Source organism: Phragmites australis, chromosome 12 (assembly GCF_958298935.1).
Source record: "Phragmites australis chromosome 12, lpPhrAust1.1, whole genome shotgun sequence".
NCBI lineage: Eukaryota > Viridiplantae > Streptophyta > Magnoliopsida > Poales > Poaceae > Phragmites > Phragmites australis.
In genome coordinates, this window is record NC_084932.1 from 16,586,172 (window position 1) to 16,658,260 (window position 72,089).

Sequence of the window (72,089 nt, forward strand, 5' to 3'; positions counted from 1 at the left end):
TAACCTCTAGAACATATTATTTTTTCTCTTGTTTGAGAACAATTCTCATATTATGATACCAAAAAATAAAGTTTGTTACAGAAAGCTTTTCTTTTTCAAGAATTGAAAGCAAGGTAAAACTAGAATTGGTATTAGCAGTAGGTACCATGATCTATAACAGAAAAGAAACAAGCAAAGTTTAGCATTATGTTTATGTCAATCTTCCATTAAACAATTTAATAAAAGACACTCCTGCTATATGCTTTTAGATCGCTTCTCTCTAACTACATACAACGGGTCAAGATCAATATTCGACTAAGTTCTAGTAAGCTTTGGCATCACTGCTAGAAACCTAGTGACATAGGTAAGCAACACTTTACTAATCATATCATATATGACTCTTGTTTGTTGGGTGGCATCCAATGCCCCCGGCACCCAACTCCATGCCCCATGTTCCGAAACCATTTTGATAGCTTTGTTGAGTAAAACCAATACTATGCATGTGAATATCTGACATCCACCTTATCTAGTTAAGATAAATGATGGCTCCCTGCTTTGGTAGACCTACCAAACAATGATCAGAACCTATGTAGGTGTAGCTATTGGAAGGGCATCAATTAATCTTAATTTTTCTGAGGGAGGCTATTCCATCATGTAAGCATATCCATCTCATAGAAAAACATAAATAAAAAAACATGATAGGAACTTAGGTAAACATCATAGGCAATTATATTAATTGTGATATAGTATGGCCCATTTTACATGGTGATCTCTACCGCCACATTTCCTATCCTCCAAGTGATCATGCTTCATGTCTCTATGATCATATACTAAGCTACTATACCTAATAGCTAGTGATGAATTACATGAGAATATAAAGCATCACATGTCAGCACGCAAGCCATTATACAATAACATGATAGCCTTTAGTTGCAATTAACCATGACATGGAGAACATGAAATTTACACATGCATTACATACATATAAAGGCCATACTATTCACATCATTCCCTACAAAAACTAGTTAAGCATAGAATCAAATTCTAACTGCATGATATGAACACCCTATCCTTAAAATCCCTATGCCTTGATAACTCAGGGTATAGATCGCATCTATAAAAATGATATAAAAATCCCATCAAATTGATCATATCAAGCTAATTTCGAGCCATTCAGAATACCTCTATTTTCACTAGATCAATCATATTGATCATCACGCGAGGTCTCCTTGAAAGTAAAACAATGCATAACCTCAATCTACTGGCTTCCAACTTATGTCGGCGCACACTGTTAGCCCCGATTGTGATTCCATCCGGTAGAGACAAGTCACGACACATCCTAGTCGGAGCACGAGCTAATCTTGTGATAGTGCAACATTGTCTATTCATATCTCATACAACCCCTAAAACCAATTAATCTCATCAACCCATGCATTAACTGATGCATCAGTATGAACCGATCACAAAATAATTATACATCCAATCTACTACTACTGTGTATCAACTATATGTGACCAAATCTATATCAAAAACTACGCACAATGGCTCTGGTATCACTGTTGGGGAAAGGGTAGGTTATGATAGCGCAAAACAAAATTTTCTACCATGTTCAACTAGAAAACCATGCTAGTGGGGGGGGATTGTCGACGATTTATGAATCACCAATCTAGCAAATACGTGAAGGATGTAGGGGATACTTCCTATAGTCGAAGCACATGATGAACGCATAGATTTATACATGTTCAGGTCTCCCAAGGATAATATCCCTATGTCATGTGGAATTGTATTGATCTTCGAGACAATAGTACAAGGAGCTTGGCTACCCTTAATAGTTCTAAACCTAGTTGGGGGATCCTTGCTTGTAGTCTCGGTGAGATATCGATGTAGATCACAATTACAAAAGGCTCAAAGGCTCGAGGATCTTGTAGGCTTGGGGATTGTTTATTGGACTTCAATGGACTTATCCTCTGCAGGGTCCTCTGGCTTCGTATATATATAGGGGTCATCATGTGGCTCTTGGACTCCTTTCTGAGTAGGATTCTGATATCCTTAGAGTTAAACTTCCATATCTGTGAGATACCTTGGTACTTGGACTCCTTTCCATACGTCTAGGTACTCCTTCTCTAGGCATGGATGTATGCTCTAAGAATACATGAAACGCTATGAAATCTTGAAACATATAGGATACTAATATACATTAATATGTGAATGAGGCTTTGACAAATCAAAAACTTAGTTCAGCAATGGAAGACATTTCTATGGAGTGCACCTTTGAGTAGTAACACAGGTCCCCAGATAGGGTGTCACATCTAGCCAAAATCTGGGAGTTCTTGGGTCGTCTAGTCAAGATTTTGAATACCTCCGAGTACTCATGTTAGTCCCCGAGTAGGTATTCTATCCGAGTAGGAATTCCTAGTTGTCTAAGAAATATCCTCCCAACCTTTTGAAAGGATAAGAAGAAAAAGACTCATCGTTAACCGGGTTTGAAATTTGAACCATTGTATTGGAGATTTTGCGTAGTGGTGAAAAGAATATTTCCTTGGCAAAGGATCATTATGATGTTTGGAAACTATGCGCATCCGGTGGAGTAGTGTGCCACTCACCCTAGGATACTGTTCCAACTGCTCTTGCATGTGTTGAAAGAGATTCCAAGCTTTAAATGCGACAAAACATTGGTACAGGAGATCATGGCTTTGAGTTGTAGTCAGAACCATTAATGTTGTAGTCACGAGCTCACTGAGTAAACATGATTTGTCCTCTAGCAGAACCCTTGGTTTACTGTGAATCATTATGTGGCCAAACCCTTCGTACGACGCCTAAAGACAAAGAGTCATGGCTACCTCACGACCTGAAGTCCTTTTTAAACCAAGGATGGCGAGCACTTGACACTCTAGGTCATCCACTTTAGTCTCCAAACCTAGTCATGGAACCCTCATCATCGTCCAACTCCTGGGAGGTTAGGGTTAGGGTTCCATCATCACCATCAGGAGCTTTGCTCTCGTCACCAAAGTATCTCCCTCTAGCACCAGCTCCTTTTCTAGCCGAGTCAAACTCTTACGTTGAAGTCTACATCATTTCCTCCTCCAACGATGAGATAGAGGACGTAGCAGCAGTCGGTCTAGTCGCCACTGAGGTCGAGCAACGCAATGAAGCTCCAGTCGCCAAGCCCTCGTCTATGTGCCAAGAGGAAGTGCAGTGGGATCTCTTGGAAGAGGAGATACGGGAGGAGGGGGCCCCAGATGAGGAGTAGGAGGTGGCAAAGGACTCCACTTCGTCCTCATACCCAAGCGACAATGATGACGACAACAATGACGATAGCAGAGCAGCCAACTACTACATCAACTGCTCCAGGGGGAGGAACCTTAGGCGGAGGCTCTTATATTAGGATCTTCTCTTTCTTCGTCTCCCTCCACGGCATTAGGCTAGGACTTAGGACCTCTTTTTGACCTCCTTTTGGATGTATAGCTTTCCTAGCATATCAGTTATCTGTAAAAAACAACGAACACATAATCCCGTTATTGAATTCTCTACTTTCGACTGAAATGTCTATGTATGAATACAGACTCCATAAGTATAGGATGCAAAAAGCATGTGATAACCTATCTGTTTAGCTGCAACCTTGTTTTCTTCTGATTAGTTCACGGAATTTGTAGTCACCTGTTGAGATGCATGCCTTGGATAACCTTAGGTCTGACTTGAGTGAAAAGCATCATAGCCATTGGGCACCCGAGGACTTGATAAGGAACTTCATAATCCCCACATTTGTGACTTTAAAACATCGTCCCTTCTCATTAGAATCTTCTTTGAGGCATGCACTACATGCTATTTTTTAGTTTTTAGTAGCGAGTACCTGTTAACCGTTTACCCCCCCCCCCCCCCCGACTGGTCATCTCCCGGATAGACAATTTTAATAAGAGAAAGAAAACAACTTAGAAATCATACTACCCTTTTAGTTGTAGAAAAAATATTCTCAATAACCTTGAGTGCACACATAGGTATAGATATCCGAATAGCAGCTTACCTCATTGCTAGGCATTGAGTTGCAAGGTCAAATAGATAAGGTGAAAAAAGTTTCATCAACTTCTTGGGTAATATTAAAATACTATTACCAATTGTATCATAAGTACTTACACAGAGAACCTAAGAAGCTGGTCAATATTCCTTGAGTTTTTAAGTACTTGACGATCTTCCATTGCTAACCTATATGACCTAGGACAATTGGATTCAACAACCATAAAATGACCCTCCCACTTCACGGATAGCTTGTTGCTATTTTCTTGGTTCTAAACGAGTCATAGAACTAGATCCCTAAGGGTTGCAAGGTTCTCTTTCGGACATTCTGGTCATAGTAGCACTGAAGAGCCTGCTAGTACTTTTCCAATTGTATCAGCACTAGAGTCCTTTTTTCTTTCAAGAATGTTGAGGTTGTCCTGTCTTCTTGAGATTTATCGTTGTCGGCGTGAAACTTGATGCAGAGAGATTTGATCTTTAGTTCACAAGGTAGCATGGCTTCAACTCCGTAAACTAGGGCAAAAGGTGTTTTTCTTATCGCCCTTTTGGATGTTGTCTAGAGTGCCAATAGTACGTTAGGCAATTTAGACACCCAGGCTTTAGAGACAGATAGGTGGTTGAAGATGCGGGTCTTGATTCCTTGTAGCACTAGATCATTGGCTCGATTGACTAGTCCATTGCTTTGTGGACCGGCTACTAATGCAAAGCAGACGATAGTGCCTAGTCCCTCGCAGTAATCAATGAAGGTTGCGCTTGAGAACTGAGTTCTATTGTTGGTGATGATCCTACTCGAGATGCCAAACCTTGTCATGATGAACCTCTTGGTTGCTGCTGAGGTGATGTTACCAACTGGCTCAACTTCAATCCACTTGGTGAAGGAATCAATTGTGACGAAGAGAAACTTGATGCCCCCGGACACTATCAGGAATGGCCCTAGAATATCCAACCCCAAGACATGAATGGCCATGACAAGGGGGTCATCTATAAGGCTTGTGCATGCTGGTGGACGCGTCTGTTGTGGAATTGACAGTTGGCACATGTTTTTACCTTCTCACTCGCATCATGGAGAGTCGTAAGCTAATAGAAACCTTGTCTAAATCCCTTTCTAACCAAGGTTCGGAAGGAAGCATGAGCTCTCTGCACAACCTTCCATAGATTTCTTCGCTTAGTTCTCTACCCTACTTCTGAGAGATGCACTTCATGAATACTCCATGGGTGCCTCTTCTATAAAGGACATTGTCCACCAGAGTATACATCCTGGATCGACAAGATATTTGCTCAGATAGTACATCATCTTTAGGCACAAATCGATCCTAAAGAAACTTGCAGATTGGATTCATCCACATATCTTTGTACTCGAGCAGAGCTATGAGTTCCACCATGATTCCTTTTGGGGCATCGATTCCTGGTGAGCCCTCGAGTTGGTTATAGGTCTCGTAAACCATCGCTCCTTCGACCGTGTCATCAAATGATTTCATGGATGGATTCCAGAGTCTTTTTGTAAAAAGTTCTTGATTGTCCTAGAGAGTGTGAGGAGGCTAGTTAGGCAAGACTATCGGTGAGGCAATTACCCTTTCTTGGGATGTACCTAACCTCGAGTCCAATGAATTTCATTTCTAGCTTCCTTATCTCCGCGAGGTAATATGTCATGGTCTTGTCTAAGGTTTGATACTCCTTGATAACTTGCTTCACCACCAATTGTGAATCCCCTTTCATGAGAAGGTAGTGGATACCAAGCATATAAGCTACTCGAAGACCGGTGAGTAGACCCTCATACTTAGCTATATTGTTTGTGGCAGGAAAGTCAAGCTACAAAGCATATTGCTGCCTTTCTCATATGGGAGAGATGAGTATAATCCCATCCCCAGAGCCTTGGACCATAAGCGACCCATCGAAGAAGAGAGTGCATATGTCGGACATGTCATTGCTATTGTCCTGGGGTTGATCTAGTTCTTTCCATTCAGTAACGACGTTAGCAAGTACTTGTGACTTGATCACTGTTTGAGTTACAAAGTGAACATCAAATTCCCCGAGCTCTACAGCCCACTTAACGATTTGTCCAATGGTGTCTCTGTTGTGGAGAATTTCTCTTTGAGTGGAAATATTGATGGTATGGTGATCTTCCTAGATGCAATCATAGAGAAGATTATATCACACATCTATGTTCATGTACTACCAAATAATGTGTTATTCCAAGAATGACTATCATTTATATTGATTGGCAAGTATGTGACTTGTTCACGAAACTCTTTGTTTATATCATGATTTTATTCTTAGTCGATCTCTGGTCACATATCATTGTGATGATACATAAGGCCAGCACATGTACCGATTGATGATCACATTTCATGGATCATAGGTATAGAGATACCAAGTTTATAATGTGGATATTTATGTTAGAGAACATGATGTTGGATAGACCCACCTTGAGATACTACTAGGATTGTTATTTATGATGTGCCATCAGTTGTTATCTCAAATGGTGTACCTGATGATCCTTAGACCTGAAACCGTCATTGGTTCCCAGAATGTGTAGTAGCATACTTTGAGGCTACCAAACCCCATTCCGTAACTTGGTAGTCATAAAGGTAGTTCTTGGGTTTGTCTTGAAACATGTCGTGGGGTGTAAGCAATCAAGATAGAATTTTCCCTTCCTTGATAACGGGAGAGATATCTTTGTGCCCCTCGAGATAGTTCGATTGAGAAAGTGCATGGCCATGCCAATATGATTAAAGAGTTAATCATGATGAATCCACTACTTGATCGAGCGAATCATCAAGCTATCACAAGGGTGGCACGTATCTCGCCTTGAGCTTGACTGGTATCATGAGGCGAAGGGATCGGTGCATGTGTATATCAAGGTTCAGCCGATATGATCTTTTGTGTATACTCGGGAGTCAACATGTCCTGCTAGGGACCGCTATTCATTTCGGTTTGGAAAGGGTTTCCGAGTCATAGCCGTTTGTACATGAACCTAACTGGTTACACACTTAATGGGTTGGAACAAAACATACGAATTGGATTCGTATATGGGTTAGAGTCCTAAAGGGCTTCCAATGTGGGAGCCCATTGGCGAGCTCTATATAAGGAGAGGTGTGGGTAGGGCATGCTAAGGTTGAGGCACTTCGAAACTCTAGCAGTAGCCTTCTACACGATCTCTCAAAACGCTATCTGGGCATGCGGTGCTAGTGCATCAGCATTCGGTGTTTCTTCCTAGTACGTATGGATACCGTAAAGGCGCTACTGCTATTCCGGCATTGATCTTCTCGGTGAGTTGAATGTGATGTGTTCGGGACTAGTTAAGGATGTGACATACCTAATCGAGAGCTGTCGTGGAATTGGTCAAGGAGCACGACCACTTGCTCGGAGTTGGTCGAAGAGCACGACCACCTGCTCAGAGTTGGTTGAGGAGCATGACCACCTGCTCGGAGCTGATCAAGGAACTGATCGAGAAGCTGCTTGAGAACTTTGACACGCACGACATTGGATCGGTCTACTCCAACTCTTCTTCCGCTATACTGCATGTTTAGTGGTAACAATCTATGATCTCCTACTATAATGATTTACTTGGTGAATATGGTAGAAATATGTTGTTTTAGGCTAGCATAGCCTACCCATTCCCCAACATTATGAGCCTTAAAAAAAGTATTGTAACTTGAAAGAGACCATCAGTATTGTATATAGCAACTTATGTACTTGAGGGTAGTGCTCTTTGGGACCATAGAGTACTTCGTTGATGTAGCATACTTGTTGCTGGCTCTTCTCTCACTTGTCAAGCACTTCTCATTCCACCACCAATACCCCACTTAGAGCATGTGGCTGGCCGTTATGTATAGCAAGAGCACTTCATTTGGGTCGGCAGCAACTAGAACAGGGGGAAGAAAGATACCTCTTTGAGATTTTGGAATGCCTACTCAGCCTCTTCAGACCATTCAAACTTGTTGTGTTGGCGTAGTAACTTGAAGAAAGGAAGCCATCATTCTCCGAGTTAGGATATGAATTGACTAAGAGCTGCCATGCAACTGGTAAGTTTTTGAACTTCACGTACTGAGCTGAGGTGCTGCATTTCCTCGATGGCCTTGATCCCTTCAGGATTGATCTCAATTCCCCAATATGACACCAAGTACCTGAGTAGCTCTCATGCATTGACTCCAAATGCACACTTCTCTGGGTTAAGCATAACTCAGAGGTGAAGCCAAAGACTAGGTGGGAGAGGTGGTCCGCGACCCCCTCTGCCCTTAGTTACTGCTATGAATTGCGGTCTCTGCAATAGACAGTCGAGGGTTCCACTATGTTTCTCGTGCCACGAAGTGTGGGCTTTTATTAAATGTTAGTATAACACTCATAAAATGACATATAAAATGTGTCTTTAAAGGAGATGGTAAGGTAACGATTTTACCTTTTACCATACGTGTTTGAGTCCCGCGGGTCATACCTTTCCCTGTAGGGAGGGGGGTTTTAATACCCCTTTGATCTGTGTGCTGTGCTCCTTGGAGGCCAGCAGGTTTCGTGTCCCTTCGGTAGGGTATTCTTCCCGTTAGGTCCTTTCACAACCTTTCTGCCCGACGGAGTTTTCGAAAAGCATCCCCATTGTGGGGGTTTTTGGAAGTCTCTCCGTTTTGGCAGAGGTTTGGTAAAACCCCCTATTGTGCGGAGGTTTGGTAAGGCTCTCTATTTTTGCCGGAGGTTTGGTAAAGCTCTGTGTTATGCGGAGGTTTGGTAAAGCTCTCCGCTTTTATTATGCATAACTACAGGGGCTTTTATTTAAATACAGGAAAGTCACGGGGCTTATTTGCAAAAGTTCCATTATTCCCAAATTAAAAAAAATAGAAATTATGATTGGATAAGGTGTGCTGACGTGGCACTACCACGTGAGCTAAATCAATGAGGTGGCTGGCTTATGCAAGCGATGACGTGGCCTGACTTGTTGACTAGGATTAAGTGGCCACGTGGCATCATGCGATTGGACGCCGAAAGGGTATGCAAAGCTTTTAATCGTGGCCATCCAAAACAGATCTAACGGTTGATGGCGAGGGGGGGGGCTTATTTGACCGGCTCCAGAGAGGAAAGCGGCGGTGGATACCTCGTCGCCGGGCACGGGGGTTAATGGCGAGCGGCGGCGGAGGGAGAAGGGGACAAGGGAATCCGTTTTAGCACTTACCTCGTGCGGCGGGGCACCAAAAGGTAGTCGGTGGCGGGGTAGACGGCGGTGGCCTCGGGTGAGCTACGGGGAGGGAGCTCCAGTGGCCAAAATGCGATGGCGACGGCACCGGCGCATGCGGCTGGCGACGGCGAAGCTAATGGGAGGCTCGGCTACGTCAAGCGGCGACGATACGACCGACGGCGGAGCTCGGGTCAGTCGGCAATGGTGGCGGGTGGCGGTGGCTTGCGGTGGCCAAGAATAGATGGGAAAGAGGGGGAGGGCTCGGTTGTTTATATAGGCGGGGCACACGATTGGATAGAACCGAGGTGGTTAGGATTCAGACTTGGGGAGGGAGGCGCACGGCGCACGGTGCTCGAACTCGAGTCTAGGTCGGCAGCGTCCGGGGTGGCTATGGGAGGAAGAAGGAGACCGGGGGGTGCTAGCGTGCGGGCGGAGGCGGAAACCAGCCAGGCGCCAACAGCGGAAGGCAGCAGCACTGCTGGGCCGTGGCCTTCGGCCGGCCCAGGCAGGAAAGCGGGGTGGAGATAGGAGGAGTGGGCTGGAGCTCGGCCTGGGAAGTAGGGAGGGGCAGCTCGAGCTCAGCCCAAGAGGGAGAATGATGAGAACATCACTCCTTCGGTTACACGCACCACAAATATTCCTCCTCCCGCTACTGTAATTCAAGGTCCTTTGACAAGAGCTCGTGCACGAGAACTTAATTATCAGGTGAACTTGTTCCTCGCTGTCCATACAAATGTTTCTAAGGATTGGATGCTACTAACTTATTGTGATGATTTTATTATCCTTAGGAACCTGAGAGAAGATCCATATAAGCACAAGTGTAACCGGAGGGCTACCACGCATAAATCCAGTTCTGTCCCCAATATCAATTCGGAATCGGAATTACAGACAGCACCAAATTCAAACGACCATAACTCTTGATTCCGGAAGGTGGTCGAGGCCCATGAGTACTTGTTGGAAAGGTCGCGGAGTCTACTTTCATACGGATCTGACCTCATCTCCAAATACCTTCTGTGCTGTCTGGAATCGGCAAAACAAGTCGCTTCGCTCTTCCACTCCGAATCAGTTTGGGCCTTGGGCCTTGTAATTGAGTTGTATTCGAGCTCCATCAGTTGTGACCGAATCCTTTCTCCTCCTATCTTATAAATAGATAGCCGCCCCCTCTTCTAGGGTTTGAGTTTTGCTTAGATTACAACTAGACAATTTGTCAGTTTTTCACCGTTCATCGGTTTGTGAAACCCCAACTCATGTGTTTCATCTTTATTAGCAATTCAGATTGCATCTTCATTGTTCTTGTGAGTTGCTTCGATTGCTTGCAGGAACAATAACCCTCGTGGTAAGGTCGATCGCGTGCGAGCGTGGTTGATAACGACAATCGTGCGGGTGTAACGAATTGCAAGGTGACAATCTGCGGGTTGAAAGCCTCCAAGCGTCAACATCCTCACGACGAAATCAATCGAACCTATCGGAAGGTCGGGCCGCTATCCTCATCACGTGGTACCAGAGCCTCAATTGCCCGATAGGTAACTTTGTATCCCCTTTTGTTAGATTAAATTTGCCATCGTCCTAGAATCCAGAAAATTAGCCCCCCAAAAAAAAATTATTCATCGTCTTCTGCTGTCCTACAACCCCTTTGTGCCGTGCAATTTTCAGTTTGCTTTGCTTTTCTGAATTTTAGTCCCTCACTGTGTCGTTGTGTTCGTCGTGTCTAGGTCTTGTTCTTGGTCTCTAGTTTCGAGTGTTGCTACCATTAACTTCTGCCTCTGATAAGTGCTTCATGTTCGTGCGAATTATTGTTCATACGGAGACAGAGGAAAGCCGAATCATAGCAGGCTAGTTTGTCTTATCTAGTCAATAGCACTGAACGGAAAGGAAATTTTGCCTTTTTTTTATTGCTGATTTCGAGCAGCAAGTGCCAAGACCGTTTTGCTACGCTGGCTCGGTTCTGCTAAGCTGTAGCTTTCAAGCATTATAAATTCCAAAGCCGAAAGCTTATTTGTTCTATAGCGCGGCTGCTAGTTATTGCCAACGGTGAGTTTGCTTAGTGCAGAAAATCTATTTGCGTATTGGAGAGTGTTTATTTATCTAGTGCAACAGTTTTCGGTGCAGAAGCTTTGTAGTTCGATCTCAGGTTGTAATTTATCTCTTGCGGCACTTTCTGTCATATAAAAAAAAGAAAAGGAAAAGAGCAAAAGGCAAAGAGGTGCAAAAAAAGTAAGAAAAACAAAGCCGCACCAAAAGAAAGGAAGATAAAAAAAATAGAAACAGAAGTGCTTGCATCCTTTGAGTTCTTGAGCTGAGTTGGATTTCTGCTTGCTTGAACTAGGTTAGAGACGAGTTTAGGCCGGCGACATAGACTAGCTTGGGACTACTTTTCAGTCTTGCAATTTCTGAATTGAACTATTGCTAATCCTTGCTACCATATATTGTGCCTATCCAAGCTCCACATACTTTTGGCCCTCAGATTTGGATCCTCGCATTCGCCTCCGTCTCGGTCATACATCCCACCTTCTCCGGTCATACCACCTGCTGCAATTTGGTAAGAATTTCATAAGAGCTTGGTAAGACGCTTGAGAGTGTGTGATTCCACCTTCACCTCCACAACCCAGTAGTCGATAGGGATAATATATATATATATATATATATATATATATATATATATATATATATATATATATATATTTGTCTCTTGTTTGCTACTAACCATGGCAGGTAAAACGTTCGAGGAGGAGATGCGGGAATTCATGAGGAGTTATGGACGTAAGATCGATGAACTGGTTGAGAGTGCGAACAATCAAACTGAGAAGACGGACGAGATGCAACAATTACTTCGGAGCCATCAGACCCAACTTCAACATGTGGATGAAGCATTAGGTTCTGCTAACCGTATAATTGTTAATTTCACTGATAGGTTGAACAGGATGGAGACACGCATTCCAGAGCAGCCCCCAATGCAACATGGTATTCATGGCGATAATGGCCATCTTCAAGGTGCAACCCATGAACATGAAGAGTCCGTCGCTGATGATGAAATTTTGAGGCAGGAGCGTGACGCCTTTGATGCACGACAAAGGAACTGATTGAACTTCAACCATCAAGGTATGAGAGGTAATAATTTTCAGCAACATAATACACGTGGTAATGATGATCCATTTGCTAAAGTTAAGTTTACCATACCATCTTTTTCGGGTACTTATGATGCTGAAATATATCTAGATTGGGAGATGACGGTGGAACAAAAATTTAATGCTCACCTAGTTCCTAAAGTGTATAGAGTTAGGCAAGCCACTAGTGAGTTTAAAGACTTTGCTATCATTTGGTGGAATAGGATATGCAATGATGGGTTATCGCCTACTACATGAGATGCTTTAAAGGTGGCTATGCGCAATAGATTTGTTCCACCATCTTTTAGATGTGATTTGCGTAAGAAGTTACAGCGCTTAAACCAAGGCAATAGGTCAGTAGAATAATATTATCAGGAGCTACAAATTGATATGTTACATTGTGATATTGTTGAGGATGAAGAGGCTGCTTTGGCACGCTTTTATGGAGGGTTGAGATGTGAAATTCAGGACATAGTAGATTACAAAGAATATGATAATATTCCTAGATTGTTTCAACTTGCATGTTTGGCAGAAAAAGAATTGCAGGGACGACAACAGAGGCCAAAGAGCAATTTTAGAAGAACGTCTACACCAAGATCAACGCCGGGGCAAGTTAAAACCATTCCACCTTCTGCTACACGATCTGCTGCCCCCTCCTCAAGTAGGGCGCGTTCAGCAGGACCTACTACGCCGTCACATGCAACTGAGGTAAGTAAATCTACTAGTTTGCAGGCCCCCGCTAAGAGTTCTTCGGTTTCTTCCACGGGCCGTACAACTGGGATTGTTTGCCACCGATGCAAGAGAATGGGCCATGTCATGGACTGCCCAAGTCAGCGCGCGTACATTGCAACAGAAGATGGTGGTTATGTAAGTGCTAGTGATATTGAGGATGAATATGTACTGGCTGCTAACATTGCAGGTAAAGGAGACGAGACAGAAAATGATGCTGATGATGGAGAGGAACAAGTAGCTGCTGTTGATACAGGGAGATACGTGAGCCCATTTGTACAACGAGTTCTAAGTGCACAAATGGGGAAAGCAGAGCAAAATCAGCGGCACAACTTGTTTCAATCCAGATTTCTTGTGAAGGAGAGAGCTTGCAGAGTCATCATTGATGGAGGTAGCTGCAACAACCTTGCCAGTTCTGAGATGGTCGAGAAGCTTGGCTTGACCACACAGCCACACCCACTCCCCTACTACATCCAATGGTTCAATTCGTGTGGTAAGTTGAAGGTAAACAAAGTTGTGAGAGTACAATTTTCAGCTGGTAATTATAAAGACAGTGCAGACTTTGATGTAGTGCCTATGCAAGCATGCTCTTTGTTGCTAGCTAGGCCTTAGATATATGATAATGATGTTTTGCACCATGGTAGAGCTAATACATACTCATTCTCACATAAGGGTAAGAAGATTAAGTTGTTGCCTATGACACCTGCTGAAATTTTGAAAGATGAAGTAGAACGTGCTGAAAATGAAAGAAAATGCAATGATAACAAATATGAAAATCAGGTTGTAGCTAAAAATGTTTTTCCACTTCAACATGAGAACAAAAATACACATGCTAGGAAAGACACCATTAAGTTGAAGGGTGCTGCCATGTTAGCTACTAAATCTGAAATTTCTGATTTATTAGCACATAATTCATTTTGCTATGCTTTGATTTGCAAAGAGGCCTTGTTTACACTTGAGGATATGCCTCCCTCTTTGCCTCCTGCTGTTGCTAACCTTTTGCAGGAGTATGCTGATGTGTTTCCAAGTGAAATACCCTCGGGACTGCCACCTTTGAGAGGAATTGAGCATCAAATTGACTTGATTCCGGGAGCTACTTTGCCAAACCGAGCTGCATATAGGACCAACTCAGAAGAGACTAAGGAGATTCAACGACAAGTCCAAGATTTATTGGACCGAGGGTACGTACGAGAAAGTCTTAGTTCATGTGTTGTTCCTGTTATTTTGGTTCCTAAGAAAGATGGTAGTTGGCGAATGTGTGTTGATTGTAGAGCCATTAATAATATCACAATTAGGTACCGTCATCCTATTCCTAGGCTAGACGACATGCTTGATGAGTTGAGTGGTGCTATAATTTTCACTAAAATTGACTTGCGGAGTGGATACCACCAAAATTAGAATGAAACTTGGAGATGAATGGAAGACCGCATTTAAGACTAAGTTTGGGTTGTATGAGTGGTTAGTGATACCTTTTGGGTTAACTAATGCACCTAGTACCTTCATGCGATTAATGAACGAAGTTTTACGTGCTTTTATTCGAAAATTTGTGGTGGTTTATTTTGATGATATCTTGATTTATAGCAAGTCACATGATCTACATTTTGATCACATACGTGCTGTTTTTAATGCTTTAAGAGATACACGTTTGTTTGGTAACCTTGAGAAGTGCACCTTTTGCACCGATCGAGTTGTGTTTCTTGGTTATGTTGTGACACCACAGGGAATTGAGGTGGATGAGGCAAAATTGAAGCCATCCGAAGCTGGCCGACGCCTACTACTGTGTCACAGGTGCAGAGCTTCCATGGCCTTGCTGGATTCTATCATCATTTTGTACGGGATTTCAGTACCATTGCCGCACCATTGAATGAATTGACAAAGAAAGGAGTGCCTTTCTAATGGGGTCCTGCACAAGTGAAGGCATTCAACCTTTTGAAAGAGAAGCTCACTCAAGCACCACTACTCCAACTCCCTGATTTTGGTAAGACTTTTGAAATTGAGTGTGATGCTAGCGGAATTGGGATAGGTGGTGTATTGATTCAAGAAGGTAAGCCTGTTGCATATTTTAGTGAGAAATTAAATGGGCCTAGTCTTAATTACTCTACTTATGATAAGGAATTATATGCTTTAGTTTGTGTTCTTGAAACATGGCAACATTATTTATGACCCAAGAAATTTGTTATACATTCGAATCATGAATCACTTAAACATATTAGAAATCAAGCAAAATTGAATAAACATCATGCTAAATGGGTAGAATTTGTTGAGTCATTTCCTTATGTGATTAAACACAAGAAAGGTAAAGAAAATGTAATTGTTGATGCCTTATCTAGACGATATACCATGTTGTCCAGATTGTATCATAGAATTTTTGGTCTGGAGACAATAAAAGATTTGTATGCTACTGATTTGGACTTTAAAGAAGTGATAGAACATTGTAAAGAAGGAAGAGAATGGAATAAATATGTGTTGAATGATGGTTTGCTCTATCGTGCTAACAAGTTATGCGTTCCAGCTAGCTCCGTTCGTCTTTTGTTGTTGCAGGAGGCACATAGAGGAGGTTTGATGGCGCATTTTGGAGCAAAGAAGACCGAAGATGTGCTGGCCGCCCACTTCTTTTTGGCCAAATATGAGACATGACGTCGAGCGCTACGTGTCACACTGCACTACTTGCAATAAAGCTAAGTCTCACTTAAATCCACATGGTCTTTATATACCTCTTCTTGTTCCTAGTGTACCTTGGGAGGATATTTCTATGGACTTTGTTTTAGGTTTGCCTAGAACAAAGAGGGGGAGGAATAGTATTTTTGTGGTTGTGGATCGTTTTTCAAAAATGGCACATTTTATACCTTGTCACAAGAGCGATGATGCTACAAACATAGCTGATTTATTTTTCAAGGAAATTATTCGCCTACATGGAGTGCCCAATACCATTGTCTCAGATCGCGATGCGAAATTTTTGAGTCACTTTTGGAGATCACTTTGGAATAAATTGAGAACGAAGCTACTGTTTTCTACTACATGTCATCCCCAAACCGATGGATAAACGGAGGTCGTTAATCGCACGTTATCTACCATGTTGCGAGCTGTTTTGAAGAAAAACTTGAAGCTGTGGGAAGAGTGTTTACCTCATATAGAGTTTGCTTACAACAGGTCCGTCCACTCCACCACCAAGGTAAGTCCGTTTCAGGTTGTATATGGTTTTAATCCACGTGCTCCTATTGATTTGCTACCTTTGCCTACTTCTGAAAAGTTGAATTTTGATGCTAAGACACGTGCTGAACTGATTCTTAAAATGCATGAATTAACTAAAGAAAATATTGAGAAGATGAATGAAAAATATCGTGCTTATGGTAGCCAGGGTAGGAAACATTTATGTTTTGAACTGGGTGATCTTGTTTGGTTACACTTGCATAAAGATCATTTTCCCGAGTTGAGGAAATCTAAATTGATGCCTCGAGTTGATGGTCCTTTTAAAATACTCGAGAAGATTAATGATAATGCATATAAGCTTGAGTTGCCTATAGATTTCGAGGTTAGTCCCACATTTAACGTTTCATACTTAAAGCCGTATGTGGGAGAAGAAAATGAAATTGAGTCGAGGACGACTCCAATTCAAGAGGGGGAGAATGATGAGGACATCACTCCTTCGGTTACACGCACCACAAATATTCCTCCTCCCGCTGCTGTAATTCAAGGTCCTTTGACAAGAGCTCGTGCACGAGAACTTAATTATCAGGTGAACTCGTTCCTCGCTGTCCATACAAATGTTTCTAAGGATTGGATGCTACTAACTTATTGCGATGATTTTATTATCCTTAGGAACCTGAGAGAAGATTCATATAAGCACAAGTGTAACCAGAGGGATACCGCGCATAAATCCAGTTCTATCCCCAAGATCAATTCGGAATCAGAATTACAGACAGCACCAAGAAAGGTGGTCGAGGCCCATGAGTACTTGTTGGTAAGGTCGCGGAGTCTACTTTCATACGGATCCAACCTCATCTCCAAAATACCTTCTGTGCTGTCCAGAATCGGCAAAACAAGTCGCGTTGTTCTTCCAGTCACTTTCACTACTACTGGAGCTAGAGTCCCCACTCTGGGCCGCAACCTGGGTCTTCTTTCCTTTTGGTCGCCTTCTCTGCCTCGTTTTGTAAAATTCTTCTAGAGGCGGCACTCATGGTGAAAATGGTTTTCAGTCTAATGGACATCGCATGAAGTCTTACCGTCGCATTACCAGAGCCTGGTGTGAAGCTTTTTCCCTGGAAAGAATCAAAGTGCTTGTCAGGATGGGTGTCGGGCAGATCTGCAAAAACTTCATCAGATCTAGCTTTCTTTGTCTTACCTCCATTGGCGTTCTTCTTATGGTTGCGCTTAACCGTGTCACCATTGAGCCCAGATTGAGAACACTTGATGCTTTGGGCCTTCTCCTTAACTAAGAGGAGTGCATCATTGGCCTCGGTAGACTTATCGACGATCTTCATGAGCTCTTTGACCATCTCGGGCTCCTTTCTAGAGATGTCTTCAATGCATTGTCGGCTCATAACCCCCTCAGTGAACACCTGGATGACATCATAGTTGTTGATCTTGGGGATGGTGTTCTTGATGTTGATAAAGTGACGTACAAACTTGTGCAAGGTTTCTTCCTCCATTTTCTTGCAACGGTAGAGATCGTTTTCCATGCCATGGCGAACGTACGTACCCTGAAAGTTAGCTCGAAATATGTCGCAAAAATACTCCCATGAGTAGATTATCCTTTGCGATAGATTGGTCAACCATGTCCTGGCTGCCTCTTCAAGGGTTAGGGAAGTAGTTTTCCATTACCTTCTCATCCCATCGGTTGCCTGGATAGCCTTGGTATAGATCTAGAGAAAATCTGTGGGCTTTGTACACCCATTGTACTTCTCAATTGACCCAGGGCGGAACCTTGTCAGCCAACTTACATTTTGTAAATCTAGAGAGAAGGACAAGGCGCCTGTTGATGATGCCATGCTTGATTCTGGCAGCCTTAGGTGTTTTTCCCATAGGGGTCGGATATTGGCCCTAGCTTGAGCGATGCTAGGATGTCCCATAGTCAAATTGTTGAGGGGCGGATGCTGCCACCTCAGGGGTCCTTGGGTGCCTTCACTTATTGATAACCTCGCGTAAGTCGTTGATCAGATGGCCTCTGAGTGGCAAGGTTTTATGGTGATTAGCTGCCTAATTGTCATCCCAGGATTGCTTATTCCAAGGATTACGCCTCTCCGAGTCCGATACTTCTCGAGAAGGGGCATTGTGCGACTTCCCCTAATTAGAGCTATTCTCGGCGAGGGCCAGATGGGATTTCTCTACCTAGAGATGAGAACTTGTTTGGTCATACCAGTCATCGAGTTCATCCAGTCCTTGTGGGGGTAGAGGGCGCATGACGGCGTTCTGTAGAAGGAGCCTATGAGTTGTCACAAATTGAAAGCAAGCCCTTGCTGATGATTGGGACATGGTAAATCATGTGCTCCGCTAGGGTTCAGGTTCTGGGGAGGTGTGCTCACTGTTGCTGACCATCACATGGGACTTGAGCAGTAGGGCCCTGCACGTTTGCAGGTTCTTCATCATGATTGTCCAAACCGTGACCCCCCATCTTCGATGGAGAAGATTTCTCAAGGGTAACCTCCGCTAGAGGAGGTGTTTAGATCCATCATGGATTTTTCATCAGATTACTCTGGATAGGTATCTTCACAATCCATGTTGTCAAAATTTTCAAGGGAAGATCCCGACTTGTGGTGAATAGGGCATTCGCTGTTGGCTAAGTAGCCGAGTGGTTCGAACTCAATGTCGTAGTCATTGGCACATTGATCCATGAAGCGACTTACCTCATCGCCTGAATCATCGCTAGATAGTTCTTCATCGAGGTCCACCTGATCAATTGTCGGTTCATCAGTGGGATGGGTAAAGTTGTCGTAGAACCCCTCATCCAAGAAACCAGTTCTCCGTGCAGGCTTGGGCGAAGTCGACGGTATGTTTTGTGCAGAATATTCAACAACTATTATCATGATCCCCACGGACAGCGCCAGCTCTCGACAATTAGTGAACCTCTGACCTTACGAACTTGTAGAAAGAATGGGGATACTTCAAGTAGATGAATCGAAAGAACACATAGAGGGGGTTTATACAATTCTGGCCTCCCTTGAGATAATTACCCTATATCATGTTTATCTTGTATTAATCTCTTAGGCTATTACAAGTTGGTGCGTGACTAGCCTAGATAGATCTAACCTAGTCGAAAACTTTCTTGCTCAACTTGTGGTGTCTTCTTTATCACTTGTCCTCTGTAGCGTCCCCGAGCTCTGTATATATAAGGGGAATTGTACATCCTCTAGAGTCTTTCTTTTCGTTCTTGGAAATAAATTTCTCTATTTATGAGATATCTTAGGTGCCTGCTGGCGGTTTCCATTCATACAAGAATCCCCTTACCAGAGATAAAGATATGCTCCAAAAATAACAAAATACAGTAAGGTATCGGAGTATGGTAGTTACACATTGGCCATTGTCAAGTTATATTAGGAATGTCATAGAGAAACCTCTAGTAGCAGACTCAAGGAGTTTCCGGTGTACCAAGAACAGCCGCTGAAGTAATCTTTACGGACATCAAAATATGGGAGTGCAAAAGCACTTCTTCGAAGGAATATGAATATCCTTTGTGATTCCTTCATTCCTTGTAGACATATGAATGGTACATTCCATACAGAAACTTGTCTAATGTCTGTACTTCATAACGGCAATGACAATTTTCGTGTGCGTTATAGTTTTTTTAAGGAGCTTTATTAACTCTCACTGTTACATCAAGATGATATAACCGCACAAGAGTTTATTCCTGACCTCTGCATTATTAAAATCCATACAGCCACACACTAAGGAGTTAGAACATTACATGAGACACAAAATGCGAATAAATACATCTTCTCTATTGAAGTTATTATGCTTAATCTTAGATGCGGAGTCTAGACTATCATCCAAACCTGGTAAATAGTTCTCTAGCCGCATGCTCCAGCCTCGTACATGTTGTAGTAATCGTCAATCGATGTTCCCGCCGATGTAGTACATACCATGAATGGAGTGTGTACAAGTAAAAATAATCTACAAAGGAGAAACACATTTCTTCTTGTTAAAGACAATGTCATTCCTGCATAGCAATAGTGCGCAACAAAATGTGGCCGCCGCTACCATTATATAGCCTTTCATATTTTTACTAAGACCCTGAAGCCAGTTCCCAAGCATGTTTGTACGCGTCACATTTGGTAAAGATTTGATGCTACCTGGAGTATTAGCTATGCAAAACATGCAAAATGGTAATCAAAGAAGAGGTGCTTAATTTTCTCTGGTTTGTGACAAAAACAACACTTCTGATCTCTAAGCCATTGCCTTTTTATTAAGGTTATCCTTTGTTAAAATAACCCATTTCTGTAAATACCAAAGGAAAATTTTAATTTTTAATAGTAGCTTTAATTTCCATATTTTACTCTTCTGGATTGGTTCATCACCTTGCACTAGGGTCGTATACAAAGAACGAATCGTAAATTTTCTAGTTTTGTTTACGCTCCAATTGAACTCATCTTGGTCCTCTGACAAAGGGTTATTGGTTAAAAAAGCTATTAATTCATTGCATGTAATTAATTTTGGACCATATAGATCCTGTCTAAATGAAATATTTATAGGGAATGACTCCATCCTTTAACTACCAAGTCTTGTTTGTTTTGTACTATATTATATAGTGAAGGAAATTAACATCTCACAGGTGAGTTACCTAACCAAGTGTCCTCTCAAAATCTAATTTCGGATCCCTCCTTTATGTTGAAAGTATCATACCTGAATCTGATACTTTTCAGATTCATTAGTCCAGCCCTGAACTGTGAGTCACCTAGTTTTCCTTTAACTTGTGAAAGAGGTTTTAGCCCCATGTATTTGTTTCAAAGTAGTTCTTGCAACGTTATATCCTCAGTTAGTAGCTTGTACAGTCACTTACATAGGAGAGAGGTATTTTGGATGTCTAGAACCTTGATCCCTAATCCATCCAGATCTTTGGGTTTACACAAGACATTCCATTATTTGCCCTGGTGGAATTTCTTTCTTTTTTTACCATCGCTTTGCTAATAGAATCTTGATTGAAAATAATTGATCTTTTTAAGAACCCCGCGTGGGATTTTGGAAGAAATACATCATATAAGTGGATAGGCTACTAAGAACTGAGTTTACATAGGTACTTAGCCTTTCAACTACTCTGTCTTTTTTTAATTCATTCATCTACTCCTTTCCAGTCTAAGTTTCTTTGTTTTCAATAGGTAACTCTCATATTGCACATCCAAATATGTCAGCATATTGGTCGGCCTTGTCTTGAGCCACCCCAAAGCAAAATGATAAATGCTAACATATCAGCAACAATGTTAAATAGGATAGGAGAGAGCAGGTCGCCTTGACGTAGACCTTTCTACATTTGGAAGTAATGGTCAAATTTTTCATTGACTTTTACTGCTACGCTGCCCCAGAAATGAGGCTTTCTACCCATGTGCATCATTTAGGCAAGAAGCCTTTTATCCAAAGGGACTGTAGCAGGAATGGCCATTTACTTTCTTCTATGCCTTCTCAAAGTCAATTTTGAGGATTGCACTGCTCATCTTTTTTCGATGGAGCTCATGTAATGTCCCGTGTAAAATGATCACCTCTTCAAGGATATTTCTTCCGCTCATGAATGCCATTTGTGTGGAGCAGATTATATGGTCCTTAACACTATTTAAACAGTTGGTGTTCACCTTAGTAAAAACTTTGAACTTACATTTAGTAGACAAATAAGTATGTACCGTTGGATACAACAATCTTCTTTAGTTTTTTTGGAGTGTAATTACTCCAAAATTTAGGCTATAAATTGGTAGGTTCCTAGAATGCATTTCATGGAACATTTTCATCAAATCAATCTTGATGATATCCCATAATATCTAATAAATCTTAACCGAGAGGCCACCTGGACTCGGAGCTTTATTTCTTTCCATTTGGAATATTGCTTCCCTTGCTTCCTTTTCAATGAAAAGTGTCGTAAGGATATCATTTTCAGCATCTATCACCTGAGTGACAATGTATCCATGACTCCGTCATGAAAAAAATGACTATTCATAGATGGTACAAGTAACTCTTTATAATATTTAGTTATGTAAGATTTTAGGTTTCCTTGTCCCTCAATTTTTCCATCTTCTTGATCTAGATAAAAGATACGTTGTTTTCTATGTTTGCCATTTGCAATCATCCAAAAATAATGTGTGTTACTGTCTCCTTCTCTCGAAGGATTTCATTGATATTGGGACGTTGGTACCATTTAGTCTCCTCTTCTCGAAGCAAGTTAACCAATTTTTCATTCGATTAGTTCTTTAAGTTAATCTTGCTTATCGTGAAACATTGAAGCTTAGACTTTTTTTCTAGTTCGTCTATTCTTTTGTTGTTTATATGACCCACTATTGTGAGCAACCCATCCTTTAAGGTTCTGCCTTAGTGAGCTAAGTTTGTTTGTCCATCTTTGTGTGGAACTTTGTCCCCCTGACTGCCGATTCCATAACTCCTTAACCCAGTCTGCAAACCCGTCGCGGGCAAGCCAACCTAGCTCAAACTTGAAAGGTTTTTGACCCACAATTGGAATCGAGTCTCGGGTATATACCATGATAGGAGTGTGGTCAGAAAGTGAAGTCCGCTCAAGTCCCTGGATGGCTACCAACAGGTATTTTAATTCCCACTCTGTAGTCGTCAGGATCCGATCAAGTCTCTCAAAGGTGGGGATGTCAAGATTGTTTGACCAAGTATATTTTATCCTTGAAAGTTTGATCTCTCCTAGGTTGAATCTGTCGATGACCATGTTGAACAAGAATGGCCACCGGTTTGTGAACTTATCATTATTTTTCTCCTGATTGAACCTTAATATGTTGAAGTCCCTGTTAATCAAAACTAGGTATGGATTGTCACGGCATAAATTAACCCATTCTTCTAGAAAACTGGATTTAAATTCCGATTGGGCTTGACATACATGCTGGAATTTTTGTACATTGGACAAATGGCCAGTGACATGAATGAACAAACCCAACATTATCGATTCTAATGTATTGGATACTATGATCCAAAAACTTTGCCTATGGCACATTAGTTTGTGAATCTTGGCCAATGCATAATTCCTTGTGGATAATAGACTTACATTTGCCCACCAAGTGAATGCACCGTTTTGTATCATAATTGTCACTTCTTTTATACTAGGACATGTATGGTGTTCAAAATGTGAAATATTATATATAGTTGATATATGGGAAACCCCAACTCTACTACATCTGCCGTCACTCAATGCGATTGGAACTTCAATTCCGTTTATTGAGCTTTTTATTTGCTTACATGAGGTGACCCACATGGTACGGTGTGTTGGAATTTTTTTGTTTGTGTTCACTGCCACTAATGTCGAAACCTCTAATACAAATCTCTCCTTTATTCTTTATACAAACCGCTACCTTGTTTGATGTCCATGAACCTGTATCATTAAACTTCTTCAAGTTTGACCACTAAAAAGAATCAATTAGTTGTCCTCTGATCAAAAGAATCAATTAGTTGGCACTTAGTAGCAACGATGGGCGATGGCAAGCACTTAGTAGCAACGATGGGCGATGGCAGGCATTTAATAGCAGCACACATATGCTTACGAATAAGCACACGGCTGATTGATGTGGCAAAGTTTTTTTCTTACGAATAAGTTTTTTTAAAGGATGAAAGCCTTGTAGGGCTCAGGTTTCATTAGCAAAGAAATTTTACAGCAGCCTGTAAACTGAGTGTTGTTACACAATGCTGCAATGAATGGACATGGCGTTGCATGATTTTCATCGACACAGCTGAAGTTCCGGCATGAATGTAGCATGAGACAAACCTCTTTCACCGGTTTCTAAGCTTCTTGGTTTCTTCTTATTTCTACATGAATGTAATGGCATTGACGGACTCGACGATCTCCTTGATTTGAAGGAGAATTGGTCTATCACTCAGCGGCCAGGATGTACAACTGTCTCTTCTCATCTTCTGCGGTGATAGCCTTGATAATCACCAGACATTCAGAAAACAGAACACAGGTAGGCACCTGCAATTTGTGGACAACAGAACAAGCAAGCTGTTGTCACATGGCCTCAGCGGGGAGAGCAGGATGACCTGAATCTATAGAGTTTATTTGCCAGAACTCTCAAACCAATTTTTAGACTAAAATTTCTGAGAGCTCTACTAAATAATAGTTTACAGTTTCAATTTCCAACGTGATTCTATGAGAGTGATTCCATAAAATGAATTAGATGCTGAGAGATGAAAAAACAGCTTTTACTGATTCACTTTACCAATAAAATCACTTTCTATATAGAGTTTACCTTAGAGGATTAATACATAATCACTTTCAACTATAGAATCACTTTTCTCAGAAAATCACTTCGCCTATAGAATTTGAATCATTAGAGCTTTACCCAACATGCCCGTAATCCGCATTCTACAATAGTCGAGTATGTATGAGAAACAACCCATAGACCATACGCACATTAAGACCATGAGAGGCGAACATTGGAAGTACCATAGAAGTTGTTAAATCCTGCAACTAAACTAAGAATGATGTTAAATCCTGTACATTGCTTACCTTGGAAACAAAAACTTTTGGTTAGAATAGCTAGGTGAGAACTATACCATACCATGTTCATCAATTTCTATCTAATTGCATCTTGCATAGAATTCTTGGTATTCAGGAACATGTTTGTGTGCCCTCGTTTAGCTACAAGAAGAGCGTTTGTGACCAACGCCAAAAGAAATCTTAAATAGCAGGTAGTACTTTTTTTTTTTGTTTCTGTCCCATCTAAATTATCTAATTTTTTTCACAATAGAGACTCATACCCTCAACACATAGGCTTGAGAGTGCTTTGGGGGCAACCGACGGCTACAGAGGGTTAAGACGCGGCCGCAAATGGGTAACACCCTAAGGTGCGCACGCCCGGATTCGAGTCCGGACGAGTCCGTTCCTCGCCGGGAGACGGTACCAACCGAGCTAAGCTCAGCTTGCTGGTGACAATTGGACTGAATTACCTGATTATGGGTGACAATTGGAAAGACTTACTCGCTGGTCTAGTTTATGCTGGCGAAAAGCTCTGTCTGTACTCTGTTCAGTCCATATTTCAGAAGTCTTAGACCAAAAAAGCTGTAAAAGTTCTTGATTCCATTGTTTGTTGTCAGGTTGGCGACGATCTTCAACAGTGGCTCCACGTAGTTATTTATATTTTCCCAAAAAGTGGACCAATGTTCTGAGAAAATGGAGGTGCTTCCTTCTGACCTGGGGAAAAAAAAAAGAAGCGTCACCTTAACAGGTTGAATTTGAACATACATTTGAGTCCCAAGTCCGAGATTTTTAAACAATTGATGAGTCTCTCTTGTAAATAGTGTTTGGGAAATATTTATCCTTCAAAATCTTGGGCAAATTATTATTATGAGGGATTCATTAAGAAACGTTATGTCCCTAATTCCTATCCCACGAGAAGCTTCGGTGAGGCAGACAGCTAAATTTCCAGTGAAAACTACGTAGTTGGTAGTACCGTGAAAACCTCATGTTTTCTGTCCTTCGTTGGTTGTATAATATGATCTCAGCTTCCTGTGGTGTTTTCTTTGGATTTTGAGGAGGGTTTCACGATTCCACCCAATATGTGGTTTGCACTGGATATTTATTTTCTTCTTTACATAAAAAATTGCAACAAGCTAAAACATATTTGGTTCACGTCTAAATTTACCATGTATAAAGTGAGCTATATCATAATTTTTTAGATAATTATTTATTAATTATCACAACTATGATACATCATACTCATTAGCCTCTTAATTCACACATTAACTACTTAATTTTTAACTAATTTTATCACACTTATAACTAAAAATTTATTAATCATATTTTTTAACAAGCCGCATTGACTAACTTTAAGAGTGACAAATTTGAACGTGACCCAAACATGCCCCTTGGTTCCCATGGCACGCGCTTAAGACCTTGACCAGCGCCTGACGTTCACGAGTCGCCACGTCACAAAGATCTAGATCTGCTGGTCAAGTCGGAACAGGGCGGCTGAAGAATTGGATTTGGAGACAAATATCGACGCCTCGACGGACGCCATTGCTGACGGAGGATCTGGTCCGGTGCCGGAGATGTTTGAAGAAGGTCGAAGCATGTGTACGTGCCCTCAAGGTGGCTAGGGATCTCCCATGGGCCAACGAACGTAACTGATGCAACAAATTACATCATATCAAACTTCAGATTCCAGTGAAGTTGATACAATCCACCTTCTCCGCTCCGCATAATTTTGGTTCACCTATACGAACTAGAAGGATTAGCGTGTCTATGCTGCACCTTTTTTTTTTTACAAAACATAATGAAAGAATAAAAAAAATTATGTTCACCAATTTTAAACATCTCAATATTTATTTATAAATTTATTAATATCTAACACATTAATTTCATTATAAATAAAAAATCTTATTTTTATGCATAATACAACCTAACAAAATTTGTTTCATATTTTTTTAAAAAAAATTAGATATTTTTCTATGCATTTTAGATTATTTCAACCGATTTATCAATATAACAATTATACCTTTCGCTATTTTTCTAAAATTTCCCAAAAAGTTATATTATACACGTGAATATATAGATACATATATACATACATACACATATATGTATATATATATATATATATATATCCGTATATATACATATATACATATGTAAGACCCACGTAAACAAGTACTTGACCCCTTTAATATATAGTATTGATGCGACGAAAGACACTAACAGGTGAAGCAACACATCTCAAACCAACCAGGCAAACACAACTCAGCAGACTAGGGATATTCTTAAGAAAGTTATTCATGAAACAACACTTAACTCGAGCAGATCGCTTGCAAATGATATCAGATAAGTAAAGTCAACAAGACAAAACTGTATCTGGCAACGCACACCCCCACACATCAACCAATTATGCCATTATTTTTGGGCAATCGCAACTCTACCCCTCAACCAGGCTCAAGCGATAACCATAACAAAACCTCCTACTAAGCGATAGCAAATATGATAATGCATAAGATAATTGATAAAGCCTGCATGGCGAACTTCCATGTCGGCACAACTGGTACAAGCCAGCCGCTAGTCGTGCTGGGCAGCCTAGTACCGGTAGTGAGCGGGCTTGTATGGACCATCGACCGGGACACTTATGTAGTCAGCCTGGGACTTGGTGAGCTTAGTCAGCCTGGCACCAAGCTTGCCCAAGTGGAGAGAAGCAACCTTCTCATCGAGGTGCTTGGGGAGTACATACACCTTCTTCTCATACTTGCCAGTGTTCTTCTCCTTCCACAGCTCAAGCTGGGCAATGACCTTTATCAAGCACAAAATTTAATGATAAGATTTCACTCACTGGTGTATCAGTTAACATGGCTGAGACAAGATAGATATTGGTCGCCATGTTTTACCTGGTTAGTGAATGAGCAGGACATGACGAAGCTGGGGTGGCCAGTAGCACACCCAAGGTTCATCAGACGACCCTCAGCAAGGACAATGATGCCAGTGTTAGTCTCAGGGAAGACCCAGCGGTCAGTCTGGGGCTTGATGGTGATACGCTTGACACCAGGGTAGGTCTCAAGACCGAGCATGTCGATCTCATTGTCGAAGTGACCAATGTTGCAAACAATGGCATTGTTCTTCATCTTCCTCATGTGGTCAACCATGATGATGTCCTTGTTGCCAGTGGTGGTCACAAATATGTCAGCCTCAGAGACAACATCCTCCAAGGTGAGAACCTGGAGACCCTCCATCAAGGCCTGGAGGGCACAGATGGGGTCGATCTCGGTCACAATGACACGGGCACCAGCCTGCTTGAGTGCGGCAGCACAGCCCTTGCCAACATCACCATAACCGCAGACCACAGCAACCTTGCCGGCAATCATAACATCAGTGGCCCTCATCAGACCATCAGGGAGGGAGTGACGGCAACCGTACAGGTTGTCAAACTGTTCAGAACAAAAACAGATCAGTTACAAACTTCTAGCTGCATTGGCATACCAGAAACTCAGTAACATTTCAATTTTGAGCAAAGCAGATCATGAGTACATTCAAGATTCCAGCAAGTGCATGCTAGATCAATCAAGCTACACCACAGATTAAAGAAATTACTCCAGAGAAACTTTGAAACAGGTGTACCGCACAATACCTAACTAAGCATGAGCTAATATAAAAATAAGTGGCTAGTCTACTTACAGCACAAGCAAACAGGGCTCACGTTATGCTGTCGGCACACCACAAAACATGCCACTAATATTAGTAAGCTACCAAAAATGAATTGATTTAAGAACTGAGCAACTCATAGACCAAGATACAGATCCAACTGAAAACGACAACAGTTGAAATTTAGGAGCATAGCGTAACAAGAACCACACATATCACCTAAACAAGGCAGCACAAAGAAGACAAAATAGGCAAGACACTGCACCACCATCCTTCAATTCAAATTCAAAAATCCTGGTCCTATAGAGATCTGAATCACATCTTTAATATACTAAATACTAACCACCTAATCCACCTAACAATCATTTCTGGTGTGCTATAATGGTAATGAAAACTAGCTACAGCCATCACTCGTCAACAAGATCTAAATCACAATAATAAGCATAATTAAGATCTCAAGCAGTAGCATCAACAAACAAGTAGATCTCACGTCGCTAATTATGGAAGGACAGTAAAAAATCTAGATCTACGCAAGAGCATCAGATCTAAAACGAAATGGGAGAAAAAGGAGGGCAGCATGCTTCACCTTGCTCTTGGTGACGGAGTCGTTGACGTTGATAGCGGGGAAGAGGAGGGTGCCGGTCTCCTGCATCTGGTAGAGCCTCTTGACTCCGGTGGTGGTCTCCTCGGAGACGCCGACGAGCCTCTCCTTCGTCTTGCGGTACTTCTTGGGGTCGGCCTTGAGCCCGTCGCGGATGATGGTAAGCACGATCTTGAACTCGGCGTTGTCGGTGGATTGAGGGTCGGGGATCTTGCCGGTCCTCTCGTACTCCTCCTCGGCCTTGACCCCCTCGTGGATGAGCAGCGTGGCATCGCCACCGTCGTCGACGATGAGGTCGGGGCCCCCGGCCTCGCCCCAGTCGAGGCAGCGCTCGGTGCACCACCAGTACTCCTCGAGCGTCTCCCCTTTCCACGCGAACACCGCCGCGGAGTCCCGCGCGATGGCGGCGGCGGCGTGGTCCTGCGTGGAGAAGATGTTGCAGGAGCACCAGCGGACCTCGGCGCCGAGGGCGGTGAGGGTCTCGATGAGGACGGCAGTCTGGATGGTCATGTGGAGGGATCCCGAGATGCGGGCGCCGGCAAAAGGCTTAGAGGGGCCGAACTCGGTGCGGCACGCCATGAGCCCGGGCATCTCAATCTCCGCGAGCTCGATCTCGAGGCGGCCGAAGTCGGCCTGGGAGAGGTCCTTGACCTTGTACTCCCGCCCCGACGAGGTCTTCTCCACAGAGAGCGCCATGGGCGAGGAGGAGGAGCTCGCGGATAGGATCTGGAGTGGAATGTAATGGGAGGAGACGGCGGAGGGGGAGGAGCGGGGTGGGGAGGGTTTTATGGGGCGAGGAGATGGTGCGTGGACGTTGGGTTTTTTTTTTATGCGGAGATTAGCAGCCGCTGGATCTGGGCGGGGTCTGGCGCATTTGGGGGGATCCGGATTCTCTGCATTAATACATCATTAATGCAGAGGATAACTGTTTATACAGTAAAATGAGTCTGGTGCTACAGCGCTGTGCATTAGTTAATCGTACATTACTGTAGCAACAGTATCTGGTCCCGTATACAGTCGTTTCGGACTGTAGCACACTACTGTAGAGTCCTGTAGCATATGAATCTGATGCACCCACCATGAAATCAACGGCCCAGGGCGGACCTAAATGCACTTTACTGTAGCTACAGTGCTAGTAGCTACTGCAGAGGATCCAGATCCCATTTGGGGAGTGGCCGAGTGAGTGATGGCTTTTGTTTTCGAGTTAGCCTGATTTTTGGTTTTATTTTAAGAATTTTTTTTGTTAGGTTAGGTTTAGGTATTGGAGCTACATCTAAAAAGGTTAGTGATGGCTAGGTTTAAACATGAACCTGCTAAGTGAGTGGTGATGGATATAGATCTAATAAAATGAGCTCGACCCGATATGGCCCAAATAGGTTTAGACACTCTAGATAGATATGGATATCAGAAAATCGAGCACAAGCCGATCTGAGCCGGTTGTGACCTGATGAACTAAACAGATCGAGCTGATAGTGATTTCAAGGGGTTTTTTCACAAAAAAGAGTTTTGTGGCTTCCTAGGGATGGCAACGAGGTGGGGCGGTGCGGGTAAAGAAAAAACATGTTCGCTGGCAAACCCGAAATAATAAGCTGGCCCATGCTAGAGCATGAAACCCAATGAACACCTAGTGGGTTTTTTCAAAACTGTTATGGAGGTTGGCAAATCAAGGTGTGGACAACGGATTGAGGTCGTTGACACGGATGGTGGATTGAGGTTGGCGAATGGAGGGCGATGGACATCCAAAGGCAAAGGAATATATGTTTGGTGGCAGCGTCCTCACCATGGCCTCCCTCGTCATCCTCGTCGTAGTCATCCTTGTCAAGGATTTGATACTCGATCATATATTGTTATGATATTAAAAGTAAGGATACATACGAAGTCGATGAAGTGTACCGCAAACATAGACACGGAGTTATATAAGTTTGGGACCCTAAGTTGGATAATAGCCTTACGTCCAGTCTTGCCATGATTATTCTTTATATCACAGAGTACATTGTGGATGTGGATAGTGTAATCCTAAAAAACTAGACGAATTATGGTGTGTTTAAGTCTTAAGACCTAATCAACTAGTGGATTTCTTCTGTCGTGGATCTTTGATGGGTGTTGATCTTCTACTCAACTAGTCATGAGAGTTCCACGACATCAGAGATCTGAAGGTGTGGTTTGTGATTGCGGGTTAAGATTTTGATGTCATGGACTTGCCCCTCTCCCTACCTTATATACTCGGGGGAACCTAGGCGTGATCTTAGTCGGATATCTTGTTTGAGTTCTACTCAGATTGTTAGGCACCCATAGATCTAGGAATCATTTTTGCATAGGGAATATCTTTCATATTTGGGATGAACAGCTTCCAAGTATATCATCTCCATATCTTACTCTGTGGTGGCCACGACTAGCCCTATATCGAGTAAGGTGTATTCGATCCTCATATACCTTTTATAGATATATCCTGCCAGTCCTCAGTGTAGATGAGGCGAGGAGCTGAGGAGGTGGGCTTCCGGTAGTGGCGTGGAGGAGGAGGAACAGGAAGAGGGATCCTACATATGTGTAGATGAGGTTGTGGACGAGCGAGTCGTGTTTGGGAGCAGAAGAGGATTGGGAGAGATCAGGAGGAGAGAAATGGGAGCTGAAGGGAATTGTAGGGAAATAAGGAATTGGTGGGTTGAGCACTAAGGAGATTAAGGGGTTGGGTTTGCCCAATTCGGTTGCCCATGAGCACCCACAAGCAGAAACAATAACCTGGACTCAACTGTTGCTGAGTTAGGTGCGTGACCTGCTGCACCCACCAGTGGAACAATAGACCCACACCCGAGCCCATTAGGTGTAGAACCCGTGGATGCCCAAACCCATAGATTGGATTTCCATGGCTCCCTCTCCTCCTTGTGGTCATACTCCACCTAAAGTGCGAATGTCATTGTTTCCTCCCTCCCTTCATCCTCTTCCAATTGAGCCATGAGGTTGGCACAACTATGTCCACTCCCTACACGAAGGACATGTGATGTGGAAAAAAGACATTAGAGCAGATAGCCCTTGTAGTAGAGTGCCAATGTAAAGGATTTGGTATAGTTGGCTTGCTGACACCTAGGCCCACAATGCAAGGAATTTTGTACGATTGATTTGCTTAGCAATTACCACATTGTTGACACATCGACATCCATGGTGGCTGTTGGGGATGATCTCCTGCCCTCCACCTTCGTAGGATAGCTCAAAGTCTGCCGGAGGCTTCGCACTCTTGTCACTGCATGTTTGTTTCAGGGATTGTAGGCGAAGATCACAAAGATCGTGAAGTACTCTCGGTCGAAGGTTGTAGGCGTGCCCGCAGTCTCAGCTTCCCGCATCGGCAAAGGCGGTGGCGAGCCTTCGGCTGAAAGCTGAAGGCTACATCGGTAGTTTTGTTGACTGGAATGGGCGAAGATTGTAGTGTGTCTTCGACCTGGAGTCGAAGACCAGCTTGTGGCGCCGGAGTGGAGAAGCCTTCGGCAGATTTCTGGGGACCAAAGACCATGACTGGCTAGCGGGGCCCGCTTTAACTGCCTGGGGCAGAGCTGTGATTATATAAATATGCTTGATTGTACCATAATACCCCCGAATATTCCAAGAATGTAGCAGGTAAGGGGGTAGAAACTGTAAACCATGCGTGGAGTGGTTGAGTACGGGCTATAAATAGGGCCATACTGTATCCGAGAGATAGATCAAAAACAGTTTTACCCCAAGCATGTGTCACCCCAAGAACCCTTCGACATTCTCTATAAGCTAAGGTCCACCTTGTCTGGAACTTCGGTTCCAACAGTTGACACCCTCTGTGGAGACCACGAACGGATCGAAGCCATGCTACCTAAGAAGAAGACAAAGCCAACCGGTACATTCGAGGTGTTACCGAAACCTTCGGCTATGGTCGGGGCTTCGGTTGAAAGACCCCCTTCGGTGCTGCCAGGGTCGAGCAATGCTTCGGCTGGAGGAGCTTCGGGCGGGCGTGAGCAATGCTATGGTGTTGAAGTAGTGCCACCAGGAAGCAGTGACGACAGACACGGAGAGGCTATCCAGATAAATGTGGCACCGATGCGGGTCACGGAAACAAGCGATCGCGCACGCTTCGAACCTTCGACACAAGAAGGAGGGAATGTGCGAGACGAAGAGTGGGAAGACCTGGATGACTTCGTAGAGTATGATGACGAAGACAAAACACAGGAGGAAAGGACAGCCAGGCTAGAGGCCAAAGAGCTGGAAAGGCAGATTGCGCAGAAGAAGCACATGTTAGACAGCCTGGCAGCGAGCCGAAAAGCTACAGAATATCGCAGACAGGAAGAGGAAGCTAGGAAAACATTGGAAACAATGCAAGAGGAAATTGATATGCTACATCGTGCAGAGGAAACGGCTCACCAAGTGACGCCGTCCGAAGACACGGTACGGCCTTTGCAGGACCTTCAGTGGCGGTCATCCGCAGGAGACCCAGAATCCCCGCTATCCATGAATCTACAGAACCAACCATGGCCAACAGGCTTCAAGATGCCCATAGTAGTAATGTTTGACGGAGAGTTAGATCCAAGGGAATTCATAATTAGCTTCGAAGCGGCGGTCGAGTCCGCCGGATGAGACGGTGCAACATTGGTGAAGGCCTTCGTGTTAGCTGTTAAAGGGATAGCAAGATCTTGGTACTCTACGTTGCCCTCGAGATCCATATACTCATGGGAGCAATTGCGTAATACCCTGTACAACAACTTTCAGGGAAATCGAGCAGACAAGATCACCACAATTGACCTCTTCGCACTGAAGCAACAGCCAACAGAAACATTGCAGAGCTATATGCGCCGCTTCATGCACATATGTTGCCAAGCGAAGGGGCTGAAAGAAGACACAATCATCGACGCGGCAATATAGGGCATCAGAGGGCGACTCTTAGCAGGAAAGCTTACAAGAAAAAGACCCGGGAGTGTACAAGAGCTGCTCAATAAGATGGAAGAATATGCGAGATCTGAGCTCGATCACCTTCGAAGGAAAAATGAAATGATAGCCTCAAAAATAGTAAAAACAAATACATCAGCCAGGGAGGCAGGCACTAGCCACCCTAGAGACAGATTGCGGTACGCGAGGAAAGCCGAAGCATTTGACTATACAACAAGGCAAAAAGAGGTCAATCAGATAGACTCCGGCCCATTTGAAGTCGCTTAAGTGGCAGGCGAAGCTCAGAGTGCGGCTACTCGAGGAGGCCGAACTGGTAGAGGAAGGGGCCGCAGGGGACGGGGTGGACGAGTTCCGCAGGACCCGGCCACGTTTTACTGCGAGCTACATGGTGAAGGAGCTGACCATAGGACCAAGCAGTGCCCGCAGGTCATGGCCATGAAAGAGAGCTTGGCGAAGCAATCCTTCAATCAAGCAAGAACCATACACCACGCAGCAAATTTCAGGTGAAGCGAACCGTGGGAAAACCCCAACCCGGGCACGATGTTTGCCAACTAGTGGAGACCGATGCTCGCGCCACAATATGCCTCTACAGCCTTGGCTTAGCTGGATCAAACGAGGCAACTGACCCTCCAAGAGGAGCTACCTCTACCACCACTAAGGCCTGCGGTCGAAGCACCACCAGAGAGCAGTAAGTCCATGAACACGGTAAATCGTGGATACAATGTGGTGTTGGAGATCTCAGGATGATATAATCAACAGACAGAATCTAAGAGACAGTGGAAAGAATACGTGCGAAGGGTCAACCACGTTGGTGTGGGGCCAACGTACATTCATTCAAAGTGGTCCAACTTGCCCATTACATTCTCGCAAGATGACATGAGGGTCTTAGATTACCCACACACGGATGCCTTCATTATCACAACAAACATTTCGGGAAGCGAAGTGCATAGAATCTTGATAGATGGAGGAAGCTCCGCGAATATCATCTTTGTGGATGCCTTCGACAAAATGGGTCTACATCAGAGCAACCTGAATCAGGCTGAATCCCCATTGCTAGGCTTCGACAGGAATGTAATCAACGCTCTGGGAAAGACAACAATCCCAGTGTCGTTTGGCGAAGGGACAAATTTTCGGATAGAAGATATTACCTTCGATGTGGTCGACATCAATTACCCATACAATACGATATTTGGTAGAGGAGTCTTGAACACATTCGGAGCAATACTGCACCGCGGGTATTTGTGCATGAAGATGCCTGGTCCTGGAGGCGTCATAACGGGTGCTTGGAGACCAGTAAGTGGACCGAAGAATCGAAGTGGGAATCACTCTAGGATGGCGAAATGTCCACATGGTGACGGAACCTTCAGCAAATCAAGAGGAGAGCGAGATCCGATCAAAGATGAACAAAGCAGCGAAGGCTGTACCAGAGGGGGAAACCAGAATAGTGCCGTTACATCAAGAAAAACCAGATACAAAATTCACCATAGGGGCGGAGGCTCCAGAGGAGGACCAGCAACAACTCATAATGTTTCTTCGCAGCAATGAGGATGTCTTTGCTTGGTCTCCAAAGGACCTACAAGGAGTCAATAGGGAAATCATTTAACACAGCTTAATGTAGATCCCAGTGCGAAGCCAAGGAAGCAAAAGCTTAGAAAAGCTTCGAGTGAAAGGGAAGAAGCAGCTAAGGCTGAAGTAAAAAAGCTGCTCGATGCCGGAGTGATACATGAAGTGTTGCACTTAGAGTGGCTAGCCAACCCAGTATTGGTCAACAAGAGCAACGGCAAGTGGAGAATGTGCGTCGACTTCACAGACTTAAACAGGGCTTGTCCGAAAGAAGATTTCCTATTACCTAGAATCGATCAGCTAGTGGATTCCGCAGCTGGTTGCGAGATGTTAAGTTTCCTATATGCATACTCGGGGTACCACCAGGTCTGGATGGCAAAGGAAGATGAGGAGAAGACAAGTTTCAGAACTTCCTTCGACATATACTGCTTTGTGAGGATGCCCTTCGACCTTTGAAATGCTGGCGCAACCTTCACTAGGTTGGTGCAGACAGTGCTAAGCTCACAGATAGGGTGAAATGTTCTAGCATACATCGACGACATAGTGGTCAAGAGTGCCAGAAGAAGCCAGCATCTCGAAGACCTGCGTGAAACCTTCGGAAGCTTGCGAAGGGCAGGGGCTAAGATTGAATCCAGAAAAATGTGCCTTCAAAGTGCAGTCTGGAAGGCTATTAGGATTCTTGGTGTCAAAGAGAGGCATCAAAGTGGAACCCCAAAAGATACAGGCGATAATAGACATGAAACGTCCACAAAACAGAAAGTAAGCACAATGCCTGGCAGGAAGGTTGGTGGCACTAAACAGGTTCATTGCAAAATCTGCAGAACGAAGTCTACCTGTCGGAGGGTGAACTCCTCAAGCGGGGATTTGGAGGGACCCCCTTTGAGATTCGGCCGGGGGGATGATTTTGAATCCGCTTCGTAGGTGAAATAAATGAGAGTAAATGAGATGCAGGTGGAGGTGGAATGATCGGATGCAGGAAGTAGTAAATGATCAGGGGATTTTTAGACAGGTTCGGGCCGCACCGAGCGTAACACCCTACTCCTGTGTGTATGCTATAAATGCTCTGAGAATGTCTCTCTGAGTATCTGCTGAGTTACAAGAATATATGTCTAGTCTAGAGCTTCGTGCTCCTTGTTCTTCGAGACTCGTCGATGTGTTCCGTGCTTCGGTCATGTGTCGGACTTGATCTCTGTCTTCCGTCCCTCTGGTTCGTCTTCTCCGGGGAGCCCACCCCGCTTATATACCCGCTGGGACGGTAGCACGCCCAGAAAGGATGGCGCGAGTTCCAAGACGCCATAAATGGAAAGCAACCATCATCGGCTGCTGCGCGAGGTGACGGGGAGGGTTGAAAACGCACCCCCGTCTGGTCTTGTTCGTCATCATTTGGCTTTGCGGCGAGTTCTGCTGGGAAGGCCCACCAGGTAGCCACCAAGCAGCCCCGCGTGCCCGCCCGGTCAGAGCAGGCCTGACATAGCAGGGTGGCAGGTGGTGTGCCTCGAGCTCTGCGACGTTATCCCGAAGCGCGCCGGATGACGCGCGATGGGACCCGTGCATTAAATGTCCCCATGCCTCCCTGCCAGGCCGTGGGGGGAGTGGTTGGAAGTGACAGGCCACGCGCCCTCTTAAATGCAACATCGGGCGTCTCACCAGCTGACACCTCACCGCTGAACCCCAGTAGGGACCACCGGCGAAGGACTTCTCAGGCCCGCGGGGAACTGTGAGTGCTCGGGGGCTACTATTCGCAGCCCCGAGCACTCTCTCCCGGATATGCCCTCTCTTGGTCCTTGGGGAACCGAGTGCTCGGGGGGCACTGTTCGTAGCCCCGAGCATTCTCTCCCGGAACTGATTGTTTGGGTCCTCGGGGAACCGAGTGCTCGGGGGCCACTGTTCATGGCCTCGAGCACTCTCTCCCGAAACTGACTTCCCTTGGGTCATCGGGGAACTCGGGTACTCGGGGACCACTGTTCGCAGCCCCGAGCACTCTTCCCGGAACTTGACTTTTCTTGTTATTGGGGAACTTGGGTGCTCGGGGACCACTGTTGCACGGCCCCGAGCACCCTCTTCTCGGTACTCGGTCTTCTCGGGTTATCGGGGAACTCAGGTACTCGGGGAGCACTGTTTATGGCTCCGAGCACCCTCTCCCGGAACTTAGCCTTCTCAGACCTCGGGGAGATGACCCCCGAGGGAGGGGCGCCACGTGGTACTCTGCTGTTCTGGCCTCGGGACTCGGGGACCCCTGGTTCCCATGTCACCGACACATGTCTTAGATGAGACTGCAGGGTAACGACTTTACCTTTTTACCATATGTGTTTGAGTCGCGTGGGCCATACCTCTTCCTTCGGAGAGGGGGATTTATACCCCTTTAATCTGTTGGTTGTGCCTCTTGGAGGCTAGTGTGTTTCGCACTTCTCCGGCACGAAGGTGCTTGCCTTCAAGATGCCGGGGGGTTTTGTTCGAGAGGTCTTTTTAGGACCTCTCTGTCTGGTGGAGGTTTTTTTGGAAGACATCCCCATTTGCGAGGGTTTTTTGAAGACTCTCCGTCTTGCGGAGGTTTCTGTAGGGCTCTCCGTCCTGCGGAGGTTTTGTTACACTCTCCGTCTTGAGGAGGTTTTGGAAGTTTTCTTCGTTTTGGCGGCGGTTTTGTAAGGTTCTCTATTTTGGCGGAGGTTTTTGTAAGACGCTTCGTCTCGCGAAGGTTTTCGGAAGTCTCTCCATTTTTACCAGAGGCTTTTGTAAGACTCTCTATTTTTGCTAGAGACTTTGTAAGACTCTCCATTTTTGCCGGAGCTTTTGTAGGACTCTCTGTTTTTACCAGATGTTTTGTAAGTTTCTCCATTTTTGCTGGAGCTTTCGCAGGGCTCTCCATTTTTGCTAGAGGCTTTGTAAGACTCTCCGTTTTTGCCGGAGCTTTCACAGGACTCTCCGTTTTTGCCGGAGGTTTTGTGAGTTTCTCTGCTTTTGCTGGAGCTTTTGGAGGACTCTCTTTTTTTGCCGGAGGTTTTGTAAGTTTCTCCGTTTTTGCTGGAGGTTTTGTAGGGCTCTCCGTTTTTGCCGGAGATTTTGTAGGGCTCTCCATTTTTGCTGGAGGTTTTGTATGTCTCTCTGTTTTTGCCAGAGGTTTTGTAGGGCCCTTCGTTTTTGTCGGAGGTTTTGTAGGACTCTCCGTTTTTGCTAGAGGTTTGGTAAGTGTCTCTGTTTTTGTCGGAGGTTTTGTATTCTCTTTGGCATGTATTAATGCCAAAAGCTCTACACACTATCGGAGCTACGCAATACCTTGCAGGAAATCTAGGCAGTCTTGCCTTCCAAGTGACATAGGCATGCTACGCCCATGGTGTGTATGCTTGTCGTGCTCCTATGGAGACGCCTCGGATGCACCGCAACACTGTCCACCAAAGGTGTGCCTTGGCGCGTGGCATTTATACGACCGAAGCAATGCAATACCTTCAAGAAAACTAGGTTTGATGCCTTCACGGTGACCTAGGCATGCTGCACTCGTAGTATGCATGTCATGCAACGAGGATTCCTTGTGACAGCATTCCTCAGAGCACCACATCCTCATATCAAGGTCATCCCTTGATATGCGGTGTCCACACTACCGAGGCTATGCAATGCCTTCCAGGACATCCTGGCATAATCTGCCCTCTGGCATGCTGTGCTGCTGCAGGTGTGTGGGCTACACTACCTACCAGGGCAAAGCCTACCCTCCGGGAAACCTTTTCAGGTGACTTTAGGTTTAGGCAAGCAATGCTTACAGGTGCGTGGATGTGTTACGCTTCCTGAAGAAATTCTTTGGGGGCACCGCAACTACATTACCAATGAAGTACCTTGACAACCAGCATCTATACACTATCGAGGTTATGCAACGCCTTCCATGAAACCTAGGCTTGATGCCTTCGCGGTGACCTAGGCTTGCTATGCCCGCGGTGTGTAGGCATGTCGTGCAACGAAGATTCCTTGCGGCAGCATTCCTCAAAGCATCACATCTCCACCTCTGAGGACATCCCTCGGGGCATGGCTTCAACACTATCGAGGCTATACAATGCCTTCCAGGACATCCTGGCATAATCTGCCCTCTGGGTGACCTAGGCATGCAACACAGCTGCATGTGTGGGTTTTGAATGGTTATGTACTAGTTAAGTTTTGCAGTCTACTGTTGGCAATAGGCAGCTGATTGCAGTGTAAGACATAGCTAGGTCTGACGACCATTCATAACTCATGTCAAATGAAGATGTAACTTAAGTTCTACTGCTTACTACTAAACATCGACGTAATCTAGATTTACCATTTCTGCGTAATCTAGGTTGGAGGCCTCCAACATATTTTGATCATATTGTGCGAAAGATAGACCAACTAGGTAAACTATCTAGGTAATAGTGGGCATACCTTTGCCAGAATAAGGCCTCTATTATGTATTTTGAAGGCCTCGAAGCCTACGACTAGGCTGGGAGAGATGGTCCTTGACCCCCTTGGCCCTTAGCCGTTGCCCAGCTCTGGGGGTAATCCGCCCAGAGCGTGATGACGGCGTGTGTCAGAGGTAGAGCCGAAGGCTAGTCAGGAGAGGTGGTCCTCGACCCCCTCGGCCCTTAGCAGTTTCTTGGCTCCAGAGGTAATTTGCTCGGAGCCTGGCGACAGCGTTCTTTGACTCAGTCCTTATCGTTGGATATTGCACCATCAGCAGCGAAGTTGGTGGCGACCGAGCGGGGTTGGAGGGCCAGGGATTTGCCCGGGAGTTCCCTCTGTGGCTAGGTATCCTGCTCGTCTTCCGAGGTACTCCTCCTAGAATGTCGCGAGGATTCGGCAGTCGTTAGTGTTGTGACCGCGCCCTGATCCGTGAAGGATACACCCGTATGCCTCCGGGGGTACCAGAGCTTGTGGTTGACGTTGAGGTCGTTGCTGAGGACTGCATGCCCTGGAGCCCATGGTTTTCCCAGGGCCTCCTTTCCTTTGGGGAGACCATTGAGGTCGTCTGGTGAACCAATTTACAAATCCGAAGTGGCTCCAACTACACCTCCCTGGACGAGGTGGACTTGGGGTTCACTGCATGCGGTTGGCGTCACGAGGGCTACGTCAGGGCGCTAGCGGGGTCTGCGCACTCTGGAGCCTTGCGCCTCCTCAGAACCTTCTTTCGTCGGAGGGGCCCGAGGAGGACGCTGGGTGGACAAATTCTCCGAAGGTGTTGGCTCGCCTGGGGCATCCTAGGTGCTGTCGATGGAGATACCTTGGGACCATGTTCTGGCGGGAACATTCAGAGGTTCGATCGCCCAGAACCACTAGAAAGCTGCTTGCTTGGCTGTGACCTCGATCGCGACCTCTTCTGGTGCAACAAGGTCTTTGCCATGTAGAGGCTGGAAGGCCTCCGTGCCGTTTGGAGTTTCCATACCAACCCAAGGTTCTGGGTCAGTTAAGGCCAGAGGAACGCCGTCCCATACAGCAGCGGGGCTGGAGGGTATACGTGGTGTGCATGGCTGAGACAGCCACGCGTATAGTTGCATGGTTGCAACGGTGGATATGGCAGCTAGCGCATTGGTGATTCTTCTGGTAGATTCTTACCTCTCTTTAGCACTCCTGTGTCCGAATCCCTACGGACGACACCACTGTTGGAGCAAGAGTTCGTCTTGCCCCAGCAAGTACGGTGAGAGTTTCTTCTAAGAAGGAGACTCAAGCTTGGAGACGAAGTTTAAGAGGAAGGAACACCACAAATGTATTGATAGTAGAAAAATGGATCGGTCTGGGGGGAGTATCACAGTGTGGTTTAGCGCTCGGGTACCTATGTGTCCTGTGTGTTGCCTTGAGCGTTCTATTTGTGACCTCCTTTTTCCCAGATGACCATAAACCCCTATTTATAGGGTGGTATGTAGCTTAATGTATAAGTTATCACAATATACAAATATCTAGGACCTGGCTAAATTACTGGGCCTTATCTTAGATAACTACTTTTTACCCTATATAGAAGATAAATATCTACCGTGGTAACTATTGTGGTGCCTGCCCCTGATGGGTGAGCCGGTTGCCAATTGTGGCCCTGTGCCGCTCTGCTAGGGGTGTCAGGATGACTTTCATCGTGCTTGGGTGTCAGGATAAGAACCACTTGCACCGGCATTAATCGCCCGTCACCTAACGTTGGGTCGGATATAGGGGATTTCCTTTCTTCCCTGATATTATCTTCAGAGGTCAGCTGCATCTTTAGGCTTCGAAAGGCTGCATGAGCACCGAAGGGGTGGCCCGAAGGGGTCCACAGCCTTTGAGGGCCAGGCCTCCTGCTGAGAGTCCGGAGGCCGAAGGCTCTGGAGGGACTTGCTGTAGCTCCGAGTCTTCAAAAGGCCATGTATGTACCGGAGAGGTGGCTCGAAGGGGTCCGCAGCCTTTGAGAGCCGAGCCTCTTGCTAAGAGTCCAGGGGCCGAAGGCTTTGGAGGGACTTACTGTGGCTCCGAGTCTTCAGAAGGCAACGTATGTGCCGGTGATGTGGCCCAAAGGAATCCACAGCCTCTAGGGGCCCAGCCTCCTGCTGAGGGTGTGGAGACCAAAGACCTCGGAGGGACCTTTGATAGCGATCGTCAACTATTATCCTCATGCTGGTTTATTTTCCCCCAATAATATGATCCTAGAGAAAAAATGTCTTTAGGACTAAGAGTACAACTTTTCTTGAAAAAGAAATGAAAATATAAATATCTAATATTCTTGAAATTCTTTGCTTCTCGATCTAGTCTCACAGTAACCTTCCAAATAATCATTCAACCATTGATCATTTTGAGAAACCAAGTTAAAATGTGCCTTGTTAGATGTGATGAGTGATTGATAAGATTGTTGATTTAGGTTGATGATTTCTTGTATTGCATAAGCATGTATATGTATTGCAATTATGATCATGACTAACCAAAGTTGGAGAGAAAATGGAGTTGGCGTTTTTGTCTCTGAGTCCAGAAAAAACGCACTCACCAGATGGTCCGGTGTGTGAGAAGTTGACCACATCGAATGGTCTGGTGTTTAGAAAGTTTCACGCTGGAGCATTTCAGTTCAGAAGCAAAAATTTGAAGTGTTCACCGAATGGGCCAGTGCTAGAGTGAAGTGCACACCGGACTATTTTCCAAGAAATGCTGCAATTAGTGTCTGGGGTGTTGTACTCACCGGATGGTTTGGTGATTAACATTGGAGGCTTCACCAGAGTGTTTTCCAGAATGTGTATAGTGCAGTAAGGAATTACATACACCGGATGGTCCGGTGTTTGAAGCTGTGAACACCGGTGGCTTTACCGAAGTATTTTCCAAGAAATAGTGCAAATTGGTATGTCTGGTGTGATTGTACTCACCGGATGGTTTGGTGATAGGCAATGTTAACACCAGAAGATTGTTGAAGCTTTTTCTAGAGAGTTTTCAGAGGATGGAACTGGTGTATACACCGAATGGTTTGATGCCCAGAAGGAGTGTACGTCAGATCATCCGGTGTTCACAATTTTTCTGTGATGTGCGTTAAACTGAGAATTCTGATTTTGGACTAATTTGAGATGGAGTTGGAGACATGTTTTGGCTTGTCTTGTCATGTGCAGGTGATGGATGCAACTTGATGGTCGGCGATGGGATGATCAGGGCTAAACAGTGTGCTTAGTGCTAAACGATCAAGGAGGCTGGGTAGAGTCAAAGGTGATCCTAGCTATACACATTGAGAGCAGGCAAAGCATGGAAAGGCAGATGAAGACGGCATGTTGACAAAATCAAGCGAAAGTGATGCCGGTGTAAGTGACAAGGCGGGCCGAGGGATCGAGAGTGGGAGAGACTTGCTGGCGGTCGAGATCGCAAGACAGAGTACATGCGTTGATATCAGAGCGCTTGCTTAAGGTGTAAGCAAGTGGCAGTGAGTCACACTTTGAGAAGCGGATTTCGCGGTTTGATCTCAAAACCGTGGGAAGACTGGAGGTACACGTGGCATCATCATGAAGATTGTGTTGAGGAAAAGCTAAGTCATGAAGTTACCATAGCCATTCAATGGACAGAGGAGAGTTTGAACCAAAATGCATCGGTGGTAGGTAAGAGTGTATTGCTAGTGAAGGGTATATTGGGAATAAGGAAACTTAAGGGCTAAGATACCTCTCTAGGTTTATAAATAGAGGGGTATGGCTGTGAGAGAGGGTTGAGCCAGCCATTAGAGTGTGTGTGTCCTAGGGTTTTAGAAGTGAGAGAGGAGTGATTAGCTTATGTATTAGATAAGAGCTTTTGTATGCAAAAATACTTTGTAATCCGTCAAAAATTGGGTGTTCCTCTGCAAGCAATGGAGTTTATGTTTACTCTTATACTTGTGTTCATCTCCTTTTAGTTTTTCTCTCTTGGTTCCCTTGCTCTATTTGCATGTTCTTCGGTTTTTGTGGAGATTTTCGTTTTTGTTGAAGAGCTGAAATTTTTCATCTTGTTGAAATTCTTCTTATTGTTGCTAGAGGGATAAGAATCACATATGAGTTGGTTTTGAACCATCCTTATCGTTTAGATCCATCAACTAGGAGAGTTTCTTCACTTGTTGCTTATTTCTTTGGATATGAGGTTTCCTTCATCTAGTTACAAGCTTTTGTGAGTTATGACACTTGGATTGGTGTTCCATGAAACCTAGTGTTTGAATCCATCCAGTGGAGCTATGTTCTTTTCATGCTCATTGGGATTTGCTCCTATTTCTCATTGTTCTTGCATCCGCTCTTTGTTTTGAGGTGTGTTGGGTGAAATATTAGAAAAATGTCATCCAAGAATTTGGTGAGGCACCTATTCACCCCCTCCCCTTTAGTCGCCTTTCTCGGTCCAACACATTTCAACCTGCAAAAAGAAACTAAGTTTTAGGGATGCAATTTTAAACACTGTCTCTCTATATATATGCTATGCTAAAAATTTAGAAAGCTAGATGTAGCATACATAAATCGAATGCCAAGCAATCGCTACTCCTTTGGTATGAGCATCATTAATTAACTTGTAGTGGCTCATTGACCTTGCTAATGGCTCATTTTCTGCAATGGGATGATTGACACGCACTTTCCAAAACTAATTTCCTATCTCAACTCCAACAACTTTTGCTTCTGGACTAGATTTCAAAAGGGTAACAACTTATTCTACTTCCACTTGAGTTTCTTCAATGCATATCAAACTGAAAATAAGAGAAAAAGCTCATATTTGTACAATGGTACATAATTTGTGCAATTATGTTCTCGCATGGAACTTATGTTTGAAATGAAAATAGAGTGAATACTTTGGCTTATTTAAACTCCTTACATTCTATCTAGATTATTTTAGGCTCATCCCTTGAGACTCAAGGTTTAACAAAGTCATGGATGTTAATTCGACTACATGTTTGTAAAAGATTATGCCTTTATACTACTAGCATCTAAATATTTGTCTATGCAAATCATCATTCCATACAGTTTTGTTGTAAATATTTGTGTTTCACACTAATAGCCACAGGGATTTAACATTGCATAACTAGTATACTTTCTGTCAGGTGAAAACATATACCTCCTTTTGTCCATAATCATCAGTAGAGCATGGTGATGATGATTATGCTTCTTGATGTGATAATCCCTTTTAATTAGCATCATCATGACACTAATTCTAACATAAAGTCATATAACAACTTGATAACCTTTTGGTTAGACAAGAACATATGATCATCCTGTCTTATGTTCTGCTTACCCATATCTTTCTTTGTTCCGTTCGAGTGGAATGATATCATTTATGATGTACATGTATGCAGTGTAGAAAGAGAATAATTGTAGTAACAAAGAGATTTACCATTTCATTACTTTGTTCACTTAGGGTCTGTTTTGTTCACGGGGCGAGGCCCTGATGGGATCTCCCCGTCCAACTTTTTTGCCTCCGACCGGTGTTTGGTTCGCCGACAGGAGTGGATGGAGTCATCCAACGCTTGCAAATATTCGTTTAGATGTTGTACGTGCGTGATCCGAAGAAATTGGCTGGATCGAGCCATCTTGTTTCTGCTCGTTCGTGCGCGTATGTCCATGTCTTTCATTTACCTTCTCGATTTTATCTGGAGTACAAGAGTGACCCAAAAATTCTAAATGTTATCATGAGCAAACTAGAGCTCACTAGTAACCCATTTTAATTTGTTTGATCCAAAAATCCTGAGCCAACATTTAATTAAAATTCTCCAAAGAAGCCTATTTTTATAACTTCTAGCAATTTTTAATGCCTCAAATAAATTCCCAAAAATCAGGAAAAAACTTACTAATATTCTTCTCATGTGATGCACTAGTTTATAAAAATGTTTCCAATCCTAGGTTGTCTGGTGAAAAAGTGAGTTCCTTTATAATGCTCCATTTATATGTATTTTTATCATTTCTTGTGATATTCTTTTTTTAATTTAATTTGAATTCAAACAAATTCAAACATGCATGGATTTATCCAAATGTTACAAAATCAAAGGATAAATTCACCAAAAAATCATTATAATCAACTCAGCTCATCCAATCCATCTAATCAAACAAAAAACTGTCTCATCCTATCCACTCTAATTCCATCAACCAAACAGAAAAACTGACTCATCTCATCCATCCCAACTAAACAGAAAATTAGATCATCCCACCTAGCAGAATATAGATGGCCCTATCCCATCCAACCTGGCCTTCCAACCTAGCACACCCTCAATGAGTCTTCCTGATTTGTTATATTGCATTGAACTCTCTGCAAATTGAAACAATATTAAAGACAATATTTGAAGACAGCTGAAGTTAGACCAAAACATCCAAAACATGAAAATTAAGAAAATACCTTTCTTCTAGTGTGCACCACTTGTTGCTGAAATTTACCATGATTAGTTTCTTGGAAATTCACCTATTAGAAAGGTAATGTTTGAGTTAAATTTCAAGACAATGTTTAAAAAATATTATTACCATTGCTGGTTCTTTGTTTTGGTGATGTGTCCTATTCTTTATGAGTTCTTGAATAACTTGATCCTGATTTTTCAAATGCTCCTTTAGCTGCTTTATTTCCTCCAACATGTGTGCCTCTACATTAGATGATGCTTCATCAATTGTAGCCACATTGATGTCCTTGAACTGATGTGATGTCTGACCATATACTTGATTAGGAGTTGGAAGCAATCCCAAGCCATGTACTTGTCCAGGTTTCTCTTCCCCCAATACTTGATGTAATGCATCACCATTCCATGCAACTCTTCCTTGGTTGTTTTGTGCCATCTCTGGTGGTTTATCTATGAGATTTTCAACCTAAACATGTAAGTGAAAAAGCACATATATAATATTATTGTTAGCTAAAGTAAAAAAACTTGATTTGCAAAATCCTTGTGTGTTTGTAGCATACCACAGGCTCATTTGTCCCTTTAACCCTTTTTCTTTGAGTTACTAAGTAAACCTTTGCTCTATGAGACCGATCTTTTTAGGATCCTCTTGTCTTTGAAAATAAAAATAATGAAAGAATAATAAGCAAAACATAGAGAAGAATACTTTACAATATAAGATGACTCACCAGGTCCTTGAACCAACGGCCATAACTCTATGTACCCACTGTACGTGTTGTCTTCTTCATTTCACAACTTATTTTGTTCTTCTTACTAAGAGCCTATGATAAATTAAATTCTTAAATATGCAATTACTCTATATTTCTTTGACATTGTCATAAATATAAAAAAAGAGAATACATAAATAATGTTGCAATTTTCTAACCTTTCCTTCTTTCGACTTCCAATATCTTACAAGGGAACCCATTAATCTTCATCAACATCATCTGGACAAAGCTTGTACAAAGCAGATCTTTTCTTCTTCGAATTAAATAGTATCTTTTTTAATGTTGCCTTGTACTAACAAGTTGTTTATTTGGACATCTCCTTTTTTCCTTTTTAGGTTCCAAGTTATAAGCTGCTCATTTTAGTGTGGCAATTACACTACTAAAAAAAAGATTATCATTATTGGTTCAAAAATTGCATTACTACCGATTACAGAACCGGCAATGATTTTACATATCACTACCGGTTCATATCACGAACCAGCAGTAATACTTCTTGAGCTTATGCTACTAATTTGTGTACTTATCACTGTCGGTTACAACACAGACAATAATTTAACCAAGCTTGATATTACTAATCTCCATAATTAGAGTTTTATATGACACTAATCTATAATTAACTCTCTAAATTAATTACTGCACACAAAAAACAAAAGATATGCACGACCGCACGCAAAAAACTCTAAACTCGTGCATGCAAGAAAACCCTATACACGCGCGTCACATCTACCGGTCGTCCGCCACAACGATGAAGAAGTAGTCATCGTCCTCGTCCTCATCCTTGTTCTCGCCGTCATCGTCGTTACCTTCGCCACCATCACCGGCCTCCTCCTTCTCCTCCTCCTCATCCGAGCTCGACCGGGGCTTCTTTGCCTTTGGCTCATTGATGAAGAACTCCCACACATCGTCATCCTCAAAGGGGCCCCCCGTCGAATAGCCAGAGTCTGAGGTCTCCGTCTCGTCCGATGACCTCACTGGCAGGCCCTCTGCCTCATCATCGGAATACGACGTGGGTGTGGGTGGCGTGGCTGGAGAAGGTGGTGGCGGAGGTGGTGGTGGAGTGGTTGGATGGGGAGAAGCATTACACAGATGCATCGCATGGTGGCAGTGGTCGGAGCGACGACGACGATAGTGGAGGGGAGAGGGTGAGAGCGAGCGAGAGCGAGAGCGATCGAGCGAGTGTGATTTTAAAGGAGCTCAGGAGAAGCCGAGTAGGCAGCCGTAGGAATTCGTACGGATTTTTGGATATTATTGCTGGTTCATAAATAGAACCGGCAGTGATAGCCATTATGATGGGCACTCGTCTATGGATCACGTGTGACGAGTAGTTGTGGCCCGATCTTCTCGAAGGATCCACGAAATTGATAACTATCGCTGCGTGACCTGGTGAAGAGGCAGTGCACCGCGAGTCTGCACACGCGACAAACTACCGAGACAATCACCCTTCCACGTACCGACGAAGCCAGCCCACGCAATCACACCATAAAGATGTGAAGGCACAAACTGGGTGAACCGCAGTTCGGCGTTCTACAACTCCCTCAGGAATCGAAAGAACAAGTTTGCAAGCCTCTCAAGACTCACATGGAAAGAAGAACTCAAATAGTTTGTACTTCTGAATTGACAGCCAAAAAAAGTCCCCTTGTCATCTATTACATGGCTATATATAGCACTAGTGGAGTCTTCAGTTCAGATTAAAAAAATAAATGAAAACATGCAGTAGGAAGTCGCAGCAATCCTTGCATTCATGGCCTAGTGGAGCTCTCTTGATATTTGGACTTCATTTGCATGCAGCTCCACATGCGAAACAGCAATCTGAAGGTTTTATTTACTATGTATAGCAGCTGAATGGTTCCTCTTTTCTATGCACGTCCAGGCTCCTTAGTCCATATATTTGGAGGGCAGAAACCATCATCATCCCATGTCCGTTCGTGCACTCCATCATTCCTAAGAACATTAAAACAAGTACTCAAAAGCATAGGCTCATCCAAAGTAATTTGATTATTTAACACAAGGTTAGCGTTCACCTGAGAGTGAATTTCCTTCTCCAATTGTTTGGCTCTGCTCCTTGTAATTGGACCCACTATATCAGATGCACTTTTATTAGGAGGTGGAGAAGAGTGGCTGCTAGGGATGTCCTCATCAGCCTCCCCCTCTTGAGAAGGAGTCGTCCTCGACTCAGACTTACCAACAAATGGACACAAATCTTTGACATTGAATGTTGCACTCACATTGGTATATTCAGGAGGGAGCTCAATTTTGTAAGCATTATCATTTATCTTTTCTAGAACCTTGAATGGACCGTCACCCCGAGGGGATAACTTACTCTTGCGCTGTTGGGGAAATCGATCCTTGCGTAGATGCAACCACACTAGGTCGCCGGGCTGGAAAATAACAGTTTTCTTACCCTTGTTCGCTTGCCTTGCATATTGTGCAGTCTTCTTCTCAATATTCCTCCTTTCTTAATGAATTCAGATCTCTTTGCAGCATCCAAATTTACTTGTTCCTGTAATGGTAAAGGCAAAAGATCCATGGGCGTATGTGGTTTAAAACCATAAATAATTTCAAAGGGACAAAATTTGGTTGTGGAATGTACTGCCCTGTTATAAGCAAATTCAACATGTGGAAGGCAATCTTCCCACATCTTTAAGTTCTTTTTCAGCACAGCCCTTAGCATTGTGGATAGAGTACGGTTGACGACCTCAGTTTGTCCATCAGTTTGTGGGTGACAAGTGGTGGAAAATAACAACTTAGTGCCAAGTTTACGCCATAATGTATTCCAAAAATAGCTAAGAAATTTTGTATCACGATCTGAAACAATAGTCTTTGGCACTCCATGTAGACGAACTATCTCCCTGAAAAATAAGTCAGCAACGTGTGACGCATCATCGCTCTTATGACATGGAATAAAATGTGCCATCTTTGAGAAGCGATCGACAACAACAAAAATGGAATCCCTCCCCCTCTGAGACCGAGGTAACCCCAGAATAAAATCCATAGATATATCTTCCCAAGGTACATTTGGAATTGGTAATGGAGTATATAGACCATGGGGATTAAGACGAGACTTAGCTTTCAAGCAGGTTATGCACCGCTCAACGTGTCGCTGGACATCACGTCGCATATGTGGCCAAAAGAAATGATCAGAAAGCATGTCCAATGTCTTTTTTACACCAAAATGACCAGCCAACCCCCCAGCATGTGATTCCTGCAAAAGAACATTTCAAATCGAGCAAGCTGGAATGCACAGTTTGTTAGTCCGAAATAAGAATCCATCATGCACATAGAATTTGTCCCATCCTTTTCCCGCAATACAATTAGAGAAAGGTTCGTTAAAATCAGGGTCATTAGCATAAAGTGTTTTTATTGATTCCAAACCAAGCACTTTTGTATCTAATTGTGTAACCAAAGCACATCGTCTAGACAAAGCATCTGCAACAATGTTATCTTTGCCACGCTTATGTTTGACAACATAGGGGAATGTTTCAATGAACTCAATCCATTTCGCATGTCGACGGTTCATTTTGCCTTGGCTTTTCAGATATTTCAAAGCTTCGTGATCAGAATGGATTACAAATTCTTTAGGTAATAAATAATGTTGCCAGACTTCCAAAACTCGAACTAAGGCATGAAGCTCTTTGTCATAGACAGAGTAGTTCAGATGTGGATCATGTAACTTTTCAGAAAAGTAGGCAACAGGTTTACCTTCTTGAAGTAGCACACCTCCAATGCCAATACCACTTGCATCACATTCGATCTCAAAGGTCTTACCAAAGTTTGGTAGTTGTAGCAGCGGTGCTTCACAAAGCTTTTGTTTTAGCTCTTCAAAGGCATGGTCCTGTTCAGCTCCCCACTTGAATGGAACATCCTTCTTTGTCAAATTGTTAAGGGGTGCAGCGATGGTGCTGAAATCTTTAACAAATCGTCGGTAGAAACCTGCAAGACCATGGAAACTTCGAACTTGGCTCACATTTTCAGGTGTAGGCCAATCCTTTATCGCTTTAATCTTCTCTTCATCAACCTTGACGCCATCTGCAATCACCACAAAACCAAGAAAAACAACACGGTCTGTGCAAAAGGTGCACTTAGCAATATTTCCATACAATTTCTCTGCTCTCAAAACAGCAAGGACTTCACGGATATGGTCAAGATGTTCATCAAATGATTTACTATAGATCAGGATATCATCAAAATATACAACCACAAATTTTCCAATGAAAGCTCTTAAAACATGATTCATTAAACGCATAAAAGTGGAAGGAGCATTCGTCAAACCAAAGGGCATCACAAGCCATTCATATAAACCAAATTTAGTCTTAAATGCTGTCTTCCATTCATCACCAATTTTCATGCGAATTTGGTGATAGCCGCTGCGTAAATCAATCTTGGTGAAAATAGTTGAACCACTCAATTCATCTAACATGTCATCAAGCCTAGGAATGGGATGGCGATATCTAACAGTTATAGCATTGATAGCACGACAATCAACGCACATGCGCCAAGACCCATCTTTCTTAGGGACCAAAAGTACTGGAACAGCACAAGGTGAGAGAGATTCACGAACATACCCTTTGTCCAAAAGCTCTTTTATCTGTCGCTGAATTTCTTTTGTTTCTTCAGGATTGGTGCGGTAGGCTGGACGATTGGGAAGAGAAGCACCCGGTACCAAATCAATTTGGTGTTCAATTCCGCGTATGGGAGGAAGACCAGCTGGCACCTCATTGGGAAAAACATCCTCAAAATCCTGTAATAAATCAAGAACAACACTAGGCAGCGACAATGGTAAGTTGTTAGCTGAAAATAGGACCTCCTTGTGCAAGAGCACAAAGAATGGGGCTGTGGTGTTCCTCACTTCTCTCAAATCACTCTTGCTCACAAATAAACACTCATGTTGTCGTGACAGTCTTGTATTTTCAGGAGGCTTTATGTGGTTGGATGGTTTAGGAGTCTCTCCCTTACTATTTTTGTGGCTCTCACATAATTTTCTTTTCTCACTCTCATCTCTTTTCATGCGAGCAACATCGGAAGAGTGTATGTCTTCAGGAGATAATGGAACAAGAACCACCTTCTTCTCTTTGTGAATAAATGTGTATTTGTTCGACCGGCCGAAGTGCATAGAATCCACATCAAATTGCCATGGACGACCCAGAAGTAAGTGGCATGCTTGCATAGGAACAATATCACAATCAACCTCATCATGATAGTCACCAATTGAGAATGACAAGCGGACCATGGATGAAACCTTCACTATCCCTGAATTATTCAACCATTGCATATGGTACGGGTGTGGATGGCGACGTGTTTGCAGGCCAAGCTTCTCAACAAGCAAGGCACTAACAATATTGTTGCAGCTCCCACCATCAATTATAAATCTGCACACCTGTCCTTTCACTTTGCATCGTGATTGAAACAAATTATGGCGCTGCCCTTGCTCAGCTGCAACTAATTGAGTAGAAAGAACTCGTCGAACCACCAACGACTGGTCTGGTGCATTCAAAATATAAGCACGCATGGTGGAAGTTGTAGCAGACCCAAATGAACTATCATGTCGGGGCGAAATAGGAGCCTCCAAATAATTAATATCAGCAAGCAAATCATCAAAATCGGCACTAGTGATTTCCTCTGGATTTGGAGGAATAACAGCTTGTGGTATGTCCTCCTGAGCAACATGTGGAATAGACTGAATGGCCAAACAATTCAATCCCAACTCATATTCACCATCCTCAGCGTGATACTCACAAGTTTTGAGATTCTCATCTGCTAATGCCAGGATATTGTGCTCCTCCTCCTCGTCACTCTGAGAATCATAAGAACCATCAGCAAGTGCTATAATTGTACGCCTATTGGGGCATTCAGCTTGCTTATGCCCATGACCACCACACTTAAAACACTCAATCCTACTTGTCTTCCTTTGGGCTGCTGCAGGAGAGGAGTTGGACTGATTGGAACTCACAGCTTTGCCTTTCGCATCAAATTGTTTGGCAGAAGATGAAACAGAACGAGAAGCTGCACGAGAGGAAGGTGTAGAAGCTGCATGAGATGAAGGTGTGTGTGCCCCTGATCCATGCTGTTGTGAATTGCGCCATGGAGTAGAACTGTTATGAGCTGAAAAAGAAACATGGTTTTTATAAGATTCAACAAGCTGCCGTTCTGCCCGTTTTGCAAAATGAACTAATTCTGTTAGAGTTGTGTAGTTTGTCATGTCCACTTTATGGGCAATTGGTTTATTGAGTCCAACCAAGAACTGAGCCATCATGGATTCCTCATCCTCAGTGATTCCTGTACGGAGTAGGCACATTTCCATTTCTTGAAAATATTCATCAACGCTGCGAGTACCCTGCACAAGGCGTTTGAGCCGCAAATGTAAGTCACGGGTATAATATGCAGGAACAAAACGACGTCTCATTTCCCTCTTCATTTCATCCCATGTGATACGATCATGTCCAACTCGATGGAATTCTGCGTGAACTTGGTTCCACCAAGTTAAAGCATAACCTTTGAACTCAATGGCAGCAAGCTTTGCTTTCTTTTCAGCAGGGTAATCATACAAATCAAATATCTGGTCCACCTTGGTCTCCCACTCAAAGTAATCATCTGCATTCTCCTTCCCACTAAAAGCAGGAATAGACACTTTGACTCTCCCCAAACCATCGTCCTCACGACGACGTTCATGATCACCATGTCGCGGAGCACGATGGCCATCATGACCAGCAAACTGGTGGGCACCAAAAGCACCAAAGCGACCAAAGTGAGCACCTCCACGGTGTTCATAACCACCACGATGACCATGGTGATCTTCACGGTAGTCGTCATGATCATCAAAATCACCATCAAAACCTGCAGTCTCTAGCAAAGGAACACGCCGTGCACGGCCAAAAAAGTTTGGCCTCATATTAGGTGCACCAAAATTGTCAAAACCAGCACCATGACCTCGACCACCACCACGTCCTCGTCCACCGCCTCCTGCAGCTGCACGACGTGCAGCCTCAGCCTGAAGACGAGCAGCCTCGGCCTCCAAGGCAGTAGGATCATCATCCTCAACATGTTGTCCATCATCATGTTGGTCCTCCATGTTTGGTGCATGGCCGAAATCATCCTGAAGTGCTTGCAGTTGTTGTGTCAATTGATTCATTTGTGCCCGCATTTCCTGAAACTCCGCTGCCGAAATTGGACCATTTGGATCTGCCATGTTAGCGTAGAAAAGAAAAGATATATATAGATGGGGAATATATGTGGAGTCACTCCCTCATCACTTGCTGAACAAGTTCTTTCTCTTCCTGAAGGGTCAGTAACCGGGGCAGCAATCTGCAGTGGAAGAGTGATTGTAACAGAGACGACGGTGCAACAGCTCACGATGCTTTGAGTAGAGTGTGGTGGGGTAAAATATATGTGTAGTGCACTGAAAAGGAGTGATGCAAAATCGAATAATAATCCAAAAGAGAAACACAAGTCTAAGTTGCTGATCACAAAGAAAAAATAGGTGGAAAGTAAAGGAACAAGGTAAAAGAAGTGGAGGGAAAACAACAGTTGGCACCAATTGAACTGCTGCTCAAACCCCTATTTTCTTGCAAATACTCATACGTCTCTTTTTTTTTAAAACAGAATTCTTTTCTTTAGCTGAAACACTTTTTTTTTGTTCTTTCTTTGTACTCTTTTTTTTTTTTTGGGAACCTCTTGACAAACAGCATACAACTTTCAATTAAGGGTGGCGCAGAAATGACAAACAAAGTGTCGGTGCCGATTGTTAGACTGATTTGGAAGCAATCAAGGGTGGGATGGGTGGGTTTCTTTTTTTTTGTGTGTGTATGTTTCAGAGGGAAAAAGAAGATGAAAAGATCAAAGGTAAAAGTCAGGATAAAACTGGAGAAAGGAAAAAACGAAATTCAGATCAGGAGAAATCAGACCAAGAAAAATCAGCAAATAGACAAGCCTCAAAGGATTGAAAACTCGATGATGCAAACTACAATTCAGCGCAAAAGAGAGAGGCTATAGGTCTGTATATATGTATTTTTTTTTGGGGGCTATTTGTGGGCTGTAGGTATAAAAAAAATCTATCCTACCAAATTAAGAACGATCCTACCGAGTAAACGGAGGCTCTGACACCACATTATCACCGCCGGTTATTAAAAACACATCTTTTGATGAACTAATATCACTACCGGTTCTAGCGAATAACCAATAGTGATAATTTGAATATCACTACCGGTTCATGTTACTGAACCGGCAGTGATAATCATTATCACTACCGGTTCTTATTGGCTTAGCCTTTTTTTACGCCTTGAGCTTACGAACCGATAGTGATATATTATCACTGCCGATTATTATTAAACTGGTAGTTAAAGAGAGACAGAGAGGACCCTTTCTGCGGTAGTGTATGTTCATTTGGTAGCATGTGGCACACTACATTTAGGTCTAAGTTTTTAGCAGATTTGGCTTTGTATCTTTACAGGCCACAATCACGTTTGTGAAATTCATTTGTATTCTGCTGTAATGTGACCCGAACACTCATTTTATTGACAAATTGAAACATTCTGTATATATGATCTGGCATAAGGAGGTTGGTTTTCTATGTGTGATGATGGGTTGGATACACAAAAGGACCTCTATCTTATCGATTGATGGATGATAGATTGGTTGATTCATATGCAGGGTGGGGCGGAGCCTCATGTAGGCCAGCATGGGCCATGCCTTGGTTGGACTTGAAATAATCGTAGATTTTCTTTATAATCCATTCTATTTTAATGCTTGGCTCCTGCTTCATTTAGGCCCATGCTCTGTAATTGTTCATATGGATTTCTTTGCTACTCTTGTCTAGAATTTGGAATGATCTGTATGCACTTAATATAAATGAAAAGATGCACAAATTTAGTATGTAATTTAACTAATATCCTGCATTACTTTTGATGGAGTGGATATTTATAGGATATGCAATAAATCATATACTTGATTTAGCCAATTATGCATGGCCAATAGCATAGCATGAATATTGGTTATTTTTGGATTTAAACTGGTGCATATTCCATAAAACCATGAGCATGATTGCTGGCCACCTGAACATTTACAAAGGGCCGGATCAAGTCAATTGCTAGAGCAATGAGAGAGCCCTGACCTAAAGGAAGGGTGTTACCAATTAATTTGAAGTTTACAATAATTCTATTTTTGCGAATAGATGTACAATATGTTCGTCTATATTAAAAAATTCATATGAAAATAAAGTGTGTAAAATTGCCTTTAAAATGTCACTTTGATGATATCACAATTTTATTTGATTCTAAAAACTTATATTTTAATATGAATCAATGATCAAAGTTGTAGTTTAGAAACTACTGCAGGTTTGAAACGTTATTTTTTTTATGAGAAATGCTATTTAACTGTCGACAGATTTAAAGGGGATATGTCGGCCGCCGGCTGCCGTGTTCCCCTCCTCTCCCTCTTGCCCCCTCTCTGTATTGACCGAGAGAAGAGAAGAAGGAAGGATCATGGAAGAGAAGAAAAGACAGAAAAGAAAGGAAGAAGGAAAGGGAAGAGAGGAAAGAAAAGAAAAGGAGCGAAAAGGAAAGAGAAAGGGAAAAAAAGAAGAAAGAGGAGGAAATAGATTTTTTTTTATTTTGTTGAATTCCTCGTCGATCTTTCGATGGTGGCTTCTAAGTAATTCTTAGACGTTTGTGATTGAATTGAACTAGTTAATTATCGTCGTCGGACATGTGATCGGTAATCTGATTTGTTTATGATAGCAGTTGTTGATTCAAAGATGTGACACCCAAAGTAGTTCATTTTTTCTTTTAAATTAAACAAGGACTAATCAGTAAGAGAAATCTAATATAACCCCGAAGTAGAGATGTCACATCGGTTTATGCTTTATGACTTTATATTTGGCATGTTTTGAAGTATCAATGCATATGCGATGTTTTCGGGCGTAGGAAGAACGCTTTCATACTATGTGTGTTTCCAATGTGCTTTAGTATTAAAATGTACATGTGTAGGTAGTAGTGCTTCAGAACATGCCTAAGCGAGGTTCTTTCATCGCCTTCGGTAAAAGGCAAGTAACATGGGGGTGTAGTTCAATGCTATGCTTATATTCATATCTTACTTCCTTTACAAATGAATTGAAGTGTTTGACGTTTTCTAATTATTCAAATCATGAATGATATTACATTTTGATGAATTAAATCCATGTCATTTTATTGATTTTGACTATGTTTTTGGCGCCATGAATCAGTGGTAATGTTATTTATCATAAGTCATCAAAAGAAAAATATAAGAATTAACGTTAATTCACATGCACACATATGCACTTATGCATTTCATATGGTGATAAAGTGCAGTCACTGTCATCATGCGTGACTCGTACCGGTACATGGAGTTGCATGAGAGACTAGCATCGTCCAGCACAAAATGCTCAAATGAAGTTGCATCATAGCATTCATACATTTACACAATATTTGATGAATACATAATGTTGGAGAATATAATGTCATGATATATGGGAGAATGAGTCAGAGATTGTTGTTATGTTGACAGATATGTCATGTGGAAGAATACTCCCTTTAAATTCATGTCTTGGCCTTTCTTTGTGAGTAAAATGGTTGTTTCTAAATCACTCTTTAACTAGGTGAGATATGTTTATATTCCTAGCCGTTACTTACTGAGTTTATCTCACCCCGTTAACTTTTTACAAATGCGCTTAGGCTGTTGACGTGCATAATGGGTATGGGACTAGAAGTTTGCACGACCCATATTGGTTATAATCCAGCTCATGCTATGAAATTCAGCCACTAGAATGATGTTTGTACTTATTTTAGATAAGCATTTATGTAAAGGAGAATTAATCTCATTTATGCCGTAAGGAGTTGTATGTTGCAATGGTGTCATGAAGAGTCTCATTTACTCTTTATATCATGTTTAAAGTCTTATTTTACCATGTTTGTGATGAAATACCATTTATACCTCATAATATAAAGGAACTCTGCCAAAATTTTGAATTTTGGCTGGTTTACGTTTCAATCGAAGAAGTAGGGCATTAATGTTAGTATCAGAGCCTAGGCTTTAGGTCCTAGGTAAGTAGTTAAAAATTGACACACTTTGCACCAATAGAATGGGAGAAGATTTTGCATTGCATTGCATGCACTTTGATGTTTATGTGCAATGTTTATTATTTTGTTGCGATGTACTAGAGTTGTCTAATGATTGCTCTATCTACATATTGGTCAAATAAATTGACTAATTATCGTTGTTGCTCATCTATTCAACGATAAGAAGTGTCATGACCTGTAGGATTTGAGGGGTTTTGGAGGACCAGTAGCATAACTATTGTGTGCCATTGCAGATGAGTTAAGTGGAGGGCCCCTATGATGTCTCCTCTGCATTGTCAGGTGAGGTTGACTGGGTATTAGGTATGCGATCTAACTATCCACATACAGAGCGAATGTTTTGGGTACAAGATGGATTGGCCCCCATGTTGTCTACTCTAACTATTTGTTCTTGGGATATCAGAGAAGTGGATTGATGTGTGCCTTACCATAGAAGGCAAGGTGACGATGTTTTCAACCTGAACCATAGAATGGTATATGAGTTTTCCCCAGGGGGTCGAGACAATCCTTTTGCTGGCTGTGAAGATGTGTTAAAAGCGAGATCCAAGTGGGATTTTGGGAGGTGTTTTTAATCTTTTGCTAGACTTGTACCCTAGTTGTTTATATTTTGAGACTTAGTTAACACCCCATGTTTAAGCCAGAATGCTTGCATGTCTATGTGTTGGCTTCTTTAATGTTTGAGAGTTATCTCTTGTAGTTGGAATTCCTATGCAAGTTTTGAAATGGTTATTTGAAGTAGTTATTTTGTTGAGTTAGCCTAAGTGGAACAATCCATTGGCTATGGGAGTTGGAGTTATCGGTTGTGTTGAAGCAATTGATTTGCGTCAAAGCGATGCCAGTGGAGTGATGCCTTAAGGTGGCGTCGGTGATCTTAAACCTATCTTGTGAGGTTTTAGAATTTGGAGTGCTGAAGGTTGGCCCTTGTAGGACCAAGGTAGAGTAGTTGATGAAATTGTGTTGTGTTTTCTTATGCTCACTTAACAACCCCATCATGTTTGACGTGGGGATTCATTTTCTTTGGAGGAGTATACCAAGGTTATACCTGGCTTGTAGGATCATGGATGTTGTTTAGGGTTTATCATAGAGGCTATGTCCTATAGCATCAAGATAGGATGCTAAATTGACTTGTCGCCGTTGAGTGTTGATGGCTGAGCCCAGCGAGTTTCACTCATCCAGTGGATTCCAAAGTTTACGGTTGCTTGCACTTATCCTAACCATGTAGTCGGAGGTGTCGCTAGAGCTTGTCGTGATGTTTCTTTGAGTGATTCTTAATGTGGTCCAATCTAGGACTGTTTCTTGTTGGCTCTCATGGATCGAGTGGAGCCAAGGAGGTATTTGACCAGTTCCAGGCTTGAGGATTTCCACTGGTGGAGCAGGTCTTCATTGGTTGCTCTAGTTTTGTTTTTTTCACTAGGATGGAGAACCATGAGAGATCTGGATATGTTTGTGTGTTGGAAGGTTTTCCCTATCAGGAGCATGAACTAGCTATCTTATAAAGTGATGCCTTGGGTGCTTGGTTGCTAGGACGCCAATGTGCATCATAACGATCGCTTGTAATTGAGCTTATCTAAACCCTAGTTCAAGGAAAGAACAATGCAAAGGTGGGGTCCACCTTAGAGTCCAAGCGTTAACATTGAAGTTATTTTTGGGAACTAGTGGGTGCTCCCTTGTTTAAGTGAATGTTGCGGGAGAAGATGACCTCTGTTGAGCTAGGCCTTTGTGGTCTTGGTGCTGTCTATGAGGGGGTATGCTCCTTGAGGACCGGTAGAAGAACATTGTCTACCAACGTTCAATCTGTTGGCTGTGAGATGAGGTTGCAAAGGTTACTTCCTAATTTTTTTAAGAAGCTATCCTTGAGTTGGATCAAGAGGATTTTGGAATTGTAGAAGGCATGATTTTAGTCCTCTACATGGGCTTCTTGAAATGATTGTCTTGTCGATTGAATTAACCGATGTTTCTCCCATTTTTGTGGAGAATGTTTTTTTGCATGCAACGTTACTTTGATGAAGTTGTGATGTGGTCACCAATAGTATGGCAGACCTAGGAGTGTGAACAAGATGTGAAATTCTTAGTATGCCAATTTGGCATGTTCCTAGATGTACCGATTAACATAGTCCAACCATTGGTTCGGCTCCCTCTGAATGGAAGTTTTCTGACATTCGGGTTGGAAAGTGCAAGTCTAGGCTTGTTCCCTAAAGGATGAGCCATTTGGTGATGCAACATGAAAAAATGACCAATTACAGGTTTATGTCTTAACATCGTGACCGTCACTTGTTTAGATCTACTCGCTCTCATATTTTGGAGTTAGCGGTGTTGATAGAAGAAGTGAAGTATTGATGTTTCTTTAATCCTGAACCGTAAAGGTTTTAAACTTATCCTCCCCATGAAGGAGTTGAGGTTGAAGCAAAGAAGGTTGTTTGTTCATATTGGAGTTTTTGACCTGAGGTTGTGGTGTTGGCTAAGCAAAGTTCTTTTTGGGGTGCATTTGCATCCACCAAAGGGGTATTCTTAGGTAGCTAATGTCTTAGTTTTAGAGTTTTCATGGATTTGCTAGCTATTACCGGTGCTTCGTAGAAGGTTTCTCTATTATTGCAAAGCCTATGACTAAACTTACCTAGAAGGGTGTTCCATTTGTGTGGACTGATTATTGTGAGGTTAGTTCCCAAACATTGAAGAATAAGTTAGTGAACGCTCTAATTCTGGCTTTGCCTGAGAGTGGCAAGTGTTTCACAATTTACATTGATGCTTTTCAAATTGGACTTGGCTATGTGCTTATGCAAGAAGGCAGGGTAATTGCCTATGCTTCCAGACAATTGAAGACTCATGAACAAAATCACCCCACTCATGACTTAAAGTTGGCTGCAGTGGTTTTTGTTTTGAAGAATCAGAGGCATTACCTCTATGGTGTGTCATGTGATATTTTTACAGATCATAAGAGCCTCAAGTACATTTTCACTCAAAGTGATTTGAATTTGAGACAGTGAAGATGGTTAGAGTTAATTAAAAAATGGGAAAATTCGTTCTGTAGCACTGAAAGATCACGTCTTTGGAAAAATACCACGGAAAAATCGCAGCTCCATAAAATACCATTGAAAGATCAAAACATTTCGGAATATAACACTCTGTGACATTCTGATGTTAACAGTGTTAAATCGGACAAAACTGCCCTTACCTGTTCGATGCTCCCTCTCACCTGGTTGCTGCTGCAGCTTCACGCCTCCTGATCTGAGCCACCAGCTGCAGCAAAACAAGCAAACAACATGCAAAAAAAAAACCCAACGGCATGACCCGAGCACACGCACAAAAAATTCATGGACTGAAATCTGTAGTATATCCTGGTAGCAAAAGCTTACACATCACACATAAAAGGATCCCCACATAAAACATGTCCAAAAGTATAGGTTTTAGAGCAGCGGGTTTTCACAACACACAAGCATGCTTTTCACAACACACAAAAGCATCTGGCACAACACATGATGAGCCTTCTAGCACAACATACAAAAGCATAACACTAGTTTATGATGAGCCTTCTAGCAATGCCCCCTGGTGATATGTCAAGTGTTGCTGCCCTTCTTCTCGTTGTAGGCCCTAGACTTATTGGAGTAGAAGGAGAAGCTGCCATGCTTCTAGTTGTTGGCCCCGGACTGATTGGAATAGAAGAAGAGTCTTTTGATGTCTTCCTGGATTTAGTAGGAGCATGTACTACAGTATTATTGGAGCTTGAAGCAACACCTTCTCCTTTTCTCTTCCTGCTCAATAGGAATATAAGTGAAAAAAGGAAAAAACATAAAACAAGTGAAAAAAAATGAAAAAACAGAAACCAAATGAAAAAAGCTACACATTACCTAGACTTGGTAGGAATCGGTGGTGGTAATTCAGCACCTAGTTCAGTTGGGGGCTCACGGCAACCCTTCTCAATATGGCCAAACTGGAAGCACCTTTTGCATTGGTAAGGGCCTCTTTTCCCAGCCTCACCACTACTCTTGATCCTTTTCACTGTCGGTCTACCCGCGGACCTTTCTAGCTTTGGAGGCCACATCTCAAACCCAGGATCAACCACAAGCCACTGTGACTTGTCAACCATCGGGTTGATCTCAAACTGATAAGTAGCCTTGAAACGATCAACTGTGTAGTAATCATGCACATAGTCTTCAACTTTAACTTTTCTCAAGGAACCTATGAAAGCTATAACATGGGTGCAAGGTTTCCCAGATATCTGCCACTGACCACATGAGCATGTTTTGCTTTCAAGGTCCACTGCATGCCTCCAAGGAGTATTCTCCCTAGTCAGCCCAGATACCTCGGCCTTTAAGCCACCACTCCCTTTGATCGTATATTGCAAGCCTCTACTCTTCAAGTTCAGCTCATTCATAACACTAGGAAGGATTGGCCCTTGAAGTCTCTCAGCTATGCTCTGCCTTGTTGCAATCTTTTCCATGATCTTGCCCCTGATCGTGTCCACGAGGATATCCAATGGCAAACCTTTGTAGTCCTTAATCCAGCTATTGAAGCACTCTGATATGTTGTTATTCACATAATCAACCTTGCACTCCCTTGAGAACTTAGCTCTAGACCAAATCTGATTATGGGATGCTCCCAAGTAAGAAATTGCTTCTGGACAATTTTCTGCAATTTTGTCCCATAGCATCTGGTGCCTTAGAGGAGCACATGCCCATGCACAAGGCCACATGTACTTCAACACATCTCCTTGGAATTTCTTTCTAAAATTCTTCATGAGGTGTCTAAAACACTCTCTATGCTCAGCTGCACCTAGGAAGATTTTTTGGACTGCATTCTCTAGACCTTTGCATGCATCGGTGTGGATGGTCAATCCATGGGGTGTCCCAATTGCTCTCTTCAATTTCATCATGAACCAAGTCCAATTAGATTCTGTCTCCTTGTTAAAAATCCTGTATGCTACAGGATACATCCAATTATGCCCATCAATTAATGTTGCTGCAGCTAGCTGACCATTGTATTTACCTGTGAGGTGAGTAGAGTCAACTCCAAGGTATGGCCTGCATCCAACAAGAAAGCCATCCACACATGCTCTAATTGCCACGAACATCCTGGAGAAATGGATTCAGCCACCTACCTTCTTGCAATCAATCTCCACTATGCTTCTTGGGCACCTTGCTTCTAGCTCAGCTTTGAAACTCCACAAATTTCTGAAACTGTCCTCCCAAGTGCCATGGAGTCCTTGCAGTGCACGTTGCCTTCCTTCCCACACCTTGCCATATGATAGTTTGATTGGGAACTGTTGTTCAAGCTGATCCTGCAACTTCTTTGCTCCCATTGTAGGATTTAACCTTAGTAGCTCTTTTGCCCTGTCGGCTATCCAACCTTTTGTGGCCTCCTTTCCTTTCTCCTTGCTTGTGCTAGCACATGTATGTCCTTCTGAAATTGAAACAACCTGCAAATACAAGAAGTTGAAATTATCAAAACAAGCTAACTACATATAAACATATCATAATGAACAATTAAATAAGAAATGATCACCATAAAAGTAGGGCAACCAAGGAGTTTCTTTGCATGAATTTTCCAATCACAATCTGTACCCGCACATTTTGCCCGATACCTAGATTTGTCACTATGCTCTACAAAAGTCTCAAACTCCCTTTTGATGACATATTGCTTGATCCTTAGCATGAACTCATCCTTATCGACAAATGTAGATCCCTTCTTTATTTGAGGATTGTCTCGATCATATGTGGTGTGTGCCACATACGCATCATTGATCATAGTGGCTTCATCACTCGGTACAACATCAGCATCAAAGTCTTTAACTTCATCTCCCTTCCCTTTCTTCTTTTGATGCTGCACTTTCTCATTCTTTGCTCCTTCACCTACCTTTTGTTGCTTCTTAAAATACCTCCATTCTTCATCAGCTCCAGTTGGATCATCTCCTTCAGGGTCAAAACCAAGATCCATGTAGTGCTCCTTCTCTTCCTCCTCTACTCTAATAGGGCCAGCTGCTGTAACACCAAGTTGTGGTTCCTCCGCCCATTCTGGACCATCATGCCCATTCTGGACCATCATCTTCTGCATGCCCACTTCGGTTCTCATTTACAACTTCAACTGGGATATGCAGCTCATTCTCCTCCTCATCTATCACTTGGCTTTGATTCTCAATTTGAGTCACATGCTCAGCAACAACCACATGCTCACATCTATTAATAGTCATGATAAACTTCACAAGTTTGGAAGCACGTAACAAGGTTAGAAGCTCTTGGTCAGTAGTAAGTCGAATCGTTAGACCGTCATGTCCATTATACCAAAAATTTGGCTCCTGATAACTTGCCCAGCTATAATATTTCAAGACATCTTTCTCCATGTCAATTATGGAGTACTCCTCTGAATCCACCCACCACCCCACGGTTCTACCCTTACGGTACACAGTCCGACCATCCTCAACTATAGAAAAGGAAGTGACTGCAATCTCTACTCTGCAAGCACTCTTCCAATCGATCCTGAAATAGTAGCAGTATACAATATTAACAAGGGATCCCTATTAACAAAGGAGCAACATCTTCACAGTTTTCCCCCACAGAGCAGCCCTCCTCCCCGTCTCCCTCTCCCTCATTTTCCTCTCTCGACTGCAAAGAGCAGCAACTGCTCTCTCCTCCTCCACGTTTTCCCCACCAGGCCCTAACCAAACCATCCCAGCTGCGAGGAAGCTCTGAGAAGCTTCACGGGACCTCCTCCGCCGGTTCCCCACTCGATCCAGCCGCCTCCCCATGCCAACCGAGCCTCCCCATCCCCTTTTTCCCCAGCTCCGGTGGTGGCATGCCTCCAACACCGCTGTCAATTTTTTCCTCTTCGGTGATCCTAGACCAAAATCCCTTTGTATCTGACTTTCTCACGAGCTCAAGCACCCCCATAGCCTCTCCTTCGCATGGTTCCCCGATGGACAGGAACAATAATCTCAGGCAAACATTTCAGTTTGGGTTCGAGTCTTACCCTCTGGGGATCTCAACTGGATGCATCTTCCCGCATTGCTCACATGCGAATGAGGGCGGGGCGGCACACGGGCTGCAGATAGGTGCGGCAGGGGCGGCGAATGGGTGCGGAGCTGGGGCTGCGCACGGGCGGAGCAAGGATGGCGCATAGGCAGCGGACAGAAGGAGAGCAGGGGAACTCACGAGTCGATCGAATGCTTCTTGAGCTCTATTCTGCTCGGGCGTGACCACAAGGGCAGTTTTGCCATTTCGTTTTGGGTCCGGAGGAAAAAGAAGAAGAAAATACCCTTTCGGCCAACAAAATGTAACAGAGTGTTAAATTTTGAAACGTTGTGTTCTTTCAATGGTATTTTACAGAGCGATGTTCTTTTAGTAGTATTTTCCGAAATACATGATCTTTCAGTGCTATGGAACCAATTTTCCCTTAAAAAATTATGATCTAATGATCCAGTATCATCTGTGAATGGGCGAATGTGATAGAAAATTAAATGCTCTCTTTTTAAAGAAAGTCTTTCCTAGATCCTGTAGCAGAACATGTGTTCCTAAAACAGTAATGTCCCTGCTTTTGGACTTGGATCGGATGGGGATTTCGTTTTACTTTTCTAGCTCACTATAGAAGGAGACTCAAATGCTCATTCAATCCACTATACATGAGCGTGTACATAAAGCTCAACAACATGACCATGTTCTTTTATAAGTTCAAAAGAGGATTTTGGCGGGAAAATTAAAAGAGTTTAGCATTGATGAGCATGGTGCAATACGCTTAAGAGGATGTCTTTGTGTACCACAGAAGGCAGATGTGAAAATGAATATCTTGGGAGAGGCTCACTGAACTCCTTGCACAATTCATCCTGGTGAAACCAAAATGTATCGAGACCTAAAATAAAATGTTTGGTGGAAAAGGATGAAAGTGGACATTGCTAAGTACATTGCAGCTTGTGGTGTTTGCCAACAAGTAAAAGCCGAGCATAAATGACCTGCAAGGTAATGCAATCTTTGAAACTCCCAGAATGGAAATAGGAACATATCACTATAGACTTCATAGTCGGGTTGCCTCATTCACCTCAAGGCAGAGATGCCATTTGGGTTGTCGTGGATAGGTTTATCAAATCTGCGCATTTTATCCCAATGAAAACAACCAGCTCAACACATGATTTGGCTCCCTTGTATATCAAGAAAATAGTGATATTGCATGGTTTAGCAAAGTCGATCATTTCATATCGTGATTCCAAATTTGTATCCCAATTTTGGCAAAGTTTGCAAAATGCCTTGGGCACAAAACTCTCTCTTAGCACATCTTTCCACCCTCAGACGGATGGTCACTCAGAGCGGACCATTTAGACTTTAGAGGACATGCTTCATGCTTGTGTGTTATCTTGGAAAGGTAATTGAGAAGATCATCTCTCTAGTGGAGTTTGCTTATAATAATTGCTATCAAGATAGTATTTGGATGGCTCCTTTTGAGGCCTTGTGTGGCCGAAGGTGTGTTTTCCCTTTGTGTTGGGACTCTGTCAGAGAGAGATAACTACTTAGTCTAGATTTGGTTCAGCAAATATCAGAAAAGGTACACCAAATATGTCAAAACCTATTGGCTGCTCAAAGTCGATAGAAGAGCTATGCAGATGTCCAGAGACGAGACCTAGAATTTGCAGTTGGCAACCATGTTCTTCTCTGGAAAGCTTAGCTAACCAAAGGTGTTATATGTTTTGGTACCTCTGGAAAGCTTAACCCAAGGTACATTGGCCCATTTTTTATCATAGCTCGAGTAGGCAGTTTGGTTTCCACCAAGCCCAAGATTGCTTAAATCAGACTTTGTACGCGAGAGTTATGCCCATTTTATTAACGTGTTATCTTAGAATTCGACCTTGTACTCAAGTAGACTTTAAAGTTCGACTAAGACTTGACTTGGAGTCCGAGTAGACTTGGCCTTCGAGTGATGACGTCCAGGTGAGATTGTGGCACTTCTCCCATATTCCTAAGCAACAAAACAACAGAAAACAACACAAAAACTTAGTAGTACTATTCTTTACGAAGAAAGTATGAAAAATGAGGAACGAGTTCACCTTATGTGTATCCAAAGGAGCCATGTCCTCATCATACTCTCCTTCTTTACAACAAACTGTCATCGGTTTGCGTATAGCATTTAACCGTAAATTTCTACACAAAGCAAAATAGGCAAGGAACTCTCATTATGTAATATCATAAATTCTTTATCAAACAATTATGTTTCTCTTTGAAACGATTGTACCTGATCATAATTGGCCATAGTGGACAAAATTGGTACAATATTTGCACATGTCACTTCTTGCTCCCCTTCTTTAAAAGAAGTGATATTGCATCGCAACTTGGTATAAGTTTGCATCTTCTATACAAAGCAGGTTGAAGCAATGGTTGCGGTGTATGGTAGCGGCAAACGACGCATCCATTCTTGTGAACTATTCGGTGGGTGGAAAATATAACTAAAAAAACTTGACATGACAATAATGGTGCTACTAAAGTCCTCTAAATGATCACTTGGTGGTAAAAAAAATAGAAGGTTTCATATATGAACAAATATAAACTCGATGTAATTTATCGTTGTATTTGCCAATACCATGAAACATATTATTTAACAAGCATGGAAAGTCAGACTTAAGTTTTAAATTCTCCTCTAAACTATTCAGAACATAAAGAACATCAAATTCAATATAACCTAAAGTATTTAGAGGATATAGCAATTTCAGCTCTTCTTGCTCACTAGTAATAGTTATTCATTTGTAAATCAGAATTAACACATTCATGCATAAGTTGTGGTTGTGATATAAATGAAGCATTACCACACAAATTTTCTTTATCACAAGGAACAACAAGCAAATCATCTTGTAACAAAGTTAAAATAGCAATATGGTCCACTAATGGTTGCTCTATAACAACATGGGTAGTAGGCAATTTCAGCACATCAAAATAATCCTCACCTTGTGTGAGTGTAGCACCTTTTTCATTACCAATGTTCTCTTCTTCAGCTGATATAGGTGTATTAGCATTTGTACCTTTTTGAAATATGAACGGAGCAGCAAATATCTCCTCTTTGTCCTCGTTCTTCTTCTCTTATCCATTGTTTTGTTGATTTTGTTATCCTGCAAAAGGTTAGCAACAACAGGAGACAAAATGCTAGATATATCTTCTATTGAAACTAAGAAATCTTTGTATTTCAAAGCATAGCATGGCAGCCATTATAAAAAATTTCTGTAAGGTTAGATTTAGTGGCAAACATAACACACACTTGCTGATTTTCAGATTCATGCTCATGCTCTTTTCTCTTATTTTCAGTTATCTCTTTTTCACATTTCACAATTTTAGCAGGAGTTAAAGGTAGAAAAGTTATTTTCTTTCCTTTATGCATAAGGGTGTACATATTACTTCTACCATGATGTGTTGTAGTATCAAACTCCTATGGTCGTCCTAACAAAAGTGAGCATGGTTGCATAGGTACTACAATGAAATCAGCATAATCTTGGTATGAACTAATAGAAAAATGCACCCTAGTAGTTTGCATTACCTTCACCTTATCGCTATTGTTAAACCACTGAACATGGTATGAGTGAGGATATGTTCTTGTTGGCAAGGCAAGCTTCTTAATCAAATCTGAACTTACCAAGTTGTTGTAGCTCCCTCATCAATAATGACTCGAATACGGTAATCCTTAACTATGAGGAACATCTAAAATAAATTATGGCATTGTAGCTGTTCCGCTGGCTCCATTTGAGTACTTAACACTCACTACATAATGAGGGTCCTATAATTTTCTGTGACAGCAGTACTGAACACTTCCTCATTGTCATTATCCGGTCATGTTCATCCTCATCATATGTATGGTTACCTGCAAGAGTATATTCATCCTCAATATCTTAGTACTTACATATCCACCGTCTTCTGTTGCAATGTACGCTCGCTGACTTGGGCAATCCTTCATGATATGGCCCATTCTCTTGTATCGGTGGCAAACAGTCCCAGTTGAATGACCTTTAGAAGTAACCGAAGAAAAGCTCTTGGCTGGAGCCTGCACACTAGCAGATTTGCTTACCTCGGGAGCATGTGATGGTGTTGAAGGTACTGCTGAATGCACCCTACTCGAGAAGGGGGTAGCAGACCGTGTAGCTAAATGTGAGACTATATTGACTTGTCTTGGCATTGAATTTTAAGTAGTCGAGCTTTCAAAATTGTTCTTTAGCCTCTTGTCATCCCTGCAACTCTTTTTCTGCCAAACATGCAAGCTGGAACAATTTAGGAACACTATCGTATTCTTTGTAATCAGTTATGTCCTGAATTTCATGCCTTAACCCTCTATAAAAGCGTGCCATCGCAGCCTCTTCATCCTTAATAATATCACAAGAAACATACTAATTTGTAGCTCCTGATAATATTTTTCTACGGATCTATCACCTAGGTTTAAGCCTTGCAATTTCTTTCGCAAATCAAGTTTAAAAGAGGATGGAATAAATCTATTACGTATAACAACTTTTAAAGCATTTTATGTAGTAGATGCTAATCCATTAATGCATACTATATTCCACCAGATGATTGCAAAGTCTTTAAATTCACTAGTGGCTTGTTTAACTCTATGCACTTCAGGAACCAAATGAACATTAAACTTCTGTTTGACCATTTTTTTATCTCCCAATCTAAATACTTTTCAGCATCATAAGCACCCACAAAAGATGGTATAATAAACTTAACTTTAGCAAATGGGTCATCATTAACACGTGAGTTATGTTGCTGAAAACTATTACCTCTCATACTTTAATGGTTGATGTTCAATCGGTTCCATTGTCATGCATCAAAGGTGTATTATTCTTGTCTCAAAATTTCATCATCTATGATGGACTCCTCTTGCTCATAGGTGGTACCATGAGAATCCTCACGCCCATTATTCGGTGGCTGATTAGCCAGCCTATCAAAACATGCATTGAGAATTGCAATACTATCATTGATTCGTTGCAATGTAGTATTTGTTTCCACAAGCTTCTTATCGATTTCATCATTAATAGCATGGTGGTGCTTATCCAACATCATTGTTAGTTCTTTCCTCAAAACAAACTCTTGCGACATCCAATGCTTTACCTATCATGGTTAGTAGCACACAGAAGATAACAAATATATATTATCCCTATCGACTACTAGGTGGTGGAGGTGAAGGTGGGGTCACACACTCTCAAGTGTCTTACCGTGCTCTTTCAAGTATTCTTACCAATCACAATAGTTGGAACAATTGGTGGTTGATTCATGATACCTTATTGGGTGCAAATGAAGTAGTTGCAAGGGCAGAACTGATCTGATCAAGAGAAGGTGAAGCTTGGACAAGCAATATTTATTAGCAAGGAATAACAATAATTGAAATTAAATTAACAAAGCTGAATAAAAGTCCACAAACTTGTCACAGTTGCTGACCCAAACACGTTCCTAGGACTAGCTCAATCAAACCAAAAATAGAACAGACACAAGTACAATGGAACAAAATTCGCAATATAGGCTGGATTCTCTTTCTTTCTTTTTCTTTGTAATTGTTTTTTTTTTTGGCACTTTGCTTCTTGCTTTCTGTTCGCTTTTTTGGCACTCTTTGCTTTTTTTTTGCGAATGTGACACAGACTCAAAACTCTTCTACTATCTTTTCTAGGTCCAATGAGGTGAGTAAGACAAAACTTTTTTTTTTGGAGAGCAGGGGTATAAAGGTAACAAAAAGATACTTTCTCTCCGAACTTTGGCTTCCTCTGTTTTGGCTATGAAACTGCTACTCGACTTTGTCGGACAATGCTCGATATAACATGTGTGTATGGGTGTCCATGAGCAGCCAAAAACAGAAGAACTCCGACTAGATTGTGGAGGAGAAACAGAGCGGGTGGTCGAACCCAAGTAGATGATCAAAGCGACTGGTAGTCAACCCGAGTTGGTGATTGAACCTAACTAGTGGTCGCACTCAAGTTGATGGTCGAACTCGACTAGTGGTCATACTCGAGTTGATGGTCGAACCCGACTAGTGGTCGAATTCGAGTAGGTGGTCAAATCTAACTTGTGGTCGAACCCAAGTAGATGGTCGACACGACTAGTGGTCAAACCCGAATAAATGGTCGACACAACTAGTGATACAATCTTAGCTATAACAGACAGGGCAAGCCGAGATACACGAAAGGTAATATGATAAATTGATTTGGTAGAGTTTCGACGTTGATGATCCAAAGACTCTGATCAGAACAGATCAAGAACCCTTATAACCACTACACCCACTACTTCATGGTTATTAACCATGCCAAGATACGGTTGACCTCGCTAAGAAGAATTTTCCTACAAGCGAATCGAGAACACAAACAAAAACATGTAATGCAGATGCAATTTGAATATTTCTTATTACCAATGAAATACTTGAGTTGGGGTTCTACTAACTGATATGTGGTAAACTATCTATAGAATAATCTAAGTAAAACCCGAGCCTAAACTACGATGGTTATTGTATATATATAAGGGGGATGTGAGGAGATCGACCTAGGAGTGTGCAGCCATGAAAGAGACATATACAATCGAGATTCCGACCCCAACATGCTTACAAGACCTAAAGGCCCACAATGGTGACACAATACCTTATTTCATCGGCTCTGACTAAGCTATAAGGAGTATTTGGTTAAAACCAGATCTATTGAAAATAACTCGTCATAAGCTTTTCATAAAGTCTAAGATTGGCTCGATCGAACTTTGAATGTGAGAGTTATATCCGTTTTATTGATGTGCTATTTTGGAGCTTAACCTCGAGCTCGAGTAGATTTAGAGTTCGACTAGAACTCGACTTGGAGTCCAAGTAGACTTGCCCTTCGAGTGATGATGTCTAGGTGAGCTTGTGATGTTTCTCTCATATTCATTAGTAATAAAACAACATAATAACTTAATAGTATCCTATTCTTTACGAAAAAAATATGAGCAATGAGAAATGAAGTAACCTTATATGTATCGAAAGGAACCATGTTCTCGTCACCTTCGCATCCTTCCGGCTAATCAAGTAGGGCACACTACCAAAAGGTGAATCTGTGAATGGAGGCACTACGAGTTAAAGGGTAATCTGAACGAAACCCCAAGCAAACAATCACAGGATAAGGTTCACCATCTATTCGAGTCAGTGCAGAACCTCAGCAACAATTTTATGAAGAAGAGAGAACAAGACAACACTCTAGTGTCCATCTGTTACTGAACTT

General features: G+C 42.8%; 1 protein-coding gene and 1 pseudogene across 1 annotated transcript; both read right to left on the reverse strand.

Moving 5' to 3' along the window:
• Nucleotides 1-26,916: 26,916 nt before the first annotated feature.
• Nucleotides 26,917-29,721, reverse strand: LOC133886726 (adenosylhomocysteinase-like). The gene is made up of 3 exons (XM_062326519.1): nucleotides 28,839-29,721; nucleotides 27,502-28,038; nucleotides 26,917-27,406 (listed from the first exon to the last, which is right to left on the reverse strand). Exons 1-3 carry the CDS (start codon nucleotides 29,547-29,549, stop codon nucleotides 27,197-27,199), a joined length of 1,458 nt encoding a protein of 485 aa, XP_062182503.1. The 5' UTR covers nucleotides 29,550-29,721; the 3' UTR covers nucleotides 26,917-27,196.
• Nucleotides 29,722-48,645: 18,924 nt separating this feature from the next.
• Nucleotides 48,646-54,012, reverse strand: LOC133886355 (uncharacterized; annotated as a pseudogene).
• Between the last annotated feature and the right edge of the window lie 18,077 nt (nucleotides 54,013-72,089).

What these genes read in the sequence shown, in the direction of transcription:
- LOC133886726 (XM_062326519.1), bottom strand. Translation starts at nt 29,549, where the DNA reads ATGGCGCTCTCTGTGGAGAAGACCTCGTCGGGGCGGGAGTACAAGGTC. An exon ending in ACTCCGTCACCAAGAGCAAG is followed by an intron (nt 28,039 to 28,838) that starts GTGAAGCATGCT and finishes TGTTCTGAACAG; the next exon opens with TTTGACAACCTGTACGGTTG. An exon ending in CCTGCTCATTCACTAACCAG is followed by an intron (nt 27,407 to 27,501) that starts GTAAAACATGGC and finishes TGCTTGATAAAG; the next exon opens with GTCATTGCCCAGCTTGAGCT.